The sequence below is a fragment of the Mirounga angustirostris genome, unplaced genomic scaffold (assembly GCF_029215605.1).
Source record: "Mirounga angustirostris isolate CCGP_5_RB_7025 unplaced genomic scaffold, mMirAng1.0.hap1 SCAF_3, whole genome shotgun sequence".
Lineage (NCBI taxonomy): Eukaryota > Metazoa > Chordata > Mammalia > Carnivora > Phocidae > Mirounga > Mirounga angustirostris.
Window position 1 is genome coordinate 117,338,836 of NW_026991711.1, and position 72,089 is coordinate 117,410,924.

Consider the following 72,089-nt stretch of genomic DNA (forward strand, 5'->3'; position numbering starts at 1 on the left):
GAGGAAATGAGGCTCTGAGAAATTTAATAAGGTGACCTCAGTCACACAACCAGTCAGTGGTATCAAACACAAGTCTGTCCAAGGGTTGGCTCTTATGTCTATGCTCTGTTGTTTGCCCTTCTCACCAAGCTGCCAAATTCCTGATCAAGTCGCCCCATCCATGACCCTGATATGTGAGGACTCTTCACTTGGTCATCTTTGATGCTGTCTGTGGTCAGACTTTCTGACAGTGACCCTCCAGCTCCCAGACAACGGCAGTTATATACTCCTGTAACCAGACTGGAGGGCCAGTCAGTAATTCCTGGCCACCCTCTGCTATCTGCCATCTAAACAATGCCCTGTTTTAGTTTTATCCATGGCTTCTGACATCATGTTATTTACATTTTACTATGCTCTGCCCTTACTAGGCGGTAAAATCCATGAGATCTCCACTCTACTTCGAGTACCTAGAACAGAACCTGGCACATAGTAAGCGCACAATAAATCCCTGTGTGATGAATAAATGAATTTTACATCCCCAATACAGAGAAGTCAAAACTGTGAAATTATTTACCCTGTCATTATGGAAATATTTTCTAAATCAAATGCTCGTTTTCCCTTAATTTTGTTGTCAAGATCAGATGGTGGTAGTAAAGAGGGATACAAAGATACATGTATTCTGCATTCTGGCTACTCATATACCCTCAGTCAGCTTTGTTGATGGGAAAGCTAAACTGAGGACGTTAAGTTCCATGTGGCAATTTAGGGATGAATTTAAATTAGTAAGAGCTTAAGACCCTTAATAAAATTTCTGCAGAGCAATTCTAAAAATTCCTAATTAAGTTAAAAGAATAGAGCTGGGTGGGGCGCCTGGGTGGCTCAGTCGGTTAAGCGGCTGACTTGGGCTCAGGTGGTGATCTCAGGGTCCTGGGGTCGGGGCTGCCTTGGGCTCCCACTCAGCGCAGACTGCTTGTCCCTCTGCCCCTCTGCAACCCCCCTCCCCCCCGCTCATGCTCTCTCTTTCTCAAATAAATAAATAAAATCTTAAAAAAAAAAAAAAGAACAGAGTTGGGCATCTCATTTTGGGGCATAATGGTATAAGCTCATAGTTTATTCAAAAGTAATTTATATACCCGTAATAAGAAAGATAATATTGAGAATCCCAAGCTTCATGTACCATAGGTCATTTGATTGATTATTAAATGGGAACTCTGGTGGACAGATGTGACAAAAAAAACTGGTTATGAAACTGGCTAGTGCTTAGGCTTGCAAAAAAATAATCAGAAAAAAAAAAAAAAAAGCCAAAGACAGTGTTGGTTCTACCCTTCAGGGAAGACTAAGACTGATCACAAGTATTGGCATAGTAAACATGTTCATCTAAGGTGAATTTTGGCATATCAGAAGGGATCACCGGCTAATCAGGACCCCTATTCTCCCACTGGTTTATGCAGGAGATTCTACTTGAGAAAGTGTTATTATAATCCCCATATAATCATGCATATAATGGTTAATCAGCAAAGCATCAAGAAGAACATTTGAAATCTCAAATTCTACTTGAGTTGGGAACAAGGAGGCAGGGTAAGTGGATGGAATGGGGGGCAGAATTGTTTTGGGGATAAGGCTTATTCACAAGAGACCTCTCTCCCTTTAACTACCTATCATGTTTTTTAATGACTTCATATCTGGTTCAAGACTTGTAAAAATAATAAATATAAGTATATATTATTGTGTCTGAATATCACAAGTACATATTTATTAATCAAAATAATATGTAATGAAAATCTAAATTCCCCCCAAAATTGATTTAGAATAGGCAAAAAAAATTAGCTAAAAATGTTAGAATTTAAATAGAAAGTTTGTGCCCAGAGGAAAAATATCTTCCATACTAACTAAGATTTATACCTCAAATTAGGATGCAAAACAGCATAGAAAATAGGTGAAATATCTCCATGGTGCAGACTCAGTCTAGAAACCTCAGCCTGGGTAAATGCCTGACAGCTAGAACTCACCATCCCAGCTTCTGTTATCACTGTCTCGTCACACATACCACCATTTGAATGAGAAATGCTTCATGTAGGCTATCCAAGCTGGAACAACGACCCACTCCATTCTCCATGTCAGAATTTCTCAAGGAGTGGTTCTGCTACTCCTCATCCTCTCCCCAGCCTCAATACTCTGACATGTCACACACTACTCAGAGGGCACTCATTTCTTTGTTAGTATCAAATGAACTAGAATCAAGGGAAGACTTCCCCAGCCTTCCTTCCTTTCCTCCCCACCGCCCTCCCTTTCCTTGAGTCTAAAGTAGACAGAAGAAGAGGGGACATTTCAATACCTGCTGGGACAGCTCCAGGCCACTGTTTCTATTTGCTTTAAGTTTTATCTCAGAGAAACAGGGATAACAATAACTCTGGGGGAAAAAAGTTAAGAAAACTTGAAAGTGGATGAACCTAATTCTTTTCATACCCCATATAACACTGGTTACATAACAACCTTGTGCAACCACAAACAAGGAAAAGAACAAAAATAGAGGTATTATTTGGGAAAATACAGTAGGGATAGAGAAACATGGATCCAGAGAACACTGCCTCATAAAATCTAGCTACCTTCTGTGACTGCATTTCAAATTAACAATACCTTATTAATTTATAAATACAAATATCCTTTATGAGAGATGATGGATAAATAAACTGTGGTATATCCAGATCGTGGAATATTATTCAGCACTACAAAGAAATGAGCTATGAAGCCATGAGAAGACATGGAAGAACTTTAAATGCATATTTCTAACGGAAAGAGCCCATCTAAAAAGGCTAATAAAATGTATGATTTCAACTCTATGACATTCTGGAAAAGGCAAAACCATGGAGACAATTAAAAAAATCAGTGGTTGCCAGGGGCTGGGAGAAGGGAGGACTGAATAGGCAGACAACAGAGGATTTTTAAGGCAGTAAAAATATTCTGTATGATAATGGTGGATACATGTCATTATACATTTGTCCACACCCACAGAATGTACAACACCAAGAGTGAGCCCTAATGTAAACTATAGACTTTGGGTGATAATCATGTGTCAATGTAGTTTCATCAATTATAACAAATGTACCACTGTCGTGAGAGATATTGATGATGGGGGAGGATCTGCATGTGTGGGGATATATGAAAAATCTCTGGTCCACCCACTCAATTTTGCTGTGAACCTAAAACTGCTATAAAAAAATAAAGTCTATTAAAAACAATAAAAAATAAAACTTCAAAAATGTACGTCCTTTTTGACACAGAGAAGCTCTGGGAGGCAGAAATTATCATCCTATTTATTTTTTTAAATTTTTTAAATTTAAAGTCAATTAATTACAATATAGTGTATTATTGGTTTCAGAGGTAGAGTTCAGTGATGCATCAGTCTTATACGATACCCAGTGCTCATTACATTACGTGCCCTCCTTAATGTCCAGCACCCAGTTACCCCTTTTTCTGTGCATTGAGTAATATAAGAAGCGATGATTATAGAACTAGTCTCTGAAGGAACACTACTGGCCAGTGGACGAAGGCAACACTCCCCATTCCGTGTGTCTACTGACAGTCACACAATCCCAGTGGGTGCTGGGAAGGCTTCTGGGATAAGCAAACAGCACAGCTGGTGTTGAGACCTGTATAGCCACCTCGGGAGACCACTGTCAAAGAGAAACTGAAGGGGCAGCAATGGGGATCCCTGAAGGAGGCTTCACCAGAATGAGAGTTGAAACTGCAGAGTGAATAAAATGCAACCACGTAAATAGTGGAGGATGACCGATGCTTTTGGTAGTGGTTGGACGGGAACTTCTGCCACTTCCATCCAGGGGTACGCACCCTGGAAGGCAGGACAGCGGGTCCATTGAGAGGACAGTCTCACTAAACCCTGGGACGATTATGAGCAAAACCAAACTTGTGATGGCAATTCCCTGCCCTCACTCCAGTGAGGGGGAACACAGGAGGGTCCTGCTCACCTCACTGGATTTTTGAGGCTGGGCGCTGATGACCAGTTCCAATGGTATCAAGACAACAGCTACGGCAACATAAACAGGCCCGTGGCTCTGTTGGGCCTTGGGGTCAGGATGGCCAAGTGTCAGGGTGATCTTCCATGGCAATTAGTGAGGGCAAGGCCTCATTTATGGACTCACATTGTCTCTTGTGTTTACTCCAAGAAGTGCTTGGGGGAGGATTCCTCTGCAAAAGACTAAACCCACAGCCAGGGAGGTGAAAATCAGAGGCCACCTCTATTTAGGCTTTTATGTACTTCGTGCTTACCAGGAAACAAAACCCATGACACAAGCAAGGATGGAGTAAAATGGATCCTGAAACAACTGCCTTAATGAATGCACATTATCTTCAGGGACCCAGCAAGACGGCAGCAATGTATTTAGAAATGCTCAAAGGTATAGGGGAAAAAGAAAACCAACTTGAAACTTATTGCTGTCTAAATTATTATTCCAAAGGCCAATTGTTGCTTCGGTTTCAGTCCCACGCTTAGCATCATGTGTGAGTTTACAAGCTGTAAACAAGCTGCAACATCTCAGAGCATTCATTTTGTTATTTGTAAAGCTTATTGCCAAGTGCCTTGGTGTTATTCTATTCATCAAGCTTCCTTTTCCCTTTTGAAGTCTGAGGATATGCAGGGAGTTACCATTGTTGCAGTAATCTTTTATTCAAATAATCAGATAAATATTTCAATGATACGGTGATAAAGGAAGCACTTCAGTCAGGCTGAAGATTCTCAGAGGGATAAAAGGAGGAGGGCAAGAAAAAGTGGTGAAGCTCGCTGCTGTTGACAGTCCAACTCTACCCGCGTGACTGGGCAGCTCTCCTGCCGAGAGCCGTTCTTGCCCTCATTATAGGAATGGTCATTAATGTTTAATACCTGCTGGAAGAGAGAGTGGCTTTGTGGGCCGTGGGCTGGGAGACTGGTGTTGTCTTCTTTCCTGGTATTTATGGAGCTTCAGGGCTTGAGTGACATTTCCATCCCGCAGGTCGAGTTCTCCCCACAGCTGACTCCTCAGAGGCAGCGGAGCAGGTTGCTTCTCCCATCTGCCTCTTCCTCTGACCTCCAGGCTTGGCAAATTAGTTTTCAGACAAATAAAAAATATTTTGATAGTAACTCCTTGTTTATAAAATCCCCCTGGGGAGGGAGTAATCAGCCTTAGAATATCAGGCAGGCCATCAGTTTAACCACAATTTAAGCCCTGCAATCTGGTGAAACATAATTTCCTCTCTCTTTGTTGCTATTTTCTTTTTTTTTTTCCTGCCCTTTGTTCTTTTCAAAATCCTCTTGTCCAAATAATTATATTTTGGAGGATTAATCATCATAAGGTAACCATAACCACTGGAAAAATCATGTTTTTGGTTTTTTCTGACTTATATCAGAAAATGAGTTTGAATTCATAAACCAATAGTGTTATCTTTGCAGCCGTGTAAAAACATGCAGTGTATATATTTGGGTGAATCTACCTTTGTGACTGGTATGTAAATATGTATGTAAAACTGCACAAATATAGAATCAGATCCCTTAACTCATATTAAGAAGGAACAGCTAGCAAATGGCTAAGAATTATTTAAAACCATCCTAAACCAACTTAAGTATCATATTTTTTTTTTATAAAAAGAATCGCAGGAATGTTGACTTACGTCTGACTATAATTAAACAAACCAAACCAATAAACTATTCCCAGTATACTAGTAGGTCTTTTACATTTTGGAGAAAAAAAGAAGATGGTAATGAGTCAAGCAGTGAAATAAACAGCATTACTGAGAAAAGAAATTAAGAATGTACCTCCCATTCTCCATTCATACTTTTCTCTTCAAAGCAATCCTGAAGGCGTGAGCTGCAGATTCTAAAAAAAAACTCCAGAGATGTGTGTGACCAGTAGAGAGCATGGTATGGATGCTAGAGTCACTGAGAAGAGCTGGTAATGGTGCCAACAACTGAAACCAGAAAAGGTGATTCACGGAAGTCGTTGTTCTGTAAGGGGGAGATGCAGAGATCAGACTGGGTACAGTTGGAAATAGTGGTTTCTTGTAGAGATACTAACCTATAAAAACATATTAATTTAAAATGTTGGCTTAATTAATATTCCAACAGCTTGCGATTAAGAAGGGAGGAAAGGGGGCGCCTGGGTGGCTCAGTTGGTTAAGCGACTGCCTTCGGCTCAGGTCATGATCCTGGAGTCCCAGGATCGAGTCCCACATTGGGCTCCCTGCTCAGCGGGGAGTCTGCTTCTCCCTCTGACCCTCCTCCTTCTCATGCTCTCTGTCTCTCATTCTCTCTCTCACAAATAAATAAATAATATCTTTAAAAAAAAAAAAAAAAAGAAGGGAGGAAAGGAAACAAACAAAAACCCCACAAAATCTTACCCGTGTCTTAAATTTACTACTGGGTGCTTGGGAGGAGGGTTGGTGGGGGGGGGAATAAATCATCAAAAACCAGATTCCATTAAAGTAATTACCCAAAGAATTCCTTGAGAAAACAACAGCAACAACAAAAAAGAATTGATATATAGGTATTATATAACAAGTGGGCTATTTTAAAGTGATACATTAGCAACAGAATGCACACAGTTGGAATAAAAAGAGCATTGGTATAGAGCAACCATTTTTGGAGAATGTATCTGGTGGGAAAAGGAATGCAAGGGAAGGGGATACTCATGAGAATCAATTCGAAGGACAAACCCTAAGGATTAAATATGGAAGTCAAGATACAAGGAAGACAAGATTTTTCAGGGCTTTGATGTGTTATTTAGTAGCTCTATGGAAATCACCCTTTCTTCTATCATTTTTTTTGGGAAGCAACATTTCTGCATAGGTCCTAGGATAGCCCGATGGATATATATGACACGTGGCCCCTTCCTTCCAAATGTCTAGGTAGCTTGTATTGTTTTACAAATGAAAGCCACTTTTCTTGGCTAAATGTGCTAGAGAGTGAAAAACTAAATTAGTAAGTTTAGGTAGCAAAAAATAACCCAAGTGAGCTCTCAGATTTAGAAGCTTGCCAAAACTGAGGATAACTCTATTTTTAGGACTTGGCTTTATTTTCATTCTCTGAAAATAAGCAATGAACATGTATGGAGCAACATATGTAAAGGTTATTTATCAAAAGCACTGTGTGTACTAGTAAAAATTGGAAATAATCCAGCCTTCCATTATTAGGGAACTGGTTAAACAGGTTACTGTACATGCATGCCATGAGAACTGACTATGAAAATGTAAGAAAAAAAGGCAAAGCCCTTGAGCTACTGGTAAAGAAAGATCTCCAAGAGGTATCACCGGGTGAAAATAGCAAAATACAGAACAGTCTATACTGTGCTACATTTTATGGAAGAAAGAGAGGACATAACAATACATATCTGCATTTCCTTGGTCTTGCATAAAGAAATTCTGGAAGAATACTCAGTAATTAATAATATGGTGACCAGCTGGTGACAGAGAAAAATGGGGCGGATGAGAGTAGAGGTGCGAACTAAACTTTTTACTATATACCACTTTGTATTGTGTATTAATCATGTAAAAGTATTCCCTATTCAATTTTTTTAAATAAATAAGAAATGAAACAAAATGAAAAATTAAATACAAACTTCAGTGCACAAAGACTGGGCTCCATCCCAGGACGCTAGATCCCAGGACCCTGGGATCATGACCTGAGCCGAAGGCAGACGCTTAACCGAGTGAGCCACCCAGGCGCCTCCTTCAATGATTAATCAGGGAAAAAATTCCAATGTTTGACACCCTTTATTGTAACATGGGAGAGGTCTTTCACAGCATCACTCCATGACCCCTATGCCTCCCCCCAACCCTTCTCTTTAGAAATCTTTGTTTATACATTTGTAAATAGGCATTGTTTTGAAAAGTGTAAATTCTTCACTTATCTTCACTTACCCTTGAAGAAATCATTTGAATCTTGTTACTAAGCATAGTAATCTTACATAGTTCTTATTTGGCATCCACCTGCTTTTATATTAAACTTGCCTACTGAGTGGCTTTCTTCCTTTGTCAGCATTGATCTGGCTAGTGACTTTGAGGACTTTATAACTTAAAATTATTTGGGCTGGCTTCAAGGCTATTTCAGATGACTGTTGAAGGAAAGTGAAGTAGAATTTATGGTATGATGCATAAGTAATTTGTTTGCTTTGGTTGCAAGTAACAGAAAACTGAACTAAAATTACCTTAAGCAAATATATTGATTCACTTAAGACCACCTGGGTGACTTAGTCGGTTAAGCATCTGCCTTCAGCTCAGGTCATGATCTTGGGGTCCTGGGACCCAGCCCTGCATGGGGCTCCCTGCTCAGTGGGGAGCCTGCTTCTCCCTCTCCCTCTGCCCCTCCCTTCCCCTGCTGGTGATCTCTATCTCAAATAAATAAATAAAATCTTAAAAAAAAAAGATTCACTTAAATAAAAACTTCAGCTGTAGGGATGACTACAACTATGAGCTAAGGGTTTGTGACATCATTAGAACTCCCTCTGTCTTTCTCTATGATTTCCCTAACTCTGCTTGCTTCTTATGCCAGTTTTCCCATTAGGCTAACTTCATGAGGCAAAAATGGCTGCAGTTCTTCTGAGGCTCACCTCCACAGCCTACCATTTACACTAAGTTATGTGGCAAACAAAAACAAAAACAAAAACAAAAAAACCTCCCACATTCCAATGGCTCACATCAACAAAAGGTTTTTTCTTTTTTTAAAGATTTATTAATTTACTTGAGAGAGAGAGAGCATGCACAAAGGGAGATGCAGAGGGAAAGAGAATCCTCAAGCAGACTCCCCACTGAGCTGGAAGCCCAACGTGGGGTTTGATCCCAGGAATCCGAGATCATGACCTGAGCCAGAATCAAGAGTCGGATGCCTAACTGACTGAGTCACCCAGACACCCCATAATTATTTTTCATTCACTATACATTTTCATTGTAGGTCAACTGTGGCTCTGTTTCACATAGTCCTTATTCCAGGACCCAGGCTGCTGGAGCAGACCCTGCGTGGGACATTGCCAGTATTATGGTGGTGGGGGGGGGCAAAGAGTGGAAACACGATGTGGGCTCTTAAAGCTCCAACTCCAACTATGTGGCACACACTACTTCTTCTTATATGTCATTAAACAAAGTAAGTTTTATGCCCTAGTCTGAAGTCAATGGGGCTGGGAAATATAACCGTATGTTAATTCACTGAACAGAATTACTTTTGCCCCAGCATTCCAAAGTAAGTCTTGAGACTCATACTGATTAGACAAACTAAGGTTCCACGCTGAGTTGTTGAACTAATCATAGTACCAGAGGAACAAAAATCTGATTGGCTTAGCCTGGGTCACATCACACACCATTGAAACCAGAGTTAAATTTGGCTTCCCTGGACCCAAAAGTATCCCCCAAAGAAAATTGGAGGTCTTTGTGGCGAGACAGGGGAAATGGTTGCAGGGGATGAAACCTGGCATCCAGTATATAGATTATACTTAACAATGTTTACATCACATTTCTTGTAGGTAATTTAATGACTGAGAAAAATTAAAACAAACAAAAAAAATTACAGCATACCATCTCTCCAAATTTGAAGTCATCTTGGCAGGGTGTGTCTCCCCAAGTTGGTGAAAAGAATATGGGTTTGGGGATTAGAAAGACCTGTGTCTTTGTTAGAAAGACCACTATGTGTCTTTTACTGGCTTTGTGATTGTGGATGTAAAAGTCCTCTCCTTAGCCTCATCTGTAAAAGAAATTAGCAATACTTAACACAGACATATACATATGTAATACTTAATACATACAATACAACATAATAATAATACTTAGTAGTATTATATTGAAGGAGACAATATACCCAAAGTGAGAGAAAAACCCAACAGGTGCTCCAGAAAATTGTCTCCTTCCCACCAGTGGCCTGACAGAAGCTGCTAACGAACTGCAAACAGCGGTCAAGGGAGCCTTCTTTTAACAAAGAAAAATTAGTTAAATTTCGTAAGCAGTGCTTCAGCTGCTCCTTCTTAACCTGAACAAAACAAACGAAAAACCACACAGTATTTTGCTGTTGATAATGCCATTCCATCAAAAAGAAGGGACAAAACTCGCATTCTCTTCAAAACTGAGATTGCGGACAAGATAGCAGAGGGAATTTTGAGACCTCTTTATCATTGATAATATATATTTATGAAAAGAAATGGAAACAGATAAACTGTAAACCCACTGTTAACACATTCTTATATAGCTGTCACTACACGATTTCACCTAGAGAAGGTGGTATGTCAATTATATTATGTATAGGATTTGGTTTTAAGTGAAGCCCACTCACCTGCAATTAATATTTTATACATAGTGCTTAAAGATCATTAAATAAAGTGTAGAACTTCAAGGCTTCAAATTGACTCTCCAGTTAATTATACATGGATACCTACTTAAACTTCACCAAGGACAGGCTGTTGTGATTTCATCTTAATTGCTATTTTAAAACTGGCGCATATAGGGCGCCTGGGTGGCTCAGTTGGTTGAGCGTCTGCCTTCAGCTCAGGTCATGATCCCAGGGTCCTGGGATCGAGTTCCGAATCGGGCTCTTGGCTCAGTGGGGAGTCTGCTTCTCCCTCTGACCCTCCTCCCTCTCATGCTCTCTGTCTCTCCCTCTCTCTCTCAAATAAATAAATAAAATCTTTAAAAAAAAAAAAAAACTGGCGCATATAATGTGTATGTATCTGAATCAGTGGTTCTCATATTCTTTGTGGCTGGTGCAGCAATGCAGCTAGCTCCCTAACGTCAGTTCAAGCCATAGTATGAGTGGCCGCAAAGTCCAGGAAAAAATCATAATTACAGATTCATGTACTCTATGATCTGTCCTCCTGATCGTATAAAACTTTGTCTATCCATCCCCCTACCTAACAGTATTCTCAAAGATAAGTCCTATGTCGGACTAGGCACCATAGATTAAAATGCGAATATTAAAGCAAACCAATTGCAATGTCAGTTATATAATGAAGCCACTGTCACCTTGAAAGCTTCTCTTCCCACGTGAACACAAAGCAGAGAAAGCAGCAGCTTTAGTAGCTGTGGCAACCACACCACCAGGCCTGGAGAGCGAATGTTTCCAGCGCAGCTTTCGTGCCCCTCTGGCGCTTTGTAGATTCTGCTAACGTTAAGGCCTCTTAGATTCTCAACTTGGTGAATTCATCCAGCTGGGAAAATTAGAGCTGTGATCAGGAGACAAAAGGAGGCTTGCTTTGTGTCTGACAAAGGTAGGAAAACACCCTCCAGTTGAAGCTCCTAATGACCACCCACAACAGCATCACATATTGCAAATATTTATCACGCACATCCTTTGTTTAAATTCTGAGAAGAATACAAAGCCAGTTTACTTGTGTGAGACAACCACTGCATTAATTGCCCCCAAAGCTTGCACGTTTAAGATGGATGTCAAAAGAAAATCTGCATGTTACATAGTCCCAGAATTGTGTGCCATGCTGAAAAGCATTTATTAGACATTTGTGGAATTTTATAATCCAGTAGTCTAAGCATTAAGATCCAGATACACCTATGTAATTGTTTCCTTCAACAGAACAAAACAGTGCTCGTAAATGAACAAGCTTCACATTTATTTTTATCTTCTATAGCTGTTGAAATTTTTTTAATCTCTTTGTACATATTTCTGGGCAAAGAGTAAAGAGTAGGAGACAAAGCAAAAAGGAAATAGTCTTCTCGACCAAAGGGGACATCCTGACTGATCAAACATTTATAGTTTACTTGTGTCACCACTGCTCAGGAAAGCAAAGCAGACACTTGCCGTGTGTCCCTGCAACTACAGTGAATGGGGAGCCTCACAGTCATCCGTGGATCCTGTGGACTGAGAGGGGCCCAGAGTAACCATCCTCCCTTACTCCCTACTAACAGTCTCCCTCGATCTGGGGGAGCAGCGATGTGAACGTCTCAACGGTTACATTTCCCCTGCAGAAGATGGTGACCTTTCAACGGACAGCACTTCCAGAAAAGCTTTCTCAAATAGGCTGACCAAGTATTCCCCTTCTTTCTTCTTGCCAGAGCTAAGGCAGCACTTTGTATCTTGAAGTTGTGACCAGACCTGAGGAGAGTGAAGAACGGAGAGCCATAAGGACCCACTGTGGCAACTGTGAGCTCCCTACGTCCTGACACCCCACTACATGAGAAACAAATAAAGAGTTGCCATATTCAGGTCTCTTCTAAGTGACCAAGTGTACTTCCTAACAGATCCAGAACAAAATAACCCTAGGAAGATAAAAGTGCTAAATTACGTGTTACAGACTCTCAATGCTCTTAGAATTGAGATGGGAAAGGCTATGGAATGAAGATTTAACTATTAAAGAAGATTTCACAGAGAAGCTATGAGCACTACAGAGCTTGGACTGACCAGAGCACAGAAGTCACGGCAAGCCTTGACGCACAAGAACTTGTTTTTTATTTGATGAGTTACCAACAATCTAAGTCCTTGGAAAGTGACATAAGGAAAAAAATATTTTAGGAAAAATAATTTGTTAGGAAGATGCAGGAAAGAAGCAAGCAGAGAGAAGGGGAGAGCCCTCTGAAGGCAGTGGCAATAGTTCTGGAAGGAGGAGCTGAGATGTAGCCCATGGTGGTGGTGCTGGAGGGCAGTATCGCTCAAGGGCCAGGTACCCACCCAAGGGAAGTGACCTCGTCAGGGTCCAGCATAAATAGTGTGGGAGAAGCCGTGGCTTCAGAGGAATGTGGGCAGGGAGTTCACCTAGAATTATGGGGAGACAGCTAACACAAGAATGAGGGAACTGCACCAAGCTACATTTCCAAAAGTGAGGTGAACCAACTTTAGTTGGGAGTTTTCCCAAACAGAAAGTCAAAGCAGAGACAGAATTGTTCAAGTTCGACTCCCAGAACTCCCGGCAGTGGGATTCCCACTATTGCTAATAAAAGTAAATAATCCACATACAAATAAAGCAAATGGTAATTAGAGATAGAATCTCAAGTGGTCTAGTTATCCGCAACTTGGAGAAAAGACAGGAAGAGTTTGGGAGGGTTTGGTTACGCAGATCAAGAGGTACTGATAGAAATAATTCTAGTGATATATCAAAGGCTTGCCATGAGCCTGCACACTCAAGAGGCTGTCTGGGTCCTAGTAATACACAAGTTCTCCCGTAACGATTGACTAGTCAGTTGAGTAATAAATCACAGAGCTGCACATTCACTCCACCTTTGACGCCTCAACATCACTGCCTGGGACTGGGAAAAGGCAGAAGAGCACTCAGAGTGCCCTCTAGGAAGTGAACTGCTCTTCCCATTTCCTGGGAGGAGAGGCCCATCTAGGGTAAGGAGTGGAGCAAGAAGTCACCCGGTTCTAGGAAACAGTGTTTAGTATAGGGAAGCAAGCAAACAAACAAAAACTAATGTGGAAAAGGGTTAGTAACAATAACAAAAAATTATGTCAAACATTTAGTACTTTTACTGCTAAATGGATACTACATAAATGTTGAGGTAGCTATCTGAGACCTGCTTTTGCCCTACATAATAGACTATTAATTGTCTGCCATGTCCATTATCAACAGAATAGCTAGATATTGATTAAGTGAAGTAGGGAGAGAAAAGATTTCTATAAATATGTACCAGCCATAAAGAGATTGCAGCCTAAAACTTGCAGATTCTTAGTCGGACAAATGACAAAAAGAATTTTAGGAGTCACACCCACGCATACTAGTAGGTGTAGAGAGGATGCTCATCATTGAAGTCAAAAATATTTAAAATAAATTATTATACTAATTCTTTCTTAAATTTTTACAGAAATTCCTGCTCCTTTTGGTATTATTAACATCCCTTTTTCCTCTTTTAAAACTCTTCTCCAAATCACATTTTCTAGTTCAATTTTACTAGAGTGAAAAAGTAACTTTTGGTTTGACAAGTGTTATTTTCTGTGAAGAGCCACAGTACAGATCATCTGCTTACCTAAAACTAATATTTACTATATGACAGGCAGCATATAGACAAGTGGTGTGAACTTGTAACATAATAACTACATAATTTCTTATTCTCAAAATTTTTATTAAATACAAACAAAACATAATAAAATGGAATATTTTGAGCTATGGGCAAAACACAAAGGTGATTCTGAAACTAGGAAACCCACTATTATTTAAAATTGCAGAATCCACTGCAAATATGTAATGATTCTTCAGTCTGGGTCACATCCTTGTAAGAAGACTCAGAGGAAAGCAATCCTTGGCTCTCAATCTTTTCTCACATTTCAGTCACTGAGTGACTGACTAGTGAAACTCCTCTCCCAGATGGCCCATGTGGGCTAGGTCAAACTTCATGTAGTCAAATATTAGTTCCCTTGAGGCAATATGCAAATGAAACAGAGCATATATGCAAGCCAAAGACATAGTGAAGGATTCTAGCAACATTTTTTCTCAACTATGCCAGGCCAACTACCATAAAAATATCCCATTTCTTCAAAATTAGTGGGTTATTAATGGATGAAACATTGGAAATCTAAACAATGACTTTTGAAAATACATATTTGATTTAACTTTCTACTTTCAAATGCACTGTGGTAACACACTCTGAGGCACGCCCACACCCTCCACCACACACACAGCATTAAAGGAATAATTCTAAAGTAATCAAGAAGAAATTTAAAATAAAAATAAACATGGGGAAACAGAAAAAAAAAATAACCAAAGCAACACCAGAATTTTGACTGTGCAGTTTATATTTTTAGTTTTTTATTTTTTACTTTTTTTTTGAAGATTTTATTTATTTGACAGAAAGAGACACAGCGAGAGAGGGAACACAAGCAGGGGGAATGGGAGAGGGAGAAGCAGGCTTCCTGCGGAGCAGGGAGCCTCTTGTGGGGCTCGACCCCAGGACCCTGGGATCATGACCCGAGCCGAAGGCAGATGCTTAATCACTGAGCCACCCAGGCGCCCCTTTAGTTTAACTTTTAAATTTGTAACACATTCACATAGTTCAACATATAAATATGTTGTATATATATGTTTATATATATTAATATATTATATTTTAATTTAAATGTCTACCCTGAGACTACACTGTCTTTTCCCATCTTCTCAGGATCTCTGGGTGATTTCCATTTCTCCTCTAGTTCCAGGGAAATCCCATGAGGTTAATGGGTAAAATGGAAAGTACAGAAACAGATGTACATGTATAAACTCACACATACACACATATAGGAATTTAATACATGACCTAGAGGACTTTTCAAATCAGGGCCAAGGACAGACTATTCAGTAAAAATCATTGAGTCAACTGGCTAAACATCTGGGGAAAAAGTTATTCTTATTTTACGGCATAGAAATGCGAACAAATAAATATACTCCAGGTGAATTAAAGATATAAACCCTAAAACTATAACATTAGTAGCACTAAATATAGTATAACTTCTATGATCACCCTGGGGTTAGCAAGAATATTGAAAACAAGCCAAGAAACATAGAAGGGAAGACCACCAAAACTACTTAAAAGTTTAAAACTTCTATTCAAGAAAAGACTCTAACAAAAGTTAAATGGCAGAAAGGAAAAATATATATATTGGCAACAAGTACAACAGGCAAAGTACTAATAATCAAAATCTATAAGGAGTTCTTATTTCAATATTTATGTGAGAAAAAGAAAAGAACCCAATGGAAATATGAGCACAGGTTATAAGGAAGCAATTCACAGAAAAAGAAAAAACAAATGGACAGTGAATATAGTTAAAGAGATGCTCAGCTTTACTAGGTATCAAAAAAACGTACATTAAATCAATAAGATACAAATTGTTTACCCTTTAGATTAGTAAAAAAAAAAATAATGAGATGAATATCGAGTATCAGTAATAGAGAGAGGAGATCTTCAGCCTCATACCTTGGAAATAGAAATAAATAAATAATATATACACATATTCGTTTAGATAGAGAAAATTTATGTACCAGAATTCCAAGGAGGTTAAGAAGGCAGGCCAAACTGGCAAAAACCATGCACCACACTCATCCCCCCACCCAAGAAATGTGGTTGTCTAGAGAGACTGCACAACACTTTTAAAGGGACTTCCAGACCAGGAGGAAGGTCAGGCAAAAGACAGCTGGCTTTTGGCAAGCACTGAAGCAGAAGAGGAGCCAGGGAGAGGGCAGAAGACCAAGTAAGAAGTGGGGGGGTGATGATATCATTTATTATGACTTCTCTTTCCTTCAAGGAGGTTTCAAAGCTCAGGAATTTGGAGTATGATTGGCTTTTTTGGAGGAAAACACTGAAAGGGGAATAAACTTCAAATACAATTAAAGCATTGTAAAAGAAGTAAAGGGTGAATTTATGGGGTAGCTTTGAACTGCCACAAACTCTGGGATTGGAGTTTGGTCCAAGTTGAACCCATCTCTTACAGGCAGGAAATCTCTAGTATTAAAATTACAAATAATAAATAAGAAAGATACTACGCATGTGTTTGTGTATATCTCTGTGTATATATACCTACATAATTTAGCATGATTTTTTATTAGTGTTATAGCACTTTCAACTTTGGAAATAGTTTTATGTTCTAAAAGTATATATATTTGCATTACTGAAAAGAAGTTATTATTTGTTTTTACTCATAACTGACCATCCATTTTTATAGATTGAGAGTATTCACTCTCAGTCAATGAGCAAAGAGGTTGTATTGTGCTGTCCTCGGAAAAATGTTTGCTCACCATCTGTTTATGCTACCATTGGCTTTGCGTATTATTTTTATTCTTATTTGATTCAAATAACACATAGTTTAATAGGTTCATTTAAACTGTAAGGCTAACCTCTCCCCACTCCCCAGCAACAGAAGGCAGTATCTTCCCTGACCCACCTTTCTCTCTTGTGGATTGATAGTTTAAATCTTTTGCATTTTATTCTCATTACTTTTTTGTAGATGTTCTTTTTGTATTCTTTTTTTTTTAAGACTTTGTTTATTTGACAGAGAGAGAAAGACAGCAAGAGAAGGAACACAAGCAGGGGAAGTGGGAGAGGGAGAAGCAGGCCTCCTGCTGAGCAGGGAGCCCAATGACACGGGACTCCATCCCAGGACCCTGGGATCATGACCTGAGCCAAAGGCAGATGCTTAACCACTGAGCCACCCAGGTGAACCTCCTTTTTGTATTCTTAGTTGTATTTTTTATGGCTTATCCCACTGTGTGGGTTGCATTTCACTTTATTTGGGATGTCTTTAGTAAACTCAATTATTTATTCAGTGTTAATTCCAATTCTTTCTTTATGACTGGTTTCTCTTTTTAAAGCCATTTTTTTTTCTTTCTTTCTTTTGTTTTGTTTTACAGTTTTGGTCTTAAAAAAACCTTTCCTACTTTGAAACTCTGAAGATACTCTCTTATTTTATTTCCCAGAAGATTAACTGTTTTGCCTTTCATATATTAAAATATAATTTTATAAATGATTTTTATGTATGATGATTTGTAGATGTCTAGTTTCATTTTCCAGTATAGATGTCCAACTGTCCCAGCACCTTTTGTTGAAAAAGCCTATCCTTTCTATTTAGCTTTTCATGCCATCCTTTTTTAAAAGATAAAAGCTCATATATCCTTGGGCCTATATTTAGGTCCAGTAATTTGTTTTATTATCCTGTTTAGGATTCTTCTACCAACACCATGCTCACTTAATAATTATGTATTTGTAAGTTTTGATATTTAACAGATTATGTTCCCTATTATTTGTATACTTTAAGTTGCCTTAGTTATCCTTGACCCTTTGCATTCCTATTCCATCAAATAAAATAAAATAAAATTCAGATTTTGATTCGGGTTGTTTGAGTCTATATTTTGTTTGCAAAAAAAGGATATCTTTAAACATTGACATTCTAGATATTAAGATGATCACCAATACACAGCAATATAAACTCTCCAAAATTAAACACAAAGAATAAAACCATTAACATAGCCTAACATATTTGTACTTTGAATCTCTAAAGTACTGGGAAGAAAACATAAAAATATTGAAATACTTGCTGAAAAATTTCTAAATTCGATGAAAACTATGAATCCACAGATCCAAGAAGTTCAATAAATTCCATGCATCAGAAAGATGAAGAAAACTATTCTAAGACTCATCATAATCAATTCCTAAGTCAACAATAAAGAGGAAATTTTAAAAGCAGCCAGAGGAAAAAGACACATTATCTACAAAAGAATAAAGACCAAGATGACAACAGATTTCTTTTTGGAAACAATGCACCTGGAAGACAGTGATGAACCCATCATTAAAATACTGAAGGAAAAATTGGCAACCTAGAGTTTTTTATTCAGAAAAAAAAATTTTTTTCAGCAAAGAGGACAAAAGATTTTTCAGACTTACAAAAAATTTTTTAAAAATCAATAACATTTGGGCACCTGGGTGGCTCAGTTGGTTAAGCGACTGCCTTCGGCTCAGGTCATGATCCTGGAGTCCCTGGATCGAGTCTCGCATCGGGCTCCCTGCTCAGCAGGGAGTCTGCTTCTCCCTCTGACCCTCCCCCCTCTCATGTGCTCTCTCTCATTCTCTCTCTCAAATAAATAAATAAAATAAAATAAAATAAATCAATAACATTTAACTTATAAGATATATGAAAGGAAGTCCTTTAAGCAGATGAAAAATAATGCCAGGAAAACACCTAGACCTACACAAAAAATGAAGAGCACCACAAATGTAACTATACGGGTAAATATAAAGACTATTTTTATATATATTTATTTTATTTACATAAATCTCTAAAATATAATAAACTATTTAATGCAAAAATGATAATCAAAGAGTATGAGATTTTTAACATATATATACATAAAACATATGACAAAAAAATAAATAAAAATAAAACCTATGACAACAGTGCATAAAGGCCTGGAGGAAAGAAATAGAAATATACTTTTGTAAGCTTATTATACTATACATGAAGCAATATAATATCACTTAAAAGTAAACTGTACTAAGCTGAAGATGTACACTATAAGGCTTTAAGTAGTACTAAAATAACACCAAAAAATTGGCTCTATTAAGCTAACAAAGGAAATAAAATAAAATTATTTTTTTAAAAACCCAAAAGAAGGCAGGAAAAGAGGGAAACAAAAATAAAGAACAGATAGAACAAAGAAAAATCAAATAGCAATATGGTAGAGTTAAACCCAACAAAGGAATAATCACATAAAATCTAATTATCCCAAATTTAAAATCTAAAGTACCCAAACACCCCGATTTAAAAGTAAAGATTGTCATATTGGCTAAGAATGTAAGACCCAACTGTATGCTGCCTACAAGAAATTCACTTTAAGTATAAAAACAAGAATAGGTTAAAGGTATAAAGATGGGAAAAGATACACCATGATAACACTAATCAAAGGAAAGCTGGAGTTAGCTATATTAATTTCAAAATTCAAAACAAAGAATATTATCAAGAGAAAAAGAGTGTTTTTTATGATGATAAAAAGATCAATTTATCAAGAAGACATTATCCTAAATGTGTGTGTACTTAATAATAGAACTTCCACATATGTGAAACAAAATTAAGAGAACTTAAAGGAGAAACAGAAAAATCTATAATTATAATCAACAATTCAATACCCTTCCCTCAAAAGTTGGTCTAACAAGTAGATAGAAAATCAGTAAAGATACAGAATACTTGAACAACACTATCTGCCATTTGCTCTAATTCACATCTGTAGAACACTCAACAACAGCAGAATATACACTTCATTCATGTTGCACATGAAACATTATCAAAATAGACTATATTCTCGCCCCAAAATAAGTCTCGGTAAATTAAAAAGATGTGCTCTCTGATCACAATGGACTAAAACCGAAATCCATTAACAAAAATATATCTATAAAATTCTCCAATACATAGAATTTAAGTAACACATGTCTACATAATCTATGTATCAAAGAATTCAAAACAGAATGTAGTAAGTACTTTGAACTGAGTCAAAATAAAAGCAACACATCAAAATTTGTGGGATGCTGCTCAAGGAGAAACTGCAGGAAAATTTCAGCACTAAATGTCTACATTTGAAAAGAAGAAAGGCCTAAAATCAGTTTCCACCTTAATAAACCAGAAGAAAAAGTTCAATGTAGTTTGAGTGAGTACATCCCAGTAAGAATTGATAGAAATTCTTGGTTATTATGAAGGTTATCATAAACATAAACTTCAGCCCAGGAGGACTGACCAACAGCTGTATGAATAGGACCTGGAAAAAATTATGGCCAGACTTATGTCATGACCTTATGGGATCTGAAAAGAGAGAAATAGTTGTCAATGTATGAGAGCTGAACTTCATTTCCATTAAAACTGTTTGATAATAACAATATACATAGTATTAATTCAGCTTCTGGTACCATTTTCATAAACATCTTATCCCACATCTAACACGATACATACTTTTTAACTGATGGGGAAAATACTGGTTTGGGTACTTGCCACCAAATCATTATTAGCAATTCCTTATGGAAAGGGAGTAAAAAGGGGACTTACATTTTTTATAGTTTTTTTTATTCAAAATAATGAGTCTGTATTATGTTTGTGTTGAAAATGAGACAAAAAATTTGGGAAGACTTGTCCTCATTGTGCAGGGGGTAAAGTGAGCTGCTAAGAAGTCTAAATAAAAACTCATCTCATGGAGTTATCATAAATTTTATGATGAAATATGAAATGTTTTCTATTATATGATAGTCTATCAACTGAAATTTTTTTTCACTAATACTCATCCATGACCACTGGGATTCTCAATGATACAATAAGCAAGCAGCTAATGTATGTGTATTATGGAGACTTCGAAAGAGACATAAAATATATTCCCTTCTGTCAAGTAGGTCACAGTCTGCCGACGAACTTGTTACAAACTTCTGCAATAATACCCAAAAACAATTAAAATACATTTAAAATACTGCTGCTGGTTGGTATTTTCTGTTTTGCCTTCCCAGTAAACTTACTACCATCATCTAGTTATGGACCTTTTCTTATCTGTGGAGAGAGCTTTTCTTATCTGCTCTGTGGTTGGAGTGTATTGACCTTTCCCTCCTCCAACTCCATGTCGTAGCCACAGGGATGGATTCATAATTTAGATCGAATCAAGAGAGAGTCCATCACCCTGACTGCTACAGCCATGAGCATGTGCCGTTTGGCAGACCAATTAGTGTCCTCCTCAGTGACGATCTACCAGAAATGCTGCTTTCTTTTTGCTTGGGTTTCAAGCTACTAGGGTGCCTGTTAGTCTGCCACCCATCCCTGGTGAGGGAAAACAGAGCCTTGGCAACATTATACCTCTGGATGATGACAGTGATGATGATGATGATGATGATGATGATGATGATGATGATGATGATGTAGCGCTCATGAAAATACAACGATGAATATTATAACTGCAATACTGATGATGATTAATACTATGAGCCAGGTACTCTGCTAAGTACTTTACAAATATAAACTCATTTAATCTTCACAACAGAGCAATGAAGCAAATCCTACTATCCTGATTTTACAGATGGGGAAACAAGTACAGAATGGTTTAAGTAATTCACCCAGTGTTATATGGTTAGTAAGTGGAAAGAAATCTGAAAGACTGCCTTTCCATGACTAAACTTTTCATTTTTATGGGATTCAACTTCCTTTTTAATTAAAGTGGTTTGAATTGTTGGGGTGCCTGGGTGGCTCAGTCGTTAAGCGTCTGCCTTCAGCTCAGGTCATGATCCCTGAGTCCTGGGATCAAGCCCCACATAGAGCTCCCTGCTCCGTGGGAAGCCTGCTTCTCCCTCTCCCACTCCCCCTGCTTGTGTTCCCTCTCTCGCTGTGTCTCTGTCAAATGGATAAATAAAATCTTAAAAAAAAAAAAAAAAAAGTAAAGTGGTTTGAATTGTATTTCAATTACTTGTATTTTTTAAAAGTCCAAGTTAATACAGTCTTGATGGGAATTTTATTAGACACCTCCCATCTGCCATTCTGAATCTTCTTATGCCCACTCCTTACTCTAGCGACCACTGCAGCAACCAGTCCTACTTCCTTTCAAAGGGCTTCAGGCAGATGTCATCCAATAGCCTCTCACTTGAACTTGCCCCAAGTACCTCTCACACCTGCTCCTGGTGTTACAGCATAGAACATCCATGAAAATCTACTTGGTGTACATGCAATCTGGAATTACAGGGAAATTATCCTTGAGGTTATCCTTGACTAACTAGACATAAGAACCAAAGCGTAAATGCTTTCTTCCTTTGTCTCCTGAGTGGATGGGCTCTGATGCTCATTGATGAGGCTCATCAGAAGATCTGCAGAACCAAGCAGCTGTCACCCACAGTGAGGCCAATTCAAGAGCACAGCCATGTTTTGGCTGTTTCCAATTTCCTGATTAATTTCTCTCACTCTTCACCCCAGCACCCTGAAATCACTTTCCAAATAAACTTCCTTCATACCAGGCCTTCACTCAGGCTCTGCTTTGAGAGAAATCCAAGTTAACCACTATTACTTTTATTATTTTCTTAATTTAATAATTTAAAAAAGGCCCACATTTATAGAATATGTGAAAACTCTCTATTAGCTATAACACCAAAATAGGAATTAGAGTTTTCATTTTCCCTGAAATTTCTGAAAATTCTTTTTTAAATCTCCAATTTCTTTGTTAATAACACTAGCCTAGGAGGTGGTAACCAAATGATAAGTATCACTGTTCTGGAAATGCTATTTTTGTCCCTTCCTCAGATATTTGAGATGGACTGATAATTTAGTAACTGATTCACTTTTTCAGCTGTAACAGTGACAACTCCTTAAGGCATTTGTGCTATTATCACATCTTAATCTTATTAAGATGACTGACTTAATACTGTATATCAAGAAATTATAATGTTTATTATTTAGTATTACATATTACTTTATTATTTATTATATGAATAAAAAGGTCAGGTGAAAGAAATCAATAATATCAGAAAGCATCATAAGTCCTTCATTTACTATGTACTCACTCAAACTACATTGAACTTTTAAGGACCTGGTGTGGTTAGTTCTGTAGACTGCACATTGACACACTAGCTAGTAATGAAGGTCATGGTTGGAAGAATTTAATATTTTTCCTATAAACCCTTAATCATGTTATTTCAAAGATATAATCCAGTGTTAATGGCCATTAAAGTAGCCATGTTTTTTAAAGATCCTAAAATTAAGTAAAATTTTGTTTCCCAATTACCCAAAATAAATAGTAGCAGGCAAAACACACATGCACACAACCAAATTCAACCAAACTGCTTTTGATGCCTCAAAGCCAACATAAATTCGCTCAACTCCTTGAAGTTAAGCCAGAACCACTTCCTTACCAAAATGGAGCTTTCCTTAAGCTACCAAGACCAGTTCAGAATCACCACAAGTTTGCTGAGACCCAAACTAATGACAAATCTGGTGTTGTTTCAAGTTAACTGTAGAATATATCACTGTAGAATGATTCACCATTATAAATAGAAATAAAATAACTAGTTGGATCTTTTTAAATTGATGGGTTGTAATAAAGATGACACCAAGAATTGTGGCCTGTTTTCCAAGTAATAGCTATAATCGTACAACTTATATAATCTTACAACTGGTATACAGTAAGTATAATCTTATAACTGCCTAACTATAAAAACATATCACTAGAAGTATCCTTTCAAAGTAAGCTCAAAAGCCTGTTATTTTGAAATGGTGTGAATTTATCACTGAACATGCATGGGGGGAGGGGTTGGCAAACTTTTGTATTGAAATAGAATATACATACATCAAAGATAACTGTGTATACAATAAAGAGCACAGCTCAAAAAACTTTTATGAATTCAACACACCCAGGTTACCATGTAGATTAAGATCAAAACTATTACCAGCACCCCAGAAACCTCCTCCTGCCCTCTCTCAATTATTCCTCCAAAAGCAACTAATCCTAACAACCATTATAAGAGATTAATTTTGCTTGTTGTTGAACTTCATATAAATGGAATCATACATTATCTTATATACATACTTTTTTGAGTATGGCATCGTTGCTCAACATTTTATCTGTGAGATTCATCCAAATTTTTACTTGCGGCCATAGTCTGAACTTGCTTCACTGCTGTAAAATAGTCTATTGTAAAATACATCACAACTTATTGATGGACATTTGGGTTATTTCCAGTTGGGAACTCTTGCAAATAATGTTAATATAAACATTTTGTACATGTGAACATATATAGGCAATTCTTTTAGGTGTATATCTAAGATTGGAATTTCTGTGACATAAGGTTTATATGTGTTTAACTTTAGTAGATATTGCAAGTCGTTTTCTATAGTAGTGATACCAATTTACACTCCCAGTGTGGAAGAGTTAGTTGTTCTACATTTTTACTAACAATTAGTGTTATCTGCTCTTTCTTTCATTGTAGTCACTCTGATGGGTGGGTTGTGCTATGTCATTGTGGATATAACATGCATCACTCTGTTAATTAGTGATGTTATATGTCCTTTCAAATGAAAAATTTGCATATATAAGTGCCAATGCAAGTCTTTTGCCCAGTTTATTTGGATTTTCTTTTTATTTATTACTATTTCTTAATACTAACCTTTGCTAGATATATGCAATTCAAACATCTTTTCCCCTCTATGGCTTGAGTTTCAACTCTCTTCATGGTATCTTTTGATTAACAGAATTTCTTAATTTTTAATAAGACCAAATGTATCAAGGTTTTTCTTTATACTATACTTTATACTATATTTCTTTATATATATATACTTTATACTATATTTCTTTAGTGCTTTGTGTCATTTTTCAAAATCTTTCTTCAACCCATGGTCATGGAAATCTTATTGTATGATGATCTTTAAAAAACTTAGTTTTACTTTTCACCTTAAAGCATATTACATTTAAGCATTCTATATTTAACTAAGTACATACATTAAATCAATCTGGAATTAATTATTGTGTGTGGTATGAGGTAGGAGTCAAGGTTTATATTTTTCCATGTGGATAATTGAGTTCAATTTACTTTTCAAAATCCTTTCCTCTAACTACGTTAAAATTACATCTTTGTTGAAAGTCAAGTGACCGTATATGTGTAGATCTATTTCTGGACTCACTATTCTGCTCAATGGCCTATTTATCTTTGTGCCAGTACAATAATGCTTTAATTATAGACTTTTATGTTAACTATTGATATTTGGGGACAGAAGTCCTCAAATTTTGACCTTCTTCACATTTTCTTGACTATTCTAGATCCTTTGCTTTTCCATAAAAATTTTAGAATTAGCTTATCAATTTTCATTTAAAGAAGTGCTAGTGGAATTTTGATTGGGATTGCATTAAATCTATAAATCAATTTAGGGAGAACAGACATCTTTGCATTGCATTTTCTAATTCTTGGAAATTGTGTATCATTTTTTTTTTTACTTAGTTCTTCTTTCATTTACCTCAGTAATATCTTATAGTTTGATTTATTTCTAGGTATTTAATGTTTTTATGCCAATGTAAAGAGTATCATTTTTAAATGAATTTACCTGCATGCTTATTACTACTATATAAAAAAAAATAGTTTCTGTATAATTACCTTGTATTTAGCTACCTTGCTAATTCATTTATCAAGCCTAATAGTTTGTTTATAGATTATTTTGGATTTTCTATAAACACAATAACATTATTCTTGAATTTTTACTGTGGTTTATTAATGATGACTGAATTTTTAATATTAAATTAACCATGTATTTCTAGAATAAACTCATCTTGGTCATGATGTGTTTGATTTGCTAATATTTTATTTAAGATTTTTAAGTCTATATTAATATATGAAATTGTTTTTAAATTTTTCCTTTTTTAATATCCTTACTAGGTCTTAATTTCAAGGTTATACTGGCTTCATAAAATGAGTTGGAAGATATTTCTTCTTTTTCCACTCTTTGTCTATGTTCCTAGGGGATGGCCCTTTAAGAATCTCAAATGAAAGTCTGGGTGTATGTGAGGGACCCGTCTTAGCATGCCTGAATTCCAGTTTTTTCTTAGTACCATCAATTTGCCAAAATATCTAAAGTTGGCTTTGTAGCCTCCTCACAACTGTATTCTACTGAATTTCTACGTGTCTCATCTTGTGCACATATAGCTGACTATATAGATGACTCAAGGGAAACTGCACACAGAATGCTGGGTTCGATTCTCTGCAGATTTCTCTTCTTAGTACAAAGGGCTTTCAAGTCCTAGTTGTTTTAGCTTTATATTCCCATTTTTAACCTACTCCTAGTGAGGCTGCCAGAACTCAAAAGATGCTTTCTTTTCAGCCTATGTATTGTGTCCTGAGGGATAAAAGAAGCAATGAATATGACTCACCTCAATATGTTTTCCTTCTCTATGGGATCTTAGCCCATCAAGTACTGGCTGTCTAGATTATACTCTAATAACTCCATGAAGACTTTTGTTTTTGTTTACCTTGAATTTTACCCATCTTTTATAATTGATATCAAAAAGAGTAGTCTGGTAAGAGGTACTCCATCACAGCTAGAAGCAGAAGCCCCTAAACAGAGCTCTAAAATAGGTGACCTTCAGCATCACCTCTCACTCCATCGTTGCACATCTGGGAACACCTGCCCTTTTGCTGAGTCCAGGAATTTGTGCCCTGGCCAGGGGCAGGATGAAAGAATATCTCACTTTCCTGAGTCCTGTCATTGTTCAATGACTGGGAGTCATCTTGTCCATTCATATTGCCTCCAGACAGCAGATTTTTATAGTAATATTTACTGGGCTATTGTGGGGCATAATTTTACCCAAACTGGATTTCTTAATTTTGCCCAGTTGATACTAAAACAGGAGATATCATATGATTTTCAAGGTTTTTTTTTATTTTCTGTCCAAACAGCTATTATTTTCTCCTATATAGAGGAAGGATAAAATATTAACTCATAAATCCAAAATATGAATCTACCACCTGAGTAACAGCTTATATAACCTATGATTGATTCATTACCTGTAACTTTAACAGTCACATGTTTTAAGAAATGTTGATAGCATAGATTTCTTCCACATGGGCCCCAACCCACGTCCTATTAATACTGACCACATACAGTCAGAAATTTACAGTAGAGTCAAGAGGATACACTGGGCAATTTATTTTCTGATTTCTCTTATAAAAATCTTATTTAGCCATAGCTTATGTTAAATACCTATTGACTGAAATACTATTCTGGCACTGTATCCAAGAGCTGCATGGAGACAAGTTTGCCTAATCTATAATAAAAGTATTTTTTAATTTTAAAAATTAATTCTGAGCCTCTGTTTTCCTGAATTCCACAACAGGAAAACATTAGTTAGCTTGGTGGTAATGACACTGAAAAGCTTACTGACATTCCTTTCTGAACAGGCATGAGAAAGGATAAAAATGAAGGGTAGGAGGACTCAGGGGGTAATGTAATCATTTTCAAGAAGACAGTTGGTCCCTGGTTCCAAGCTGTTTCCATCTTGTTTCTAAGCCTGCCTATCTCTTCAGTGCCTCTCTCCAACTTCCTGTCATCCTGGAAGGACTTACTATCTGCTGACACTCTGAAACACTGAAGACTATGGACTTAAACTGCTTTGTCACAGTGTTTCACTAGTGCTGGTCCAGTCTTAAATGGCTCTGGTTATTTTTCACTTAGCCCTGACAAACTGAGTTCTTGTTTCAGCTCTACCAACAGTGAATAATACAGTCTGGGCAGTTTTTATTGAAAACATGACTAAAATATCACCAGCCTTTGGAGTAGGTGACAGGTGGGAATATGTCACACTTCTGCTTTGGGACAAGGGATGAATTAATAGCTATCCAATGCTAATTTCCTTCCTACAAATCTCTGATTAGATAATGCCATATCTTCCATTTTTGGTAAAAAAAATGGTATCTCACCTTTTGAAGGACTATGCCACAGCATGGGAAAACCCAGATGTCTTCTCAGAAGAATTCTGAGACATTGGAAAATAGGAGAAAACAATTCACAAAGAAGAGAAAGTAATTTTTCCAAGATCTTAAACATCAATCAACAAATGTGTACTAAAAGCTGTAGAGGACCCAAAGAGTTACAAAACACTATTCCTGTCCTTAAGGAATTCATGGACTAATTACGAAACAATTAAAATGGTATCTGTGGAACAACACGGATAACGCATTTACATGCATCCACAGGGGCTGGGGAATTCCTCCCAAGTCTTACTGCACTCATTGGCGATATGAAACTATCTTTAATTTGAATTTTTCTACTCAAATACATCATAAGTTTCTTGAAGACAGAAACTCTGCCTTCCTCATAAAGCCTAGAACAATACTCCATAAATATTTGCTGACTAAAAAGGTTTTTGACACAACGAGGGCAACTCCGTGCAAATTTGCTTTCAGAGCAAACTATTTCTAAGTGCATACACAACATGAGAAAGGGGGCTCTGTTCTGATTCCCCAGGGTGCAGCAGGATATAATGTTATTTCTGTGGGAGTACTATGAACATCAGGAAGGATGAAACTGCCGTTTATGCTACATATTTCTTCCAAAAAGATTCTTCTGCAAATGATTCAGAAATTAACTGTGAATGATTCACAAACAATTCTTAAAGTTAACGTGGGTTTAGTTAGTGCTGCCAAACATTCTATTGGAGCATTTGCATTTTTCCTTTGGGGTTGACAATCAACCCTCCTCAACCTTCCCAGCCTGACTTGTATAATGAGGGAGGTGTCCCTGCAACTGCAGCAAAGGTTAACTCCCACAGCCAGAGGCTTATGTAGAAAATAAATAAAGTTCAAATATGTGAAAGGAGGTAATAGTTACTCATTAAATGGGAAGTTCTTAATAGTGCATAAGGAAGAGTCTCCTTTACATTTTTTGATACAGTTCTCTCTTGGGAAAATTCCTTCTTGTGTTACCATGACTACTTAGAGCTCTTAGGGCCTGGGTAAACAGCCTCCTTCCTTATGGATTGAGGTGGCTGGCTTTCACAGCAATCAGCTCTGTTACTGAAGAATATCTAGGTTTCTCACAACTATACATTACAGTGACTAAGATAATACTTAGCATATAAAACCAACTCAATGAATGTCAATTAGAATTAACTACTTCTGGGGCGCCTGGGTGGCTCAGTTGGTTAAGCGACTGCCTTTGGATCTGGTCATGATCCTGGAGTCCCGGGATCGAGTCCCGCATTGGGCTCCCTGCTCAGCAGGGAGTCTGCTTCTCCCTCTGACCCTCCTCCCTCTCGTGCTCTCTGTCTCTCATTCTCTCTCTCGCAAATAAATAAAAATCTTAAAAAAAAAAAAAAGAATTAACTACTTCTGCCATTATCAATAATTAAAATCTATTAATAAAAAAAGCAGGAAGATAAAGAAAAGTTATTAGAAAAAATAACCGGAAATCTCTCTATTATTAAGAAAATAATAATAACAAAAATAATGAATACAGGAAAGGTTCATGATTCTCAGAACCTTAGTTTTCCAGAATGTATGTCAGATACATCTTAGTTGCTCTGTGGGACTGAAACTCTGATTAAAAGCCAAGGTGCTTTATCAGTAGGAAAACCATTTTAATATAAAGAACTCATAGTAATTACTTGAAGTAACATCAAAGGCTATTCCTATATCTGTTGCAAGCATATTTAGATATGTGCATGTATTTCATACATGCATATATTAGTAAATCTATGTGAATAAGCACATATGGGTTTTTTATAAAACTTTATTCAATCTCAGAGAAGCTGAGATTTTGTGACTTGGAAAGACCATGACTACTTTCAGGTTCTACTAGTAAAATAAGACAGGAAAACATCATTTAAAGAAATAATGCTAGGGGTGCCTGCGTGGCTCAGTCGTTAAACATCTGCCTTTGGCTCAGGTCATGATCCCAGGGTCCTGGGATGGAGCCCTGCATTGGGCTCATTGCTCCACAGGAAGCCTCCTTCTCCCTCTCCCACTCCCCCTACTTCTGTTCCCTCTTTTGCTGTCAAATAAATAAAATCTTTTTTTAAAAAAAGAGGAAATAATGCTAGAGAAAGTTTGAAAAATACAGCTCATTTTAAAACACTAGTATTTGAAAATAAAACATATTACCTTCTCTTTATTGCAATGGGAAAGGCCTTGGCTTGTTTTCTCTAGGGAAATTTCCGTTACAGTAAGCAACCACTGGACTCAAATGCTCAAAACTGAGGTAATACAGGGCATACTAACTATAAAAAGTCAAAGGTCTTCACACCTGTTTTACCCCCCTTTAGTGTCTGCTTATACACTTACAGTAAATACACGTGGGCTTCACGCCATGGTCTTCTCATGAAACCAGGAACTACTCAGAGGAAACACTTAGCTCACAAAACTGCCCCATTTCTAGATTGGAAGCTTCACAAGTATCAGCTCCAATGGTTTTCCCAAGCAGAAATCTCTTGAATGACAGGCCGCTATTGATTACTACCAGTGACAAGAAGTTCACTACTTTGCAGAGTACACTATCGTACTGTTATTCTAACACAGCAGAAGTCAGGATTTCATAGCTCTAATCATTATTTTTAATTCTTCCCTTTGAAAACATAGGTAATAAATTGAATTCTGTGACCAAATTAAATCCTTCAAGTATTAAAAGAAAGCCTCATACCCCTATTGTGCCATTCACCATAATTGTTGGCGTTATGTCCACCACTAGATGTTAAGCTATGTGGGGTGGGCAGGACCACATCACTTTTATTTATAGCAGCATCTCCCCGCATGGTGCTTAGACCATAATAAGTGCTCACAATATTTGTTAGGTGAATAAATGAACTATTTTGGCTCTTTGAGCTAAAAATTGAGGCAAGAAGGTAGAACTCAAGCTAATTTCTCCTTTTCATTCTTTACACCATCCTTTAGTCTCCTTTCCCAGACTAATATCAAATTAAAACAAAGTTACAGATGTACTGGTCAATGGGGCTGGCTGGAAAGCTCTGAATTAACTTGAGTACTTCAAAATATTAAGCCAATAAGTCAGTCTGGGCTTTGGATTCCCAGTCAGAGTTTCTGATTCACAACAAGTGTGGAAAGACATTAAAACCACCAGAAGGAGCCCCCCGGTCGGCTCAGTCGTTAAGCGTCTGCCTTCAGCTCAGGTCATGGTCCCAGGATCCTGGGATCGAGCCCTGCGTTGGGCTCCCTGCTCCGCGGGAAACCTGCTTCCCCCTCTCCCACTTCCCCTGCTTGTGTTCCCTTTCTCACTGTGTCTCTGTCAAATAAATAAAATCTTTTTAAGAATAAAAAAATAAAAATAAAACCACCAGAAAATAACATTAAACCAAAAAAGTATGCTTAGTGGGTGTTATCCTTGTGGTCAACTCACGGTCATGCTTTTTTCAAAAACTGGACTAAGTCTTTTGTGCTTCAGGTGACCTCTTTGAAAGAGGCTGTCAAGTTGGTGATCTGCAATGTTAGCTTTTGACAATTCTTCCACTGCATGTGACCTCAGGAGAAAATGTCAGCCTAATATGTATGGGTCCTTCAAAGTGAACAATGACCCCATCTTAGTTTTTCTGGAACACAGGACATTATTTTGGATGAAAGTAACCTTTGTAAACAAAAACCAGAAAGTGAAAACTCTCACCTCCGGGTCTGGTAGCAAATGAGCCTGAAAGACTTCTTCAGAATTGAGCTCAGTGATTGGCTAAAAAAACATCCAAAAGGTGGGAAGGTTATGTCTGAAACCATCTGGGCTTTAGGTCCATGAGCACAAAAGGAAAACAGTCAAGGGGTCATTTACTTGAAAATGCAAAAACAAGGACTAAAATACGAATTGATATCCAGAAAGGAAAAGAAAACATAGCTCTTTTGACTTTTGCAAACCAAAGATATAAATTCTCTCTCTAAATCACAAATGCTTCCTCCTTTTTCCTCAATTGATTTACTGTATTTGCTAATTAAATTAGAGCCCCATCCCAAGCATGCGCCATTAGCTAGGATGGAGAGGAAATGTGTATTCTCTATATTTCTTCTGGGGAAAGTGCACATTGCTGTTTTAGTACCACTAATCACAACTGATTATGTTGCTGATATTTCACATTTCATATGTTGCTGAAACTTCAAGTCATCGGATCATTAATAGAGAATGAAGCTGAATGTAGATTTGTCAATGTGTATGAGAGAGAACTGAAACTTCAGAGTTTTATGGCCTCGGCTCCTATCTTCATTTACCTGCTAGGTGACTTGGGAGAAGTTACGTCACTTAACTGCACCTCAGTTTCTCCTTCGGTGAAATGGGGAAATAATAGCACCTGAAACAAAATATTTGGATTGGGGGGCACCTGGGTGGCTCAGTGGATTAAGCGTTCGACTCTTGATTTCGACTCAGGTCATGATCTCAGGGTCATGGGATCCAGCACAGGAGAGGCTCCGCGATCAGTGCAGAGTCCGCTTAAGACTCTCTCTCTGCCCCTCCCACCCCCGCATGCTCTCTTTCTCTCTCTCTCTCTAAAATAATAAATCTTTAAAGAAATTTTTAAAAAATAAATCGAAATATTTGGGTTGGAGTTTCAAAGTGATGTGTGTGAAATTCTTAGTAAGTATACCAAAACATTATTTCTGTAATTATAATGCTTATTGTTATGTAATTATTTTATTTAATACAATTATCATTTATATTATTTGTATTTATAAATTTATATATACTTATAAATATAACTAATATAATTTTTATTACTATTATCATTATTACTACACCAAGTATTATTGAATCTAAAACACCCAGATATTTTCTGTGTATTTGACTCTGGCCTCAGAGCAGCATCTGGGAATGAAGCCAGATGCCTAGGGCTGAGGAAGGCAAGTCTTTTGTTACTAATAGAGAGACAGCCGGGCTGGAGCACAGAAGCCTCCAGAAAGCAGTTCCCTCAGGGGCAATCATCTCCCCTCTCTCACACCCCTGGCCACATGCACTGCATTCTTCTAATCTCCAAAGGCCCAGCTCCTGGGGTTTATTTTGATAAATGTTTCAGGCCACAGAGTGCCAAGAAACTTGATTCTTTCACTTTTCAAATACCAAACCTCTACCTGAAAAAGGAATGCTTAGATCAGAGCACAGAGATGAAAAGTTTTAAGTTAAACATGCAGTTCTCCCCTTAACCTATTGTCTGCTCTGTTCCTCAACTCTGCAAAGTTGGAAGAAAAATATCTTCAGATAAAGACTATTATAAATCACTAGTGAAAAGTTAAATATGATTTAGCAAATGTTCATTTTATCTTAAAAAGCAGGGTTATAATGGAACTGCCTTTACAGTTAAGGCCAACAATGCTCTTGAGGGAATTATATGTATTTTAATAAAATCATTCTGCAAAGTAACATAGCTCAAATTCTTTACTGTATTCCTACATTTTTATACCTAATGGTCAAAATAAGTTACACCTGGTTATTGTAAGAGGGAACACTATATCGTTCTTTTTCACTGGAAAGTAGAACTAATATTTCTTGAGTACCTGCTAAGTGCCATGTATTTTATTTATATTATACTATTTCATACGGCAAACCTGCATCATTTTTACAGACCAGCAAGCTGACAATCAGAAAGATTAAAAAACTTTCCCAAGTTCCTAACACTAACAAGTGGAGGAGGTAAGATCTGAATGTAAATGTGTGTGATTTCAAAGCCAAACTATTTAATGGAAACTGCAAAAATGCTTCATATTTGATTATGGGATTTTAGAGATCTTTCACCTCATTCCATTCAACAGACCACATCCACAGCAACATATCTATAGTTTTCAACAATTTGTACCTCCAGGAGAATATATTTTTGAAGTTTGAGAAAAACCTCATCATGCAAACTTGGTCAGCTACTATCAGCATGTAATGATCAATTCTTGCTCATGTACTTGCTTCCTTATTTATTGACTATGTTCCCTGCAGTAATACAGGCTCCATAGGACCCAGGCCTTGTCCATCTTGGTCATCTCGGCATTTCCAATGCCTTTGACAATTCTTGCCATCAAGAAGCAGCTCAATAAATATTTTTGATTAAAAGAATGAATGAATGACACATTTCCCACATGCCCAGGATTATGAGCCAATAGGGAGTCAATTCTCACTTTCACTCTGCAAGTGAATGAGGATGGCAATAGTTCTAGTACCTTGTGGCTTTTTCTCATTGTGAGACATATAGTAGAAAAGAAATCTTTCCTTCTGTTTTGAAAATACCAGTCGTTACCTCATTAAGTCCAGAGACTATTATCATTCCCTATGAGTTGGTCATGGCACCAAATCCACACTGTTGAAGCCTGAAGAATTCTCTAACTTTGTAAGGCATATGAAACATTTTTCCTAAGAAGATGGTTTCCAAAATTCCTTGAGTTAATGGTAACAACTCAAGCAGTGATTCTCGGATGATGTGGTACCGTGTATTGCTTTAGACCTGACATCAGGTTTCTCGCATAGGTTTCTTCTTATTATTAGTTAACTCAGTGGGTTAGAGTTTGATATAATGAGGTCAAGATCATGGATTCAAACCCCTAGTGGAACGATTAGCTTAAGTTTGTTCCCCGGGCATAGGGTTAACTCCGAGCCCCTTCTCTTCCCCTTGCCTTTGGTTCTACCCTTCAGAAAGGCCAGGATAAATAGTCACACAAAGCAGAACAGATGCTTAGTGACAGAACTGCAGGAGAGTCATCTCTCTATAAGATCTCCAGATCTCACGTTCATACATCTCAAAGAGCTGTGTTACTGACTCACAATTCCTTAACAACTGATTTTGTACATTTCCTAATTAGAGCTATAAACAGTGGAATAAACAATCTATAAACAAGCCTATAAATAACCAAGTGGTTTATATAAAATTAAATAGGAAAAAAATATTTCCAATGGCCAGAAGTAGCCCTTCAGAATAAAACTTCTACTAAAATACATTAGCCAAGAGTTTGCCTTAATGGGAAAATAGTTACTCAAGTTATTGTATGGGAGAATACACACTTAACATAAATTTTATACACAGACTCTCAGAAAATTATTAGTGACTTTATAAGCAATAACAAGGAGGTATCTCATTAACTAGAGCATTTAGGTCCTGGAGGAGATTATTTCCAGGAGACACACAGCCAAGCAGTCTACTTTCAGTAAGGACTTACTCAATTTAAGTCAAGAGCCAAATAAGAAATTGGACTTGAGTCTGATCCGCAGAAAGAGGACTTCTTCTGCTAAAAACATGGGAGGTCTTTAAAATGACTCCAGGTCACAGTTTGCTGAACCAAATACCAAGTGTTCATTTAAATATAATTTGTTTTTATTACTTGACCCTCTAGAGAATGAGTGGTTCCACAATTCATCAAGTTAAAAAAAAGGGGGAAAGTGAGTGGAATGTTTCCTCTGGAAACCAAACAATGTTGTCCTTAAATTTGGCCAAGCTGCCATCCACAAGCTGAAGGCTTCTCCCCATGGGTTATCACTATACTCCACGAATGAATATATAGGTTGTTCTTTTTTGCCGTAATGAAATCTTGGCTAATACTTGGGGAAATGCTGATTGAGACTACATGCAGAGAAACTAAGATAATCTCTAATATATTACCTTTAACCTAAGTCATTCTCTTAACTTTTCAGCTATTGCTCTTTTTTTAGAGGCAGTGCCTTGGTTCTTTCTTCTTCCCTAAGTTGTCTTGCACACTGAAAGGGCCAATACTGGGTAAAACTGAGAACCACTTAATGCTTGCATTTGGTCTTTCCAAGCTTCCTCTTTTCAAATGTTGAGACCCTCCCACAAGCTCACCCTCAACCCACTCTCTCCTCAACCAGTTCCTCACCCTCACATTCCCACCCTCATTACAATCTGTGTAGAGAAATACATTCCTATCAGCTACTCACATTTGAATGCAATTTCTATTCAGCTTTTACCTTGTCAAAGATTTCTAAACTTTAAGTTTTTTCTCCTTATTAACAGATATCTAGAGCAGTTCAGAAAAAAAGGTTGGGTTTGGATTAGTTTTTGTTTTGATATGTTCTATTTTCTAGAGAAAGCATGAAGTAATAAAAAGAGCAGAGGCAGGGCGTCTAGGTGGCTCAGTCGGTTGAGCATCCGACTCTTGATTTCAGCTCAGGTGCTGATCTCAGGGTCATGGGATCAAGCCCCGGGTCAGGCTCTGCGCTCAGGGGGGAGTCTGCTTCTCTCCCTCTCCCTCTGCCCCTCACCCACTTGCTCTTTCTCTCTAAAATAAACAATAAATCTTAAAAAAAAAAAAAAAAAAAACAGAGGCTTAGTGGCTCCTCAGACCTAGTTTTGAACTCTCTAAGGCTTCATACTGTCTTGAAAGGAGGGAATAGTAAGTCTACACAAAGTTGATGTTAATATTAATGAGACCATTTGTAAAAACAATAAAAGCGCTACCTTGTACAACAGACCTCTCATGTCTGGTTTCACTTTCCATGGTTTCAGTTACCAGTGGTCGACTGCATCTGAAAGCAAATAATCCACGTATTGTCAGAAGGTCAATAGGAGCCTAATGCTATGTCACAGCGTCCACATCATTCACCTCACTTCTTCTCTCCAGGTAGGCATTTTATCATCTCACATCACCAGAAGGATGTAAGTACAGTCCAATAAAATATTATGAGAAAGAGAAATAGGCCACATTAGCATCACTTTTATTAGAGTATATTGTTGTAATTTTTCTATTTTATTATTGGTTATGGTTGTTAATTTTTTACTGTGCCAAATTTATAAATTTTACCGCAGGTAAGTATATAAAGGAAGAAACATAGGGTTTAATACTATCTGTGGTTCCAGGGACCATCCACTAGGGGTCTTGAAACATATCCTCTGCAGATAAGGGGGGACTACTGTATCTAAGAGATGCAATACATATATGACTTATAGGAAGCATGATTACCTGTTAAGAGTAAAGTGAATGTAGCTGAGTAATAAAATTGCTTAATATTGAGGATTAGAACAGCTGCTGTGGGAAACCTGAATGGGAGATGAACAATAACAAGTAAAATAGTATCCAACAATATTATGGTTCTGGCTGAGGTAGAGACTGTATATTGTTCAGGCAGTATCATGCAGGGTGCAGATGCCCTGGTATGGGGTCAGAGGGAGCAGACTGTTGGCTTGGTCCAGAGTCTGGGTCATCCCTGTTCATGAGCCACTTGAAAGACATTTTTGTCAACAACAGAACAGGCTTAGCCCTCCACTGGGAAAGCAAAACCAGCTCTGGAGTCTGGTCTATGTCAAAGATACACTAAACATTCACTAAGGATGCCTCTGCTGCAGGAAGCCCAGATTCCTGACTCAGCACCTACTTTCTAAGCAGGAAACTGAGAAACCCAGCTTGGTTAGGACTATGGAAGATTTACTTCCTAGCTCCAGCATCCTGCTCAAGCATTCTCTTGTCTCTCTTTCTCTTTTAGGTTAAACAAAAATGATTTGATGCAGGATGTGGGTCCAATGTCATACATGGGTGGCTATTTATCTTGAATCTCCTTGCACTTTCTATCACTATTCCTGACATGCTACCACTCTTGATCAGAGTCTAGGTCATCTTTTTTGGAATTTAAATAGGTAAGAAATACAGCCTGTTAGGAGACCTACATTTAAGCAAGCTATTCTGTAAAGAGTCTCAGGATAACTCAGTTATATATTTTCTTTAAATGTGTTACTGCCGTCACTGGTCCACCCAAAACTCCACTGCTCCTTTCCCACTACCCAGTTTGAGCAGGTATTGCATCCTCTCCCAAGAACCACCAACAGATTGCAGTGAGTAATATCTGTTGACGGTTCTTGGAGAGAGGATGCACCTTAGAAAAATGTCACAAGTTAACAAAGGTCTCAGAGATGTGCTAGGGGTCTCCAGGGGCATGGAGGCAAAGTGCTGTGTTGCACGTTGGACAGAAGAGCCCTGTCTTATTTGGGCCTATGAGTGAACAGGTTTCTCTGATAGCAAAGGTCTGATTATTCAATGGAACTGAACATGCCGATTGCAGGATATGCTCAGAAAGGAAACCAGGGAAGTTGAACTGGTTGTTAAGAGAGAAACTGAGGTGATGGACTATGGGATCCTGACTAAGCAGATAAGTATGTGAAGCCAAAGATGACTCATAGATTGAGAGAAAAAGGAAAAGATGATAAACCTAGAGGTTTAGCAAAGCCAAAGAACAGATTCCTTGGGACTAAAGAATAAGAGAGCCAGAGATGGATGCGATAAGGGAAGGGGTCAGCCAGCTGAAGATCAAATCTGGACTTGAACAATTTAAGGTACTGGTGATCCACTTTAGGATGCAGAAAGCTCCCCATCACCTGAAACAGTCCAGAAGACATGGTCATCTAGAATGGGCAAAAAAGAAGTCTTTCAGGGATGTTTTACAGGGCAATTCTCTGTTAAGAGAGTTAACACTCCCGGGGCGCCTGGGTGGCTCAGTTGGTTAAGCAACTGCCTTCGGCTCAGGTCATAATCCCGGAGTCCCGGGATCCAGTCCCGCGTCGGGCTCCCTGCTCGGTGGGGAGCCTGCTTCTCCGACCCTCCCCCCTCTCGTGTACTCTCTCTCATTCTCTCTCTCTCAAATAAATAAATAAATCTTAAAAAAGAGAGGGAGAGAGAGAGAGTTAACACTCCCTTTGAAAAAGGAAGCTTTTACTACAGATTTCAGATAACCACAATTTCAGAGAGGAGGAAAGATGATATGGTATTCTTTAAGTTCCCTTCTAACTCCATGATTCTTTTTTTGTTTTTTGAGAGAGAGAGCGAGCATGAACGGGGCGGGGGGGTGGGGGGGGAGTTGAACGGAAAGAGAGAGAGAGAATCTGAAGCAGACTCCATGCCCAGCACAGAGCCTGACGTGGGGCTTGATCTCACGACCCTGAGATCATGACCTAAGCCAAAATGAAGAGTCGGATGCTTAACTGACTGAGCCACCCAGGTGCCCCCCAACCTGCAGATTTTAGGGGAGGGGCATAAATACAAGCTTAATGCTTTCTTCTCAATTAACTTCAGGCTGTTTCAAGTAGAAAAATTTTCAGTATCTAGCTTGGCTTTGCTGCCCTTCCAGTTTCAAAGAAGTGCATAAGTTTAGTTATATCAAAATTCCAGGTTTTCTCATAAATGGCTTTACAGCTATGACCATCTAAAGCGTGAACAGAAAAGCTTGTCTTAAGTTTTAAGATGTTGTTTTGAAAGTAGGTTTGATTGGTGGTTGATTACCCATGACTGTGAAGTCAAAATCCACATGGATACAGAAAATTCACATATAACTCAAAAATTTCATGCCAATGTAAACAACAGGGAATAAAGCCCTGGTTCATTCTTCCATGATGTGTTAATGAGCAGTGAAATGGGCAGAAGGGTAACCAGCGGGAGAATGTCTGGGTAAATAAGGACCCTGGCAAATCTATAAGCTTGGATAATAGAATGGTACAATGAATCTGAGAAACCCAGATTCAATGTGATTGATTATCCACAGTCTGCTGTTCAGAAAAATTATCTTCTCTATTAACACAACTTAGGTCCAGAACGGCTTTCATCACACAACTCAGCTACGGTATTTTCTTCGGGCATCAAATCAGTCTCCTGGGGTTGTAACTGTTTTGTCCCACGGATTACTCAACTATACACACACAGACTCTGTATCGACACAAACAAAAAAGCACACTTGCTGTCATATAAATAATAAAGCCAAACGTGCTAATGCTTTGCTGCCTTTGCAGTGATCCACCAGGGAACTTTTGCCAAACAGACTGGAATCGAGTCAATGTTACATTTTTTAAACAAGAAGAAATTCCAGGCATAAAAGTGTGCCAGTTTTCCATTTGACAAACTTGATAGATAAATATATCTATAAGTTTACTTCTTTTTATGGTTTCCAGTGGTCTCTAAACTTTTTAAACTACCCCCATCAATAAGAAAAATTGGAGGATGCATTCCCACTAAGTGTTGGTTATATAAATATTAATTTATGTATGTATGTGGTATGAACCAACTCTAAAAAGATGTTCTAGATACAGTAATTTTTTAAAAGCATTCAAAATGATATAATAAACATAAACTACTTATAAATGTCTTGCAAACTTTCATACCTCCATACTATCATTGACTAATATCCTAACACACAGCATACACTTAATTTGATATGCTGTTAACTATAGTTGAGTTAAATCCATATTTTAAAATAGTTGCATTGATATTTGTGAATTTTTACTGACTTCTTGTTAGATCCTCTTAATGTGGCTGACAAAGAGCTCCTAATAAGAGTAGAAGTGTCAACTCTGCCATGGTCTTATTATTGCTTTCAGCTTGCATTATTAGTTTTATTTTGCATTTGAATGTTCTGTGCAAGATATTTTATCTATCATTTGGTTCCACAATTGTGACTGTTAATTTAGTAAATATATAAATAAATAATATATAAATTATATATATAAAATATATATTTATATATATTTATACATATGTATATACACATATATAAATATATGTATAATACATGTATTATACAAAGTACATAAATAACATAAAAATATGAGCCCACAATCCACTTATGGAAACACTTGAATTATACAGCATTACAACAGATTGGTAGTAGTCAATCACATGTAACTACCAGGGCCAGCTCTACATGATGTGGAACTCCTATCCTACCTACAAAATACCTTCTGTATCAGCTGACAAATGGGCATGTGGTGGGTGAAACATCACTAGTAATGCATATATTTATTTGTATAAACAATAACTAAAAATAAACTGAACTTTATCAAAGTTTTAAAACCTCTGTACATCAAAGTACACTATCAACAGAGTTAAAGGACAATTCATGAAATAGGAGTAAATATTTTCATATCATACATCTGATAAGGAATTAATGTCCAGAATACATAAAATTCCTATCATTCCACAACAGAAAAATGAGCAGCCCAAGTAAAAAGTGGGCAAAGGACTTAGATGGAGATTTCTCTAATAAGATATACAAAGGGCCAATGAGCACAGGCAAAAAATTCTCAACATCACTAATCATTAGGAAAATGCAAGCCAAAAGTCAATGAGATAATACTTCACACCCATTAGGCTGCCTATTGTAAAAAAATAAATAAATAATAAGTTGACAATGTAGAGATACTGTGGAGGTACTGCAAATTCATGCTCTGTTAGTGGTTATGTAAAATGGTGCAGTCACTGTGGAGACAGTTTGGTGGTTCCTTGAAGAGTTAAACATAAAATTACCATATGATCCAGCAATCCTGATTCTAGGTGTATACCCCAGTGAATTGAAAATAGGGACTAAAACACATTCTCGAAAGCCAATGTTCACAGCGGCATTATTCACAATAGCCGAAAGGTGGAAACAACCCAAATGTCCTTCAATGGATGAATAAATGAGCAAATGTGGTATGCCCATACAATGAAGTATTATTCAGCCCCCAAAATGAATGAAATTCTGATACATGGATGAAACTATGAAAACACTAAGCTAAATGAAATAAGCTAGACACGACAGATAAACATCACGATTCCATTTATATGAGGTACCTAGAATAGACAAATTCATAGTGACAGAAGGTAGAATAGAGGTTACCATGAGCTGAGGGGAGGAGGGAATGGGGAATTATCATTTAATGGGTACCGAGTTTCTGTTTGGGATGTTGAAGAAGTTTTGGAAATAGACAATGGTGATGGTTGCATAATACTGTGAACATACTTATTGCCACTGAATTGTATTTAAAAATGGTTAAAATGTAAATGTTATATTTTACATATTTTACCACACAAAAAAAAAATCACCAGAAAATTAGTGAAGCTTAATTTTTTTAAGGTTAATGTAAATTAAATTTTTATTATATTCTTTTGGCATAATCATAGGTCACTTATGCTCCCTATATAGTTCCTTACTTTGGAGACCTCTGATTTTAAGTCAAACTGTACTTATCAGTGATCAGAAGGGGACGCGATCACCTCCCAGATCGTGTAAGGTTTATGTGTGCCTTGGAATTGTCATGTATGGGATACCTCTTGGGCCCCCACATATTGTTTTACAAGTGTGCTACACAGTGGTGTTTCCTGGCTGAGGAGGGTGAATGGCTCTGAAATCGAACTTGTGCTGTGCCCCCGGGGCCATGCGATTTGGAGGAAAGTTACAACATTCTAGACAAAAGGGTGCAATTATTTAAATCATTTTGAAAAGTGTGCAAAATCATCATAGTTTAAAACCCCAAGGCTGAAACAAATAATTTCAGGAATTTCATACTAATGTTCAAGTGAAACTTTCTTGACATATCTAGAAAAGCTAAGTGTGCCAATTGATATGCCACCTTGTTAGCCAAGACAGTAAAAATTCATTGATATTTCTGAGTGAAAAATGGTGACCAGAACTACTGAATGGAGCAGGGGGAGCCTTAAGTCTCCAAGTCCCTGGTCAAACCCACACTCATTAATTAATGAATGAAACTGTACTGCAAATCCACTTTGTACCAAGTGAGTGCATAAACTAGGGGTTAAGAGAGGAAGTGAGGTGTCCAAGGTCACACAGATGGTTAGTGGGAAAACTAGCATGAGAGTCTGAACCCCCAAGCAACTGAGGCTCCTGGCACAGTGAGTGTGATGCACCCCAGACGGGCAGAAATGAGCACACAGAATGCAGCCTAGGCACGGCTGGTATTGTGGGCTCCACAGAGCAGAATGTTAGCACCCTCACTGTACATTGAGATGTTTGTGACATCTTCATATGAAGCAGAGGAAAGAAAAGAGAAAATAAACATATAGTGACTATTTATCACCCACCATTCCGTGCCAATTTGTGCAGGCTCCTCTATTCTGCTTTTCTCAAAACTTTCCAAATTATCTGTATTCTGGATCTGCTAAAGGTGATATAAATACTGTCTTACATATATATATACACTATATTTTATTGTACGTAGATATTTATATATTTATTTTTCTCTCCATTTACATAATCAATCTTACCTTTAAAATAAACTAATTTTGGGTGTCTGGGTGGCTCAGTCGGTTAAGTGTCTGCCTTAAGCTCACATCATGATCCCAGTGTCCTGGGATTGAGTCCCTCATCAGGCTCCCTGCTCAGTGAGGAATCTACTTCTCCCTCCGCCCCTCCTCCCTGCTCATGCGCGTGCAGGCACGCTCTCTCACTCTCTCAAATAAGTAAATAAAATCTTTTTTAAAAAACTAATTTTATGGGGGGGAAGATGGCGGAGGAGTAGGGGACCCTATTTCAACTGGTCCCTGGAATTGAGCTGGATATCTACCAGACCACTCTGAGCACCCACGAAACCAGCCTGAGATGTAAGAAGATCTGGATCTCTACAAACAGAACATCGCAGGCGGTTGGTTTTGAGGTACGAAGCGAAGCCGTGATTCTGCGGGCAGATATTGGAGAATAAACGGAGGCGGGAGGGTGCCTGGACGTGGGGAGCCTACACCGCCGGTGAGTGACAGCCTCCCGCGCCGAGGACAGGCACAGACTCACAGACCGGTAGCGTCGGGAAAGAACTTTAGGGCAGGCCCCAGGGTAGAAAATCAGACCAGCGGGATCGCGCGCGCAAACCGCAGCCCCCCGGACAAAAACCAGAGCAACGGTCGCAGGCACACGAACTGCAACCTCCCAGACGGAAACCTGGTGCGCCAGGGTCGCGCCGGTGAACTGCAACCCCTGGGGTAGAAACCCCAAGCGGCGAGCGGCAGAGTCACAGGCACGCGAACTGCAATCCCCGGGACGGAACCCCAAGGCGGAGTCGAGCGCGCGCGAACTGGGAGCGGCTGGCGGTTTTAGAAACACAAAGGGCAGAGACGTGCCCCGACCTGGAGGCAGGACTGGGAGCACTGTGGAGGGGTGCACAACCCAGGACGCTGCACTTTATAGCAGCACGGACAAAAACGGAGACGGTGTGGCCTGGAGAGCTCACTGAAGAACAGACTGCGGTCTCTCTGCTCTGAGGCAGAGGGTTGGAAATGGTCTCTTCTGCTCTGACTCGTGGAAGAGACGCAGAAAGCTGCCAGGGAAAGCCGCCAGAGAACAAAAGTCCCAAAGATTGATTCCCGCTGAGCCCATCCCGCACCACAGGGGCGCAGGGCAACTCCACCCAAACAGGGTTGCCTGAGTAACAGCGCGGCAGGCCCCTCCCCCAGAAGACAGGCTGGGAAAACAAGAGGCCAGCAACCCTAAGGTCCCAAGAAAACAGGTGCATCTTGCTTGGGTTCTGGTCGATAATTTGGACTCTATACATTCCCTCAAACACCCATCAACAGATGACTAGCAGGAGGAACCCCCAAAACAGAAAAGACTCACAGATTATGACTTATGCTGCAGATTTACAAATGGATGCAGATATAACCAAGATGTTGGAGATAGAATTCAGGCTACCAATTGTGAAGACAATGGCTAGAATGGATAAATCAATTAATGGCAACATAGAGTCTCTAAGGGCAGAAATAAAAGGGGAATTCGCAGAACTTAAAAATGCTATCAATGAGATCCAATCCAATCTAGATAATCTAACAGCTACGGTAACTGAGACAGAAGAGAGAATAAGCAATCTGGAAGACAGTATAATAGATAAAAAGGGAAAAGAGGAGGCCAGGGAAAAACAACTCAGAATCCATGAAAATAGAATCAGAGAAATAAGTGACACCATGAGGCATTCCAATGTCAGAATCATTGGAATCCCGGAGGGAATGGAGAGAGAGAGAGGACTAGAAGATGTATTTGAGCAACTGGTAGCTGAGAACTTCCCTAATCTGGGGAATGAAACGAACATTCGAGTCCTAGAGGCACAGAGGACCCCTCCTAAGATCAAGGAAAACAGGCCAACACCCCGGCAGGTAATACTAAAACTTGCAAATCTTAGAACCAAGGAAACCATCTTAAGGGCAGTTAGGGGGAAGAGATTCCTTACGTACAGAGGGAGGAACATCAGAATAACGTCAGAACTATCCACAGAGACCTGGCAAGCCAGAAAGGCCTGGCAAGACATATTCAGGATACTAAACAAGAAGAACATGCAGCCAAGAATACTTTATCCGGCAAGGTTGTCATTTAGAATGGATGGAGAGATGCAGAGCTTCCACAACCGGCAGAAGTTGAAAGAATATGTGACCACTAAGTTGGCCCTGCAAGAAATACTAAGGGGGGTTCTATAAAAGGAGAAAGACCCCAAGAGTGATCTACAATAGAAATTTACAGGGACAATCTATATAAAAACAACGTCTTCACAGGCAACATGATGACAATTAATTCATATCTTTCAATAATCACTCAACGTGAATGGCCTAAACGCTCCCATAAAATGGCACAGGGTTGCAGATTGGATAAAAAGACAGGACCCATCCATATGCTGTCTACAAGAGACTCATTTTGAACCTAAAGATACATCCAGACTGAAAGTGAAGGGATGGAGAGCTATCTTCCATGCCAGCGGACCTCAAAAGAAAGCTGGGGTAGCAATTCTTATATCAGACAAATTAGATTTTAAACTAAAGTCTGTAATAAGAGACACAGAAGGACACTATATCATTCTTAAAGGGTCCATCCAACAAGAAGATCTAACAATTGTAAATATCTATGCCCCCAACATGGGAGCAGCCAACTACATAAGCCAACTGTTAACCAAAATAAAGAGTCATATTGATAACAATACGTTAATTGTAGGAGACCTCAATACTCCACTTTCAGCAATGGACAGATCATCTAAGCAGAAAATCAACAAGTAAACAAGAGCTTTGAATGAAACATTGAACCAGATGGACCTCATAGATATTTACAGAACATTCCATCCTAAAACAACAGAACACTCATTCTCCTCGAGCGCACATGGAACTTTCTCCAGAATAGACCATATACTGGGTCACAAATCAGGTCTCAACCGATACCAAAAGATTGAGATTATTCCCTGCATATTCTCAGACCACAATGCTCTAAAACTGGAACTCAATCACAAGAAAAAATTTGGCAGAAATTCAAACACTTGGAAGCTAAAGACCACTCTGCTCAAGAATGTTTGGGTCAACCAAGAAATCAAAGAAGAACTTAAACAATTCATGGAAATCAATGAGAACAAAAACACTTCGGTCCAAAACCTATAGGATACTGCAAAGGTGGTCCTAAGGGGGAAATACATAGCCATCCAAGCCTCACTCAAAAAAATAGAAAATCCCGAATTCACCAACTAACTCTACACCTTAAAGAACTAGAGAAAAAGCAACAAAAGATGCCTAAGCCACGCATTAGAAGAAAAATAATTAAAATTAGAGCAGAAATCAATAAATTAGAAACCAGAAACACAGTAGATCAGATCAACGAAACTGGAAGTTGGTTCTTTGAAAGAATTAATAAGATCGATAAACCACTGGCCAGACTTATCCAAAAGAAAAGAGAAAGGACCCAAATTAATAAAATTATGAATGAAAGGGGAGAGATCATGACTAACACCAAGGAAATAGAAACAATTATTAGAAATTATTATCAACAACTTTATGCCAATAAATTGAGCAACCTGGATGAAATGGAGGCCTTCCTGGAAACCTATAAACTCCCAAGACTGAAACAGGAAGACATTGACAACCTGAATAGGCCAATAACCAGTAACGAGATTGAAGCAGTGATCAAAAACCTCTCCAAAAACAAGAGTCCAGGGCCTGATGGATTCCCTGGGGAATTCTACCAAACATTCAAAGAAGAAATAATACCTATTCTACTGAAGCTGTTTCAAAAAATAGAAACAGAAGGAAAACTTCCAAACTCATTCTATGAGGCCAGCATTACCTTAATCCCCAAACCAGGCAAAGACCCCATCAAAAAGGAGAATTTCAGACCGATATCCCTGATGAATATGGATTCCAAAATCCTCAACAAAATCCTAGCTAAGAGGATCCAACAATACATTAAAAGGATCATCCACCACGACCAAGTGGGATTTATCCCCGGGATGCAAGGGTGGTTCAACATTCGCAAATCAATGTGATAGAACACATTAATAAGAGGAGAGAGAAGAACCATATGGTCCTCTCAATTGATGCAGAAAAAGCATTTGACAAAATACAACATCCTTTCCTGATTAAAACTCTCCAGAGTATAGGGATAGAGGGGACATTCCTCAAGCTCATAAAATCCATCTATGTATAACCCACAGCGAATATCCTCCTCAATGGGGAAAAGCTGAGAGCCTTTCCCTTAAGATCAGGAACACGTCAAGGGTGCCCACTCTCACCACTGTTGTTCAACATAGTACTAGAAGTCCTACCAACAGCAATCAGACAACAAAAAGAAATAAAAGGTATTCAAATTGGCAAAGAAGAAGTCAAACTCTCTCTTTTCGCAGACGACATACTTTATGTGGAAAACCGAAAAGACTCCACCCCCAAATTACTAGAACTCATCCAGCAATTCAGTAATGTGGCAGGATACAAAATCAATGCACAGAAATCAGTTGCTTTCTTATACACTAACAATTCAACTGTTGAAAGAGAAATTAAAGAAACGATTCCATTTACAATAGCACCAAAAACCATAAGATACCTCGGAATAAACCTAACCAAAGAGGTAAAGGATCTATACTTTAGGAACTACAAAACACTCATGAAAGAAATTGAAGAAGACACAAAAAGATGGAAAAATATTCCATGCTCATGGATCGGAAGAATAAACATTGTTAAAATGTCTATGCTACCCAGAGCAATCTATACCTTCAATGCCATCCCGATCAAAATTCCAATGACATTTTTCAAAGTGCTAAAACAAACAATCCTAAAATTTGTATGGAATCAGAAAATACCCCGAATTGCCAAGGAAATGTTGAAAAAGAAAAACAAAGCTGGGGGCATCACGTTGCCCAATTTCAAGCTACATTACAAAGCTGTGATCACCAAGACAGCATGGTACTGGCACAAAAACAGACATACAGACCAATGGAACAGAATAGAGAACCCAGATATGGACCCTCAACTCTATGGTCAAATAATCTTTGACAAAGCGGGAAAAAACATGCAATGGAAAAAAGACAGTCTCTCCAATAAATGGTGCTGGGAAAATTGGACAGCCACATGCAGAAGAATGAAACTCGACCATTCTCTAACACCATTCACAAAGATAAACTCAAAGTGGATGAAAGACCTCAATGTGAGACAGGAATCCATCAAAATCCTAGAGGAGAACATAGGCAGTAACCTCTTTGACATCGGCCACAGCAACTTCTTTCAAGATACATCTCCAAAAGCTAGTGAAACAAAAGCAAAAATGAACTTTTGGGACTTCATCAAGATAAAAAGCTTCTGCACAGCCAAGGAAACAGTCAACAAAACAAAGAGGCAACCCACAGAATGGGAGAAGATATATGCAAATGACACTACAGATAAAGGGCTGGTATCCAAAATCTATAAAGAACTTCTCAAACTCAACACCCCAAAAACAAATAATCAAGTCAAAAAGTGGGCAGAAGAGATGAACAGACACTTCTCTGAACAAGACATACAAATGGCTAACAGACACATGAAAAAATGTTCATCATCATTAGCCATCAAGGAAACCCAAATCAAAACCACACTGAGATACCACCTTACACCAGTGAGAATGGCAAAAATGGACAGGGAAAGAAACAACAAATGTTGGAGAGGTTGTGGAGAAAGGGGAACCCTCTTACACTGTTGGTGGGAATGTAAGTTGGTACAGCCACTTTGGAAAACAGTGTGGAGGTTCCTCAAAAATTTAAAAATAGAGCTACCCTATGACCCAGCAATTGCAGTACTGGGTATTGACCCCAAAGACACAGATGTAGGGAAACGAAGGGCCGTATGCACCCCAATGTTCATAGCAGCAATGTCCGCAATAGCCAAACTGTGGAAAGAGCCGAGATGCCCTTCAACAGATGAATGGATAAAGAAGATGTGGTCCATATATACAATGGAATATTACTCAGCCATCAGAAAAGATGAATACCCAACTTTTACATCAACATGGATGGGACTGGAGATTATGCTAAGTGAAATAAGTCAAGCAGAGAAAGTCAATTATCATATGGTTTCACTTATTTGTGGAACATAAGGAATAACATGGAGGACATTAGGAGAAGGAAGGGAAAAATGGGCGGGGGGAATTGGAGGGAGAGATGAACCATGAGAGACTATGGACCTGAGAAACAAACAGGGTTTTAGAGGGGAGGGGGGAGGGGGGATTGGTTAGCCCAGTGATGGGTATTAAGGAGGGCACGTACTGCATGGAGCACTGGGTGTTATACGAAAACAATGGATCGTGGATCACTACATCAAAAACTAATGATGTATTGTATGGTGACTAACATAACATAATAAAATTAAAAATTACAAAAAAAAAACCAACTAATTTTACTTAGTGAATATTCTGGAATTGCAAATTGTTCCCCAAAATAAGTAATCAAAACCCACTTCCCTTAATAAGCTGTCTCTGGTCATTTTTGAAATATTTGTGTAGGAGAAGTAACTGAATCTGGGGAGAAAGAAACAAAACTAAGCAAAAAAAACTTTTTTCCATTTGACTGGTAATTCTCATTCCCTCTCTCCCTCTCTTCCTCCTCTCCATGCCCCCATATGTTTATGTCACTTCTGATTTCGGATTCCCTGAATGATATTCAATGGGCTATAAGCTAAATGACCGACAAACACTGGCCAAGTTAAACAAAGATGGGAACAATGAGAAAGACCCGATTTCTCTGAAGAGTTTCAAAGTGAAAAACTTCACCACTGGATTGAATTATTTCATGGCAGCTGAAACTAACCTACCCTTAACAGGTCAAGAGCCATGCCTCCCTTCCCCACTATACACACTGATCCATTTTGTGTGCTCTCCCAAGGAATGGTGCAGAGCTGGGTAGGTCTTCCAGAGGTCATCTTTTCCTAAGGCCTCCAGGCAGTGTTCCTCTAAAGCATTCCAGATTTTTTATTCCCCAATTCTTTAAAATGCATTGAGCAATTGATAGCTAAATCTCTAATGTCTACAGAAAGAAATGTTAGAGTCAACAAGTCTTAATTTTACTCCTAGGCAAGTCTGTAAGGCTAGGATGCCTAAGTCAAATTTAGTTTTGCTTTCTTTATTCTTGCATTGTGATAACACTTTAGGAAGCTGGTATTAAAGTGAGGCCAGATCACAGGCTAAAAGAAGAATTATGTCCATTTTGAAGATACTTTTAGACAACAAAATGATCATTTAGTGCTTATATTAGATTCCTTCCTGAATTTAGCCTTTAGGCCATCGGTTTATTAAAGGATTCTAAAAGCATTTGGCCTTTATGTGAATGGGAGTAAGCTCTACAGAGTTTCCAACTATAATGAAATCAGAAGGGTCATAAACCCTTGTGCTGTAGACATTAATTAATGGCCAGCCTACCCCAGAGTAAAGTGCTGGGATAGCAGGTGTGTTTGGGGGAGGTACATGATTGCCTGGGAAGCAGATGGACTTGGCAGCTTTTGGAGTGAGAATAGAGAGATAGCAAATCTCTTGCACAGGGGCAGTTTGTCCATTCCTTTGACCCGCACATGCCTTAACTGAACTCCTTTGTTTCTTACAAATTTTGCATCTGCATGTAGAAAACTATGCATTTCCCATCTTTTCAAGGAAATTATTTTGCTTCCCACTCTCTCCCTTCCCCCACACCTTGACTGGACATTATTTGTCTTGAGGCAGAAGAGGGTTCAACACATCACATGATCATATTTAATGGTCTCTGAATTACTTCTGTGAAATATCCACCTACTTGCCACAGTTTGATTTACTGCATAGCCAGGAAATAACAAATGTAATTACTTTGGAATCAACATAATATGAGGCCAGATTGCCTTAACATTCCTTTTGCTTGAGAGGAACTTAATATGAATGAGAACCAGCTGTCTGTCTGTCATCATGCGCATTTGGTCAGCTTTCATAACTGATGACAGATATGGCTCTTTTGGAAAATACTTTAAAGTCACATAATTGTAATGGCCATTTTTCCTCTGACAGCTTTAAGATCTATAATGAATCATGTAAAGCATATGCATCTTACCTGAAACCAAGAGATAACTTTGTGTCCTCCCAGCAGTTATCTCCCCCAGAATAGTTTCCCCCAGCCTAATGTTTGGGATTGCTTTAATAAAAGGGGTAGTATGTTCTTATTCAAGAAGAAAAAACAAATGAAGCTTGTGACATCCTAACTAAAGAAATGCCCTAGTAACCTGTGTAACCTGGAGCTTTGGATGGCAAGAAGGGTCTTCAGTGTGTGTGTGTGTGTGTGTGTGTGTGTGTGTGTGTGTGTGGTGTATGTGTGTGAAATTTAATTTAATTAGCCTTATTACACATCTACTAATTATTAGACTCTGTCAGACAATAAGATTTTTACAAGAACCTAGGATTTGGGGGTCTCTACTTAGTGTTAGGCTATTTATATCTATTTTCTTATTTACTCTTCACAACAACCCAATCTCATGAGTTAAATATTATGACCTCCCCCTTTCCAAAGAGAACACTGAAATTTGGTGACCTAGTAACTTTCTCAAGGTCACAGAACTTGTTAACGATAAAGTCGAGAGTAGGAGCTAGGTCTCTTTGATTCAAGTCAGTAATAAACCATTAATGGAAGATTCAGCAAGATTGGCAAATATGAGCTCATCACACAAAAACTGGTCTATGTACCAGGAATAACTAATTATACAGTGTAATATAGAAAAATAATCCCATTCATAAGTCAGAGAAATGAGAAAGTGTGATAAGCAAATAGCTCTGTAAAAGTGGAACACAACCATATGTGTGGATACTTGATATGACAGACGTGTAATTTCAATGGACTAAGGAAGGGCTAATAAATTAGTGGTGATTGGAAAACAAGATATCCATGCAATTCCTTACTTTATAGTATCTAAACAGTAAAAATATCCCAGGAAGATTAAAAAAATATTCCAGAAAAAGCAAAACCTTAAACATTCTAGAAGGAAATAAAGGAGGGGCACCTGGCTGGCTCAGCAGATGGAGTGTGTGACTCTAATTTCCAGACTGTGGGCTCAAGCCCCGTGTTGGGTGTAGAGATTACTTAAAAATAAAATCCTAGGGGCACCTGGGTGGCTCTGTCAGTTAAGTGTTTGCCTTCAGCTCAGGTCATGATCCCAGGGTCCTGGGATCAAGTCCCGCATCAGACTCCTTGCTCAGGGGGAGCCAGCTTCTCCCTCTGCGTGCCACTCGCCCTGTTCGTGCGCTCTCTCCCTCTCCTCTCTTAAATAAATAAATAAAATCTTTTAAAAAAAGAAAATAAAATCTTTTTTAAAAGGAAAAGGAAAGAACAGAGACTAAATGATGTTAAAGCATGGAAGGAGTTCTTAAATAAAACACAGAAAAGCACAAATGGCACAAGAAAAATTAACAAATTCACTATATTAAAACAGGCTTTTTTTTTTTTTTACAATAAACACAACACAAATAGTGAAAAAACAAGCCACAGACTGGAAAAAATATTTGCAACACATATAACTAACAAAAGAATTAGGTTCCAGAACATATAAAGAAGAAATAAAAATCAATAACCCAACGGAAAAATGGGCAATTCACAAAACAGGAAACTCAATGGTCATTTAATATATGAAAAGATTTTTAATCTTCCTAGTAATAAGGAAAACAAGATTAAAGCAATGAGATATCATTTCATATTTATCAAATTGACTAATTTTTATTTTTTAAAGATTTTATTTATTTATTTTAGAGAGAGAGAGAGAGAGAGAGAACGCAAGTGGGGGAGGGAAAATCTGAAGCAGACTCCATGCTGAATGGGGAGCCCAATGCAGGGCTCAATCTTACGACCCTGAGACCATGACCTGAGCTAAAATCAAAAGTCAGATGGTCAACCAATTGAGCCACCCAGGCTCCCCAAAATTAACTAATTTTTAAAGTCTGAAAATATCTCTTGTTGATCAGATGGGATATAACAGGAATTCCCATTTATTGCTGATGGAATTGGAACAATCACTTTGGAACACAATTCAGTACTGTCTAGTAAAGTTGAAGATGCACATTACCTAACACCTAGCATGCTCTCTGACATGCATACATCCAAGTGAGACATTAAAAACATTTAATATCAGCATTATTTCTAAGACAAACAATACGAACTCAAATATATTTAAATTTTAAAAGGATATAGTTTGATATATTCCCAAAATGTGACACTGTGCAGGAGCTAAAAAAAAAGACTAAATCTACCTACTTGTAGAAACATGGATATATCTCAAAAACACAATGTTGACAAAACAGAAAGTTGCAAAGCCCTAGAACAGCATGATATAAGGTCCAAAAATATGCAAAATATGACATATTGTTTATAGAGAATTTATGGTAATTTATGCTTTACTGACTGGTGAAACATTCAGTTTGTATTTATATAAAAAGTACAAAATCATGCACATAAGAAAAGTAACAAAACAAAACAGTGGCTTTCTCTGAAAAGGGACAAACAAAAATGAAATCAGAGAGTTTTGTTAGGAAAGACCCTTAACTTTTTTCTTAAAAAAAATCTGAAATGAATATGGTGCTAGTGGGTGGTGGAAAGAAGGAAAAAATGAAGGCAGAAGGGAGAGAAAGGAGGAAGGAAAGTAAGGGGGAAAACAGAGAGAGAGGACGGCAGAATGGAGAAGGGAAGAAAGAAAATTCTCTAAAGTCTGAAACTCAAGACCAAATAATTGAGATTCTGTCTTTCAAGGCAGAGTCTATAAATTAAAAACCAGATTAAAGGAGAAATTTCCAGACTTTCTGAAACACTTACATAATGAACAAATGGGGCTAGGTTTGATATAATTTAATAAAATTCATGAATTTATATTAAGTAGAGGACGGTCAATTGAATTAAACAAATCCAGAAATTTTCAGTATTTAAAGGCACAGAATTATAAAACATTCTGTGCCTACAGCTATTCAAACTGACCATAACAAACACTTTACCTTTATGTGTGTGGCAGATATATATCTTGAAATACCAAGCAGTTTGGTCCTGGTGTATCCCCTCTCTTGTCTTACTTGTACCCTACAGCAATTTTCCTTCCTCCCATCCAGAAACAAAAATTCAAAGAAATCTATGAGCTACATGCCCGATTTTTTAAATCTGCATGTGTATACTTTTTAATATACTTATCTGTAAAACATTTTTTTTACCAAAATGAGATCATAATCTACCTATCCCCTTGAAAGCTAATTTTCCAGTTCATATTCATCATCTTTAATTCAGAAAATGTTCCTCTCACCTAATACTAGAATTTAGATTCTTCTCATGGACCTAAATACACCTTTTATGATTGATTTGCACAAATCATAGCCATTCCAAGCCCATACATTGCACCTATTTTATTCTTTATGTTTCTTTTCATTTAGAACAGATCCTTTATTTTAACGATCCTGAACTGTTATCTTACAGGATACACCACATTCTAAATTTGTTCAGTTTCTTCATGATGAATTTTAGCTTGTTCCTTACTTCATAAACTAAGAGCTACATCTAAAGGCTCTATGGATTCAAGTTAAGCATACTTGGCTAGATAATGCATAAGTGATGTTACCAACTTCATTTTGCAACACCTAAGAAAACACAGAACATCTGGTTGACCCACCATTAATGATACTAAGCTTAACCACTGAATTGGGGTGTCGACAGTTTGATTTCTCTATTTAATAGTTAACATTTTTCCCTTTGCAACCTGAAACTAATTTGTGTAGTGTTGCTTTGGCATTGTACAAGTGTTTCATTCACCATCATCCATTCACTTAATGGTTTTAACATCAACTGATAATCCTGAATTAACAATTTCATTATATCACTGGCCTATAAAGCAAGGAATAAAACAAGCAAAAATCCCTGCTTGCGTGGAAATTACTATCTGCTAGGATAGAGAGACAATAAACATAAAAATTAGAAAAATACTGTATGAAGTATGTCATGTGGTGCAAAGTGCTATGGAAATAAGGCTGGAAAGGGAGGAAATGGGGATGTAAGAGAAGACTAGGGGGTTGTTATATTAAATAGGGTGGTCAGGGAAGTCATCACAAGGTATCTGTGACTTTTGTTCAGGGACAGTGGACCTCTAGGGGAAAAAATCATTCCAGGCAAGTGCAAAGGCCCTGGGGTGGGAGCCTGCTGGTATGTTTAAGGGACAGCTAGGAGACCAAGGTGCCTGGAGGAGAGATAGGAAGAAGAAAATAAGAGAAGTGATCGATGAGTACGTAAGAGAGTGTGCAGATCATGGAAGCCTTGTGGGCCAATGAAAGGGCTTTGGCTTTTACTCCTGCAGATCATGGAAGCCTTGTGGGCCAATGAAAGGGCTTTGGCTTTTACTCCAAGACAGGCTGGAAGCAGAGGAGCAATTTGACCTGTCTTACACATTACGGGAATTTCATGGGCTGCTGTGTTCAAAATAGGCTATGGATAGACTTCTGGTCTCAGTATTAACATGTAAAGAGAAGTTATCACCCCTATCCTTACCACAAGAAAAAAGTGAAACAAACTGAAAATCAGTAATTTTCCTGGACCTGTCCGAGAACTGAAGTTACAAGGCAAAGAGCCACACTGAAATTTGGAGACACAGGAGAATATAGAGATCACAGCCAAGATCTACTTACCTGGAGCAGAAGCTACTAGAGCCATAACCTGGTAGGAACACCTGAATGGTAACTTTAACAATTTGATAGAAACAGAATATAGACTAGCATGACAGTGAATAGCTCCTAGTGACTTAGTAAGACCCTAAGACTGTCTTGACTTTTCCCTCCAAGATCCCCCAGATTCTCACAGGAAAGAACCAAGAAAAATCCCCTCATGGGTCCGGCAAGGGGAGCAGAAAGATAACTGTTTTGAAATACACCCAGAAGATTCTCCATAAAAAAGACCTACTCTCCAATGAAAAAACTTCACCAGAGCCTTGCCTCACCAAGGTCCGAAATTCGTATCTACACAAAAGAGATTATGGGAGAGGCAGGAGAGGAAATTAGGAAGTTACTGCAATACCTGTGGGAGGCAAAGATGCAGAGTTGGCTTTTACCCATGAAGAGCCTAGAAAAAACTGGGCCTGGAGGAAAGAGAGAAAGAAAGTCAAATAGTGAGTTTGTTAAAAAGAAGACAGTTTGTAGTCACAGACAGGGAATGGAGAAGGTAAACTAGCCCTCCGGATTACAGAGTGAAAGGGTCCCTCTCCAAGCCAGCCATACTGTCCAAGAGAGAGGAGAGCCCACCATTCCCATAGCCAATTCATTAGTCACCTGTAGGCAAATGAGGTAGAACAAGAAGAGAAACTATGGAAAATTTATCCTTGTGCCAACTTTTCACCACAGTTTTTGCAAGTGTCTCTTGTCCAATGGGCTGTATAATTCTGGAAATGGGCACTATGAACACTCCTCAGCATAGCTACATGGTCTCAAGGTCACAGGATCGCCTGGAAATCACCCTTCTCTTTCCTTCAAGTCCCCATCAGATCATGACAAATCTCTTGGCATATTTTTTTTTCCATGGCTACACCTCATGTGGTTGCAGGTCAATATTCCAGACTGCAAATATGCTAATCATGCTCATCCAAACATTAATGGATTCCACCAGGCCCTGGGGTCTACTGATCTTTATCCTGTAGTTCCTCAAGCATTTTCATGAAAGTACCTGAAGCCACTGTAAAACTTATATTTTAAACTTCAGGTGGTATTCTTGTTTTTGTTTTTTGTTTTCCAGCAGATCCAGCATCAACACTAGTTTTTTTCTCAAATTATTCAACACTATTTGTCAGAGCACAACCACATCATAGTATGTAGAACATTCTCTTTTATGAAAAGATCCTCCCAGACTAAGTATCACTGGTTTCACTGCAATTTCTATGGCAGCAGCTGGAGATTCTTGGGCTGCCCAAGCTCAAGGTGTCTGCAAAGCATGGCAGAGAGGCACAACAGGACTTCCACTTTTAGTAACTCCTGTGCTGGCCCATTTCTATGTCATGGTGACTGTCTGCCTTCTGAACTTCACGGATAACATTACTGAGATTTGGTAGTTCACTGTGAATGGATGGGCGGACAGATGGGTGAATATCAGAAAGCAATGTTAAACACACAGTTGAACTCCCTTTACAAAAGAGAGTTCTCAAAATGCTTCCTTCCAGGCAAAAGACATCCTATTTGCCACTTCTTAGATTTTTAGTACCGAAATTTTGGAAGTATATGGGCCAAAGAGAAACATACGGAAGATGACCTCATAAGTGATTGTTGGCCCTCATATCTGATGGTTTCTCTGACCTAATATACTCAATTTAGAATGAATTAAGTGTAAGCCGATGAAGTGCCCTGATGCTGAATTTTCTCATCAGTAAATATCTAAACAAGTTATAATATCATTTTTCTAGCCTTAGAAGTAGGTATCTGGTCACACAGCTGATTCTAATGATCTCTAAATAAAAGAGATAAATCAACTTCAACAGTTAAAAAATTAGAGAACAATTATGAGATGCTTACCACATGTTGTTGTGTATAAAATACTGAAGATGATACAGGTAGGGGGATTATTTTTTTATATTCAAAAATTCCTTATAGTTGATATCATAGTCTACTGAACTTTATGTTTTGACTGTGACATTTTATTTTTAAAATAGATTAGGTAAATTATATGTAAAGCTAGAAATAAAAAGGGAATCTATAAACCCCAAGTTCCTATGGAATGGAATTAGAACTTTCTCTGCAAATGTGGTGAGTTAACATCTATACATGTACAGGAAACAACTACCCAAACATTAAGTCAAAAGTTAATTCCACCCTGTTGCCTGTGGCCAAAAGCCATAGTATTTTATTTTAATACAATAAAGACTATACCAAACATCCCTGGAGTCTGGACCAGAGTACATAAGAACTGAACTATTTTTACAAAATGCAAGCTGGGTAGTCATATTCTTTTCTACAATTTTTCACGTCAGTCACCCTGGTATAATGCAAAGTGCCTTTTGAATAATACAAACACCTCAGCTCCTAGTCTCATGGAAGAACGTCCTAGTCACAGAACCTAGACAAAAAAACCTCCTAAACAATGCGACCTACAGCTTTCTCAACTGAAAATTGAATCATAGTGCCTATCTTGCAAGGTTGTTGTGAAAGTTATAAATAATATGGGTAAAATTTCTGATTTTGAATACCTATTGCTATTCTTAGGCTGTGATCTTTCATTAGGTAAATCTGACAAACCATACTTAGGTGTTTGGCTACAAGTAACTCTGTGTCCCCCACCCAAAAAAAAAGAAAATTTCAGTAGTAATTTGCAGATTGCATTTACACATAGAAAGCTGGCTACTTCATATTTATTTAACTGCAATCCAAGAGAAGTGTGCTATTCATGATGTGGGAGAAACAGAGATGTGCCACTCCGATCCCCCTTCCAAAAAGGGCTCGCTGCTCAGCTATGAGGAGTGTGGTTCACGCACAGCCCCCAGCTGTTAGTCCTTCAGGGTCTGCTTCAGCTTTTCAGCTGAGGTCACACCATTTGTGGGGTGGCCCCGGGCCAATGAGTGAGCCAGACAGTGGTGGCCAAGAATATGTTCCTCCCACGGCAGCCTCCAGTCGATGACTGAACAAGCATAAATACAAGGACCCGGCCAACGAAAGCGGCATCCCTCCAATGGGCAAGCTATGCTCCTGAACTCCCCCTGAGCAGACAGAGGCTTGGCCAGGTGGGCACAGCAGACTGACAGTCCAGTCCTGCTCCCTCTCATTCCCATTCACAGGCTTACTCCCCAGTAAATATCTTGCACTTCTAACTGCCTTGGCATCTGCTCCCAAAGAAACCAAACTGTGACACAGAGCAAATGTGTAAGAGACCTATGTTACTAAATAATGGTAACAACCACCACCTCAACAAATCCTGATAGAAGAATCAGTGGCAATGGAGAAGTTCTTTATGACTTTATCTAAAGCAAAACACCCAGAAGATGTCTACTCTGCGCTTTTTTGTTCCCTCAGCTTTACGGAGATATAACTGACATGTAACATGTAGAAGTTTAAGGTGTACAACCTATTGATTTGACATACTTACATATGGCCAAATGACTGCCACCATGGCTTGCTAACATCTGCCTCCCATGACATAACTACCACTTCTTTTTTGTGGTGAGAATATTCAGGATCTACTGTCTTAGCAACCTTGAAGGATATAACACAGTATTGTTGACTGTAATCACTATGCTGGGCACTCCATCTTCAGAACTTATTCATGGTATAGCTGGAAGTTTGTAACTTTGACCTTCATCTCCCCATCTTCCCCTCCCCCAGCCCTTGGCAACCACGAATCTATTATAAATTAACAATCCACACCTTCAGTCTTACCTTTGAGTGTTAAGCCAATGTTAGCATTTGTGGGTATTTTTGTCTGTTTGGTCCAGTATGAATTTGCTTGCAGCAACCTAGGCTGTCTTCTCCATGAATTCAGGGTGAAGATGAAGAAAAAACACCTACAGTGATTTCAAGACATGTAAGCTGTGCTTTTGCTATTGATCAAGATTCTCAACCTCTTTAGACATCCCTCTGAGGTCTTACTTTCCAAACTATTCATCATTTTTATTGCTTTTCTCTGGACGTTATCCAAACTCTCCACCCTGCAGCTGTCTTCCAATGAAGAGTTTCAAACTCATAGCAGGCCTCTAGTAAGAAGCTGGCTGTAGTAGAGTGAGATAGTTCTCTCATTCTGGCTCAATAGCCAGAACGTCAATGAAAAGGATTAACTATGAAAAACCGGCCACACAAACTTTCTAGCTATGTTTACCTTTATTATTCAGTAATCACACAATTGAAATATTTTATTTGTTTGTATCCCACCTCAATCTAGAGAGCATTTTGGACGGTCTTACTTAAAATGCACCACGGGTCAGCAATATACAAGGCATGGCCTCAGCAGAAACACAAAACTTCATGTTTGCAATAAGTTCCATAATAAACTTTTTTTTAACATTTTATTTATTTGAGAGAGAGAGAGAGAGCACGAGCAAAGGGAGGGAAGGGCAGAGGGAGAGGGAGAAGCAGACTCCTCACCAAGCAGGGAGCCCAATGTGGGACTCGATCTCAGGACGCTGGGATCATGACCTGAGCCGAAGGCAGATATTTAACCAACTGAACCACCCAGGCGCCCCCCATAATAAACATTTTTAAAATCTTCCTCTTAAAATAACAAGAATGGTGCTTATACCTACACACATACCTAAAAGTGATGGTGAAGGGCACAACACAATAAAGGACCACATTCTGTTATCTTCCTCTTAATCTTTTAAAATAAAAGCCACCAACTCTGCTTGCAGTCTGTGTTTTCTGTAAGCTGGCTTTCTTGGCCTGCAGAATCTGGCATGACCTGCTTTTCCAGCATATTCTCCAATAATCCCTTTATCCACTCTAAATTCCAGTTAGACTGAACTATATGCCATTTCTCTCCAAACATTGCTGTTTTCCCTAGCCCTCTGCCTTATGTTCATTTCCTATGCCCTCAAGTGTATTCCTTCCCCATTCAAAATAGGTTAAGCCATCCAAAGCCCAATTTGAAAATCTCCTTTGCCCGGAAGCCCTTTCTAATGCCCATGGTTGCACCTTCTCTGAATTCCCACAGCACTCTGTTGCACAATCCCATTCTACACTATACTATCTGACATGTGTATGTGCCTTACATCAAGTTTCTGTGTCCAGGAAAAGCGTCTTATTTCTCTTTGTGCTTCTGACAGCTTTGTGCCAAATATCCATCCAGTAAGTCACTGAATTGGCCACAAATATATGCCAGGTACTGAAGTAGATACTGGAAAACTAATCCAATAAAATTGACTTAGTATCTATCCTCAAGCAACCTCATCTAGGCAGAAGGAACTACCGAAAATACAATGACCATAGTTCCACAATAAGCAGAGGTCTCCTGGGCTGGTGTAGGAAACATGAGAAGGGCTCCTAACCTAGACTTCAGGATCAGGGAACTCTGATGAAGACTAATATGCAAGCATTTAGCCAAGAGAAGAGGCTGGGTGGTGGTGACTACCACAGGTACAGAAATAGGTCATGAAAACACCAGGGGATAGTTTCAAAGCACCATGAGAGGGGTATGAGGATAGGTGGTGTAGCACATAAACTCAGAGGTGAGGCTGACATGTAAGCAGAACCCAGGTCATGACAGGCCTTTTACATTGAAGAGTTCAGATATCAGCCTAGGAACAATGGCAAGCCCCTGAAAGATTAACCATAATCTGCATTTTCAAACAATCCCTCTGGCTTTAGTGCATAGACTAGGTTGCAAGAGAGCAGGATAGGGAACAGGGAGGCCAATTAGTAGCTGTTTGCAATAATCCAGGCAAGTCTCAATAGGTGATATGATGGGAGATTTATACCCATATATTTAAATAAGCATGATTTGCCAAATTCCAACTCAAATATGTACATACCAGCTCTCACCCTCTCCGTGAAGAAATTTTAAGTGAAACTGGCAGAAAATATGAAACTCCCCATATGATCAAGGGGCTTCTGATTGTCCTGTGCCAGATTGCCTTGACCAACATCTGGATTTTTAATACACCTGGTAACACTTAAGCATTTTAACCATATTTATCATGGAGAAATTCACTGAGTTTCCAAGCACTGCTGTAGTTCATGGTCCATATGCTCAATCAATCAATATTGCAAGCATTTTTATTTTTGCAACAGAAACAATTACAATACTTAGTTGATAAGCAGTGACGACAGACAGAGAATATGAGTAAGAAAACCCACTACTGAGGAATGATGCCACATTCTCATTATGTTTCTTTGACCATGGGCAAAAAATCAGCAGGCACATTTGCTCTGCCTTTGTTTAAAGCTGATTTGCAGATGAGTAACAGTCTAAAGCCACTACATTGGGAGTGTACCTTTTTGGTCAGGATATAGCATGGAATTCCCTGTGTAATAATCTGTTTCTGAATGGCAGAAAAAGGAATATGAGGAAATACACCATGTGATATTTCCCTCACGGTTGTAATATATATCTTCTCCACCATCACTACCAGGTCATGGACAGAAAATTGTTCTCTTTGCTGTAGATAACGCAGCATTATGGTAAGGAACTGGGAGTTGCCCCTTTTTTTTTTTAAGATTTTATTTATTTATTTATTTGACAGAGAGAGATACAGAGAGAGAGGGATCACAAGCAGGGGGAGTGGGAGAGGAAGAAGCAGGCTTCCTGCAGAGCAGGGAGCCCGATGCGGGGTTCGATCCCAGGACCCTGGGATCATGGCCTGAGCCGAAGGCAGACGCTTAACCAACTGAGCCACCCAGGTGCCCCTGAACTGTGAGTTATCTTAATGGCTACCATGACAACTAACAAATAACAAAATGAAGAACTATAAAAAAGAGCATTTTGAAACAGGTAATCTTTTTTGAGAAATGTCTTCTGTTATCTGATTGACTCAAAATTAAATGATTTAACTCATTCAGTTCATCCTGAACTATGTGCCAAGAAATTATATTACTCATGTCAATGTCCTATGGATTCCTAATGAAGCTATTACCATTTGGTTCTGTTCAGTCTTAATAGACGATGTGAGTATTTGGTTGTACTTCTTATAAAAACACCTAGGTAACTGAGAAAAGATGGCGGAGGAGTAGGGGACCCTATTCCAACTGGTCGCCGGAATTGAGCTGGATATCAACCAGACCACTCTGAACACCCATGAAATCAGCCTGAAATGTAAGAAGATAAATCTGGATCTCTACAAACAGAATATCGCAGGCAGTTGGTTTTGAGGTATGAAGCAGGGAGCCATGATTCCACGGGCACATATCAAAGATAAACAGAAGGGGGAGGGAGCCTTCGGGATCCTGCACCACCAGTGAGCAAAAGCCACCCAAGCTGGGAACCAGACGCAGACTCGCATACCTATAGCGGCGGGGAAAAGACTTTAGGGCAGCCCCCCAGATGGAAAACCAGAGCGGATGGGCAGCACATGCAAACTGGGGGTGACTGGCAGTTTTAGAAGCACAAAGGGCAGAGACACACCCCCATGCCCTGACCTGGAGGCGAGCACTGGGAGCCTGCTGAGGGGCCACAATCCAGGACGCTGCAGTTTTTAGCAGCACAGACATAAACGGAGATAGTGTGGCCTGGAGAGCTCATTGAAGAACAGACTGAGATCTCTCTATTGTGAGGCAGAGGGCTGGAAACGGTCTCTTCTGCTCTGACTTTCAGAAGAGATGCGGAAAGCCGCCAGGGAAAGTCGCCAGAGAACAAAAGCCCCCCAAAAATGGTTTTCACTGAGCCCATCCCCCCACAAAGGGGGCAGGGCAACTCTGCCCAAACAGGACTGCCTGAGTAAGAGTGCAGCAGGCCCCTCCTGCAGAAGACAGGCTAGGAGAACAAGAGGCCAACAACCCTAAGGTCCCTACAAAACAGGTGCATCTTGCTTGCATTGTGGTCAATAATTTGGACTCTGTACATTCCCTCAACCACCCCTCAACAGAATGACCAGGAGGAGGAACCCCCAAAATAAGAAAGACTCAGAGACTGTGACTTCTGCCACAGATTTACAAATGGATACAGATATAACCAAGATGTCGGAAATGGACTTCAAGGTAACAGTTATGAAGATGATAGCTAGAATGGAGAAACTGATTAATGGCAACATAGAGTCTCTAACGGCAGAAATGAAAGCTGAACTGGCAGAACTTAAAATGCTATCAATGAGATCCAACCTAATCTAGATACTCTAACAGCTAGGGTAAACGAGGCAGAAGAAGGAATTAGTGATCTAGAAGACACAATGATAGAAAAGAAGGAAAAAGAGGAGGCCTGGGAAAAACAGCTCAAAATCCATGAAAACAGAATTAGAGAAATAAGTGATGCCATGAAACGTTCCAATGTCAGAATTATTGGGATCCCTGAGGGGATGGAGAGAGAGAGAGGACTAGAAGATATATTTGAGCAAATGGTAGCTGAGAATTTCCCTAATCTGGGGAATGAAACAAACATTTGTGTACTAGAGGCAGAGAGGACCCCTCCCAAGATCAAGGAAAATAGACCAACACCCCAGCATGTAATAGTAAAACTCGCAAATCTTAGAACCAAGGAAACAATCTTAAGGGCAGTTAGGGGGAAGAGATTCCTTACATACAGAGGAAAGAACATCAGAATAACGTCAGACCTATCCACAGAGACCTGGCAAGCCAGAAAGGGCAGGCAAGACATATTCAGGGTACTAAACAAGAAGAACATGCAGCCAAGAATACTTTATCCAGCAAGACTGTCTTTAAAATGGATGGAGAGATGCAGAGCTTCCAAGACCGGCAGAAATTGAAAGAATATGTGAACACTAAGCCGGTCCTGCAAGAAATATTAAGGGGGCTCTATAAAAGAAGAAAGACCCCGATAATGATATAGAACAGAAATTTACAAACACAATCTATAGAAACAAGGACTTCACAGGCAACATGATGACAATAAATTCGTATCTTTCAATAATCACTCTCAACGTGAATGGTCTAAACGCTCCCATAAAATGGCACAGGGTTGCAGACTGGATAAAAAGACAGGACCCATCCGTATGCTGCCTACAAGAGACTCATTTTGAACCTAAAGTTACATCCAGACTGAAAGTGAAGGGATGGAGATCCATCTTCCATGCCAGCGGACCTCAAAAGAAAGCTAGGGTAGCAATTCTTATATCAGACAAATTAGATTTTAAACTAAAGTCTGTAGTTAGAGACACAGAAGGACACTATATCATTCTTAAAGGGTGTATCCAACAAGAAGATCTAACAATTTTAAATATCTACACCCTCAACATGGGAGCAGCCAACTACATAAGCCAACTGTTAACCAAAATAAAGAGTCATATTGATAATAATTTGTTAATTGTAGAAGACCTCAATACTCCACTCTCAGCAACAGAGAGATCATCTAAGCAGAAAATCAACAAAGAAACAACAGCTTTGAATGACACACTGGACCAGATGGACCACATGGATATATACAGAACATTCCACCCTAAAACAAAAGAATACTCATTCTTCTCGAGCGCACATGGAACTTTCTCCAGAATAAACCATATACTGGGTCACAAATCAGGTCTCAACCGATACCAAAAGATTGAGATTATTCCCTGCATATTCTCGGACCATAATGCTTTAAAACTGGAACTCAGTCACAAGAAAAAGTTCAGCAGAAATTCAAACACTTGGAAGCTAAAGACCACTCTGCTCAAGAATGTTTGGGTCAACCAAGAAATCAAAGAAGAACGTAAACAATTCATGGAAATCAATGAGAACAAAAACACATCGGTCCAAAACCTATGGGATACTGCAAAGGTGGTCCTAAGGGGGAAATACATAGCCATCCAAGCCTCACTCAAAAAAATAGAAAAACCCGAATTTACCAACTAACTCTACACCTTAAAGAACTAGAGAAAAAGCAATAAACGATGCCTAAGCCACGCATTAGAAGAGAAATAATTAAAATTAGAGCAGAAATCAATAAATTAGAAACCAGAAACACAGTAGATCAGATCAACAAAACTGGAAGTTGGTTCTTTGAAAGAATTAATAAGATTGATAAACCACTGGCCAGACTTATCCAAAAGAAAAGAGAAAGGACCCAAATTAATAAAATTATGAATGAAAGGGGAGAGATCACGACTAACACCAAGGAAATAGAAACAATTATTAGAAATTATTATCAACAACTTTATGCCAATAAATTGAGCAACCTGGATGAAATGGAGGCCTTCCTGGAAACCTATAAACTCCCAAGACTGAAACAGGAAGACACTGACAACCTGAATAGGCCAATAACCAGTAACGAGATTGAAGCAGTGATCAAAAACCTCTCCAAAAACAAGAGTCCAGGGCCTGATGGATTCCCTGGGGAATTCTACCAAACATTCAAAGAAGAAATAATACCTATACTACTGAAGCTGTTTCAAAAAATAGAAACAGAAGGAAAACTTCCAAACTCATTCTATGAGGCCAGCATTACCTTAATCCCCAAACCAGGCAAAGACCCCATCAAAAAGGAGAATTTCAGACCGATATCCCTGATGAATACGGATTCCAAAATTCTCAACAAAATCCTAGCTAATAGGATCCAACAATACATTAAAAGGATCATCCACCACAACCAAGTGGGATTTATCCTTGGGATGCAAGGGTGTTCAACATTTGCAAATCAATCAGTGTGATAGAACACATTAATAGGAGAGAGAAGAACCATATGGTCCTCTCGATTGATGCAGAAAAAGCATTTGACAAAATACAGCATCCTTTCCTGATTAAAACTCTTCAGAGTATAGGGATAGAGGGAACGTTCCTCGACTTCATAAAACCCATCTATGAAAAACTCACAGCGAATATCATCCACAATGGGGAAAAGCTGAGAGCCTTTCCCTTAAGATCAGGAACACGACAAGGATGCCCACTCTCACTAGTATTGTTCAACATAGTACTAGAAGTCCTAGCAACAGCAATGAGACAACTAAAAGAAATAAAAGGTATTCAAATTGGCAAAGAAGAAGTCAAACTCTCTCTCTTCACATATGACATGATACGTTATGTGGAAAATCCAAGACTCCACCCCCAAATTACTAGAACTCATACAGCAATTCAGTAATGTGGAGGATACAACATCAATGCACAGAAATCAGTTGCTTTCTTATACACTAACAATTCAACTGTAGAAAGAGAAATTAGAGAATCGATTCCATTTACAATAGCAACAGAAACCGTAAGATACCTCAGAATAAAGCTAACCAAAGAGGTAAAGGACCTATACTTTAGGAACTACAGAACACTCATGAAAGAAATTGAAGAAGACATAAAAGGATGGAAAAACATTCCATGCTCATGGATCGGAAGAATAAACATTGTTAAAATGAATATGCTACCCAGAGCAATCTATACCTTCAACGCCATCCCAATCAAAATTCCAATGACATTTTTCCAAGTGCTGGAACAAACAATCCTAAAATTTGTATGGATTCAGAAAAGACCCCGAATCGCCAAGGAAATGTTGAAAAAGAAAAAAAAGCTGGGGGCATCATGTTGCCTGATTTCAAGCTATACTACAAAGCAGTGATCACCAAGACAGCATGGTACTGGCACAAAAACAGACATATAGACCAATGGAACAGCCCAGATATGAACCCTCAACTCTATGGTCAAATAATCTTCAACAAAGCAGGAAAAAATATGCAATGGAAAAAAAGACAGTCTCTTCAATAAATGGTGCTGGGAAAATTGGACAGCTATATACAGAAGAATGAAACTCGACCATTCTCTAACACCATACACGAAGATAAACTCAAAATGGATGAAAGACCTCAGTGTGAGATAGGAATCCATCAAAATCCTAGAGGAGAACATAGGCAGTAACCTCTTTGACATTGGCCACAGCAACTTCTTTCAAGATACATCTCCAAAGGCAAGTGAAACAAAAGGGAAAATGAACTTTTAGGACTTCATCAAGATAAAAAGTTTCTGCACAGCAAAGGAAACAGTCAACAAAACAAAGAGGCAACCCACAGAATGGGAGAAGGTATTTGCAAATGACACTACAGACAAAGGACTGATATCCAAGATCTATAAGGAACTTCTCAGCAAGAAACAACAAATGTTGGAGAAGTTGTGGAGAAAGGGGAACCCTCTTACACTGTTGGTGGGAATGCAAGTTGGTGCAGCCACTTGGAAAAGTGTGGAGGTGCCTCAAAAATTTAAAAATAGAGCTACCCTATGACCCAGCAATTGCACTCCTGGGTATTTACCCCAAAGACACAGATGTAGTGAAAAGAAGGGCCATATGCACCCCAATGTTCATAGCAGCAATGTCCGCCATAGCCAAACTGTGGAAAGAGCCGAGATGCCCTTTAACAGATGAATGGATAAAGAAGATGTGGTCCATGTAAACAATGGAATATTACTCAGCTATCAGAAAGGATGACTACCCAACTTTTACATCAACACGGATGGGACTGGATGAGATTATGCTAAGTGAAATAAGTCAAGAAGAGAAAGTCAATTATCGTATGGTTTCACTTATTTGTGGAACATAAGGAATAGCATGGAGGACATTAGGAGAAGCAAGGGAAAAATGAAGGGAGGGAAATGGAGGGGGAGACAAACCATGAGAGACTATGGACTCTGGGAAACAAACTGAGGGTTTTAGAGGGGAGCGGGTGGGTGGATAAGTTAGCCTGGTGATGGGTATTAAGGAGGGCATATATTGCATGGAGCACTGGATGTTATACGAAAACAATGAATCATGGAACACTACATCAAAAACTAATGATGTACTGTATGATAACTAACATAACATAATAAAATAAAATAAAATTAAAAAAAAACATCTAGGCCACATGTATTGTGGCACTGTTCTATGAAAAATATTAAGGCGTGATCTGCCTTCCTATTTGTCTATGAGGGAAAGTGGTTCAACATCTACATTCTGTAGATTATCTTGACCATGTGAGTTATCTTGACCAGGGCCTCCAGTTAGGCATGTCTCCCTGTCAGGCTCCTAACTTTCACAAAGAGGTAACAATTGTCCTTCTTTTCACAGATTTTGTTCAGCTTACTGACAGAGAAAAAAGCTACACATAGTTACAGACAAGATTAAATCGTAAGCCCCAGCTACATGTCAGGGAAAATAACCTTGAATTCTTTGTTCCTCAGGAGAAGATTGAAGGATATGCAATCCATCTATTCCTTTAACTACTGAAAAATTTTTACTGGGTTAAACCTGATAAACGAATTATGTAATTGGATGGTGTCCTTTTGGTTTCCTAGTTAAACTGCTTTTTTCTGAATGTGCTTTAGCAATCTCTCATCAGCATATGCTGAGGGAAAAAAGGAACAATACGAAAGAGAGTCCTATAAACTCAGGACCACATTTACTTTAAGGATGCCATCAAATACATTGTTTCTTACATTACCCAGTGACCTCTTTAAGAGGACCCATAGGATATATTTCTCATAGGTCTTAGTGCCGGAAAGAGCTGTGTTTCCCTCCCAGGTAATTAAATTCATTTTCCTTTTATTGGCATAGTGAATGAAGGACCTGGTAACGCTCCTATCTGTGTTGTCTACTAGAAAGTTTATAACCAAATTGGTGGTTCACAGATTCACATTAAATTACTCTATGCATTTTTTTCTTATTACAAAAGGAAAATATAAATATTGAAGAAAAATTGAAATTCTGATTTAAAAAAACATAAAGATTATTTGTACTCTCACTATTCCAAGATGGTCACTATTAATGGTTTGTTACATTTCTTAAAGTCTTACTTCTATGCAAACATCCTGTTTCTTTTTAACAAAAATAGAATCATTCTACATACAGCTTTGTAACTTGCTCTCAATATATTGTGAAGAAAATTTACATATTATTAAATGTTCTTCTACAACATTTTCAATGACCGTTGAGGATAAACATACCATAAATGTACCAACACCTATTCAACCACTCCTTTGTAGTTGAATATTTATGCTCTTTCCACGTTAATGTTATAAATATGTTTCGATGGAATTCTTCATAACAGTATCTTTACAATAATCTTTTATTATTTTCTTATGGATAAATTTCTAAAAGTAAACATGATTGGGTCAAAATTATGCAATATTATAAGGTTATTACTAGAAATTAAGAATTTGCTCTTCAGAAAGACTGCCAGTTTTTGGTCCGACCAGCAGTTTTATTAAATGACCTTATGTCAGCTACAAACATATTGCTTGATAATTCAACACATGTGTGCATACACCACACACACTACACATTTGCAGAAACACAGATGATCTGTGTCTGTTCCTGGGCTTATTTTAACAGATACTATGAGGTCGCTATCGGCTCACCATGACTTTTCTGAGACTGGCCCCACCGGGATGAGCCCCACAAGGATGGGCCCTGGTTTCTATGACTCTGTTCAATTATCCTGGCTAAATCTGTTTAAGAGTGGACATTTGATCCAAGCTAGGCCATTTTACTCTTTCTCTTGGAAATTTCATGAAGAAAAGAAGAGACACAAAAACTGTAAATTGTTGGATCTGACCCATTAGTTGAAGGCCCCCCATGAGAATATTCACAAATTCCTAAAAGCTGCAATGATCCTCCACTTCCTGAGACATAATTTTCATCAATACCAAGTCAGGCTAAATTGGCCAATGAGTAATGATTAAAATAACTAACATTTATTAGATGCTTACAGTGAAACAGGAAATGTTCTAAGAGCTTTATCTTTATTAATTCACTCAATCTTTATAACAATGCTGTGAGGTAGGTAATATGTCTTGATTTTAGAGATAGGAAACTGAAGCAAAAAAACAGGTAAGTGATTTGCCCATTTGCCCAAAGTCAGGTAGCTCGTGCATGGCAGGGTTGTGATTCTGAGCCAGAATAGTTTGGTTGCAAAGCCCATGTTCTTACTTATGCAATGGAGTGGCCACCATTCCTCAGAAAGTTGTGGAAACCTTGTGGCACCACACCCAGCTGACCATGTTGTTGCCACACACTGGTGTGGGTAGTACATACATATATCCTACTAATGCAGGCTAGTTGTACCCCCAGAGATTAGCAAACTGGCTTTGGGGTGGCTGCTCAACAGATTCAGTGGATGGCCACCTCAGGAACATCATCTGGAACAGAAGGCTCATCCTGCTCCACCACACAAATCATGTTCTCACTCTACTCATGCCTAAATAGAGGTTGAATGTGGTTGCTTTTACCTGAAATCTTACAATATTTACCCTCATGGATCCAGGAAGGGCCGTGATTTAGACCTTGAGGTTGGGGTATTATTATTATTTTATTACGATTATTATATCAAGAGATCCATTCAGGCTTCACCTGGAAAGCAAGAGCTTGGAAGAGAGCCAGAGAGACATCACCATGTCAAGGGGCAAGAAACAGATCATCCTTCACAATTATAAGAAGTAATATTATCAGGTTTAAAACACACTTATTGAATTGATGGGGAGTAAGTATCAGATTGTTGTTTTAACCTGCATAACTTGTACTATAATTATTTTAATGATTGAGGTCTTTTGAGGTGAATGCATTTTCAGTGGCCCACTTGACATTCCTGGATAGAAACTATACAGGCATAGAGTGGATTGTGATAATTTCTCTAAAAATGACTTCCTGCAATAGGTCCACACCGGCTTGATTACAAACAGCATGACACGAAGAGTCAGAAAGCCAATACTTCTCCGATCGTACCACCCCTCTCCAATTTGTAAGTCTCTACTTCCCCTCAAATTCCTCCCAAAGAGTCTGGGAGTCCCAGGCTGTGGTTCCTCTCCGCCACCACCCACCAGTAGCACCGGCCACATTCTCCACTCCTCCAGCTCACTGTGCCCATTACCTTGGTATCAACTGTCCTGCTGATGTCGCTGCTGCTATGGACACCAACTAAAGGTGCCTGTGCCCCAGCTAATCCTCACCAAATCTGTGCAGAAGCCACCAGGGCCTGCTCTCCCAACTCGAAGGCTCCTGAGGAGAATGTCATTTCCTGTTCCTGCAGGACCTGCCAGCTCCAGAACCACTGTCCCGAGCACATTCACTGGCCCCCAGACAGCATACGTTCCCGGGCCTCTCGGACTAGTGGCTTCCTCCTTTGCAGCCACCTCAGCCTCAGAATAACCTCCCAGGTAGCGTCCAAAGTTACCTTCCTTTTCTCTCTTGAGCCACTTTTGTTCACTCCGTTTGTCTTTCCTCACGGTGTGTTCTTTCCGTGGAGACTCGTGGTCTCTCATGTAAATAGACGTCCCCCTCCATCAGACATTCCAGACATGTCTGAATACATGGGTAAACACTGATTAGGCTCAGAATGGGATTCTTTCTATGGTATTTATTATCATTATTGCTATTATCCCATCATCATCATCATTAACATAATGATGATGATGATGAACTGGGGTCTATTAGTGACACTCACCATATATCAGACCACATCAGGGAAAATCAGATGCACTCGCTTCCTCCATCTCATTTTTCCAATATAAAAACATTGCTAAAAGACCTCCAATAATTAATAAGCCTAATATCATATTTTTCTTCTTTAAAATAAACATAATTGATGTTACATCCTAGAGAAAGATATGTTTAAGAAGCCTAGTACTGGCTTTTTCTTTTCACATATGCATATAGTTGATGTTGCATATTGGAAGAGTAAGAAGAAAAGTAACTTCAAATGGTCTCTGTTATTAGATATTTAGCTTAGGAGTTGAAAGGTCTGTGTTCTAATCACACCTCACC

The 72,089-nt window shown here is 38.6% G+C and overlaps 1 long non-coding RNA gene across 1 annotated transcript; it reads right to left on the reverse strand.

Annotated features, from left to right (window-relative positions):
* Positions 1–9,677: 9,677 nt before the first annotated feature.
* Positions 9,678–59,266, reverse strand: LOC129045591 (uncharacterized). Its single transcript, XR_008505545.2, has 3 exons — positions 59,183–59,266; positions 36,264–36,331; positions 9,678–9,697 (listed from the first exon to the last, which is right to left on the reverse strand). It is a non-coding gene; the product is annotated as an uncharacterized LOC129045591 (long non-coding RNA).
* Positions 59,267–72,089: the final 12,823 nt, after the last annotated feature.